We start from the raw sequence: 72,089 nt of genomic DNA, 5'->3' as shown, positions 1-72,089 counted from the left end.
ATACTTCAAAGCTCTAACACTTGGGGACTATATATATGGGAGGCAAAGAAGACTAGAAAAATCAAAATTCAAGTCAAGCCTAAGGTCTACCCAACAAATCGAAAGTTAAGAGCAAAGTCACGAGCCAAAAACACAAGCCTGACTCGAAAACCTTTGAAAACATATTCGCAAATGCAAACGAATGTTTCAAAAAAGGTTAAAGACAGAATATTAATTACGGTTAAAAATGTACATCTTTGTACTTACTTAAAAATTGTTATAACTGAAAACAGTTACGGATAAAAAAACATTACCCTTGTATTCATTTGAAAACTGTTATCAATAAAAATAGTTCTGGGTAAAAATTCATACCTATATATTAAAAACTGTTGTAAATAAAAATAGTTATCTCATTGTACTAATTCAAAAAAAACTGTTGCAAAAGAAAAACAGTTACGAGTACAAGCTTATATCGAATCTGTTAAAAGAAAAAACAGTTGCAAAATGAGTTATAGACGATACACAAACACATGTGAAATGTTATGAAAGTTAAATGTAAAAACTTTCTTCAAAACATTGTTAAAGAAAAACATGTGAAAATTCCTATCTCTTTTTTGTATATTTACACCATTATGAAGTTGAGACGTCTTCTTCATTAAGTGTCGTTCATAAAAGGGCCCTCTTTTATAATTCGTGCTTATTCAAAAGAGTCACAGAGCATTGAAGCATTTTTAATGCAAAGTTAAAGGGTGAAACAAAAACCCAAACATTAAAATAGGCAGAAAATAAAGCCGAAATATATATATCAAACTTTGCAAACATAAGGTAAAGAGTTGTCTTCAAACCCCGAAACAAGACAGGGGTAAACCAACCGATTATTAATGAAAGGAACATAAGCGACGAAGTTATCATCTGAATATCTAAGTTGTGCACTCTTTTTTCCTTCGTCCGGTTTTTGTCCCTATTGGATTTTTCTGATAAGGTTTTTAATGAGGTAGAGGCAAGGATGAAAAGAATAAAATCTTCCACTTCCCGGTCACATCATAGTGAGTAACCGAAAAGTGGGGGGACTATCTGTATTAGTGAAAATTAGACTCGTCATGTGGGTCTATTAAATGGCGACACGTGTCAGTAAAGTTTGAAGAAAAGTGAAGAATGACATGTAAAGATGATATGTGAAACACCCCCGGGACCGAACATACTCATACCGTGCATGTTAGCCCCGAAACTAATCATCATGAAATAGCTCAGATCAGGCGCGGGAGAATATCTCATAATTATAAATGAGGAAGGAATAAATTAATCCCGGATTATATGAGATTTACCATCATTACACCATCAGTTAGAAATCAATTATTAATAAATGTAATAAATGATTGTAACGGTCAGAACAAGGCAATCAATTACGAGATTGACTCAACATGCACGAGATTGACTCAACAGACACGAGATTGACTCATTAATTACGGAATTAACTCATCAGTTACGGAATTCCAGCATTTAACAAGTCTTCCAAAGTAATGGATGGATTGAGTAAATGCTCATAATGTACTCATAATTCAAGGAGACTAGTTACTTAGATTTAGCCCTATAAATAGACATACTTTTTACCATCATCAGGGGAATCTATTTTTCTTCTCTACAATTCTATACATTGTAATTCATAGCATCTTGCTCTCAAGTTAGCCATAGTTCGACCCTTCAAGCTCTGTTCGGCTCATTATCCTATCAAGGATCATTTAATAAGAATTCTTTCTTCTCTGCTTTATTTTTATTATATTATCTGTCATTAAATTTATTTCTCACTTCTCTATCACGTTGTATTAACGAAATTTTATATCTTTCGGATTGAATCGGTTGCTTGTGGCCCGTCATATAAAATTATTGTTTTGACCTTGAAAACTATTTTTTGGGTTAAACACATACTCCATATTCCTATTCTTTATTATATCCTGATATATATTTACAACAGCAAAACAGAAAATGAAAATGGAAACAGAACAAGAAAAAAAAAATACTGCAACACTTAAATTCCCAAGAGAAAAATCTCCGCAGAGTCTGCTGCAGGATTAAGGGAAAATCAAAACCTCGTCAGGATAATTAACTATGATCTGTAGCTAGGAGTTATCTTGATGACAAGACCAGGGAAAACATCATCAGGATCATGAATATGTGGATTCCTTTCAACAATATAAGGATCACCACACTTGTCACTGATTGTATGCAGAGTTTCACCTTCTCCGACCACATAGATTTCATCACAAGGCCTGTTTAGGAAGTGGTTCACAGCTCCATCTGTAGAGTAATAATTCTCTTTCAATGAGCTAAATAAAAGCAGACCCAATATTACCATAGCACAGTACAAAGAAGCTGCATCTACTATGGCTATTATTGTTTTAATGGACTTCATATTAATAAGGTGGTGTCTTGTGAGAGAGAATTATAAAATTGAAGGAGAAAGAAAGGACGAGTTATTGATTTGAGGGTGAAAAGGGATTTATATATAGGTGTGCGTGGGAGTGAAAAGAAGAAAAATATGGGAGAAATTTCAAAGTTGGGGATCATAATTTGGGTTGGGAGAACCACTAAAGTTGGGAATTGTAATTTGGGTTAGGAGGTGGAGTTGGTATTTCAGTCGTGTTTGATGGTTAATGGTTAGGGCAGTTGAATTCAAAGTCTTCAACTATATATTTCACCTTTACTTTAGTGTACTTGACAAATTAAACGCGCCTTCTTCCTGCCTGCGGGATTTATTTTGGACCGAGAAGAAAAAATTAATGATAATTTAGGTTAAATTTTTGTTTTCTTCACATAATCATTTAATATATGATAACTTTTTCGATTGAAGTTATTAAAAAAAAATTGTTGTAGATTTAAAATGACTAAATTAATATGTAGCTTGTTTTAAAAAAAATATTATACATAGGGTATAGGGAAGGAAAAATGAGGGAGGGGATTATAAGGTGGAGTATTGAACCCTCATCAATAAGGTGAAAGTTTCAGATAGCCAACCAATCAAACTACTAAAATTCCTCAAATAAATCAGCTAAAACACCTGAACTTCCCTGTCAAAAACTATATATATATATATATATATATATATATATATTTCACATAAATCCACTTTTAGGATTTCAAATTTTGTTTTCCCTTATACTAGAGATATTATTCCTTCACAATCATATGATAGCTAGTAAAATGGGAAAAAGACACATGGGATGAAGATAATATGAAAAGATATACCTATCCGTCAAGCAACTGAAAATTATTCAATGACTAGGGTGATTAATCTAGACAAAAACCAATTCAATGTAACTACTTGAGAAATGGTTGACCAAATATTTTTATGGCAAGCTGGTGGTATTAATTAGGTGTCCAACCATTTTGTTTGGTGAGTTAAAATAATTAAGTGCCGGGAATACTAGATTAGTTCGTGTAGTGCTTGACAATAGGACACGTAGCACAAATAAGAGATTTTGGTCATTTTCCCTCGAGTTTAGAAAGCTCACGAGAACCAGATGAGTCATATGTTGTCCACACTCCATGCCATGTTTGATTTCTACACGTCTTAACTTTATATCCTAAAGAAAAAGAAACCGTCACATTATTTTATTCCTAAACACGGCAAAGGAGTCTTTGTCTGGACTCTGGACCAAAGATATGACAAAGAGGAGTTTTGTCCGAGCCTAGACCCACCCCTGCAGAGAGAAGGTTTATATCGTGGGCTAACAAATTAAGAGTGTATTTTGGAGTGTCAGTTCGGGTCAAATTAATTATTGATCTATTCAAGCACTTGATCAAAGTTTATTTCTAATAAAATAAGTTAGATTAATTTGTGCTATGCTAAACAATACTTCATGATTCAATTCGCTAAATTCAAAACTATTATAATTTGTTTAGAGACCGCGCAAAAAGAAGTTATACTTTCCTCGGAGAAAGAGAGAAAAAGTAGAGTTGGTTCTTTGAATGGTTATTCAACTTATAAAAATGACTCAGTAAAATTACTTTTATTTGTTTTAAACCAATTAAGTCACTCATGTTTTACCTATTATCCCATAAAATAACTCATACATGAAAAGCAATAAAATTGATATAAATGGTCCCTTAAGATTGAGAGTAGGTTTAAAGTTGTCCTACAAATATACAAACAACAACAGCAACAATTCAGTGAAATCCCACTAGTGAGATTTTGTCCTACAAATATACCTTTGTGCATATTAAATCCTTTGAAAGTTATCTGAGCATTTTTTTAGTCTCCTATTAATATTATAAGTGAGTTTTGTTTTCTTTTTAGAAAACACCAAGAAATACTTCTTCACAAAGCAAAAGCTTAAAAACTTTTTGCAACGGTTTTTTAAGAAAAACTTGGACAAAATCTGTATCAAAAATAGTCTTTCAAGATTCAAAAAATTAAAAACGCCAAAGTTTCTTTAACTATATATTCTAAGAACAGTCTAATTTCTCGTATCAATTAATAATTTAATTATTATCTTAGAGTACGTTAGAAAGTTTACAAGACACAAGTATGTTGTAGTTCAAATATAATTATACCTAAATTTAACAAGAAAAATAAATATAAAGAAAATGATACGAAAGAAGATAAGAGAAATAGTTGTAATTAGGAAAATGATTAACATCTTTTTTTTTTATTACTAATTTGTGTGAGTGATAGAAAACTTGAAAAGACAAATAATTCTGGATGTTCCTTAGAAAAGTCGGGACTCAGTAGAGTGCTCTAAAGACTTTTCTGGATCAAATTTGGAAGAAGAAAAAATTATCTCCTGTAACATCCAATTTTCAGCGTACAAAACAAATATTCCATGCTATTTATTTACAGAAATAAGAACAAAAGACTTAAATAATAATTGAAAAATATTTAGGTATCACCTATAATCAGTTGCTAGGACTATAAAATAATTATTTAAGTAATTACTATACATTGATCTGCGTTCATTTTTAACTAGCTAGTGTTAGCATGAGACTGAAAATGCTTAGTTCTAATAACTTTAAAGGATTTAATATACACAAAGGTATATTTTTATAGGATAACTTTAGACCTATTTTCAAACTTAAGGGACTATTTATGTCATTTCTAGTACTTTTCATGTAAGAGTTATTTTGTGGGATAATAAATGATCACGCCCAACTATGCCTTATAAAAAGGACAAGCGGTCGTTACAAATATAATCCGAGTATTTAGCCCACAGAGAATTAACCTACCAATTACTCTTGTCAGACTCACTGAATTCTTTGTAATCAACTTTCCAAATATTTTGAATAACAATTGGTGATATTTTTACTAACTATAACTGAATGAAAGTAATAAAACTAAAAGCTAACTATGACTGGGTTGTAAACAATTAAGAGAAAGATCTAAGGTTGTGATTTCCCCTATTGATGGAATCTCTTCAAGTTATGTTTCATATAGATCTGCCTAATCGTCTCTATCGACCATGAGCACTCTGACTACCGTAACTCTCTCCCGAGTAATTACGACAATTTACTAGACGCACTCTCCCGAGTTACGCTAGCTGGCTTTTATTGTTGCTCACTTAGATTGCACCCAAGGTTTCTTATCCCTGATCTCACCTTTAAACCCTCGGTTATTGATCCCTCATATACTTTGGGAGTGGTGTTGTTCAACAATTACCTAAACATGCACTCTCTCCTGAGTAATACATTCTTAATAGGCACAGCTAATTGAGGATCCTATCAACTAACTACAACAAGAACGTAGTTGAACACATAGAGATTAAATCGGGCAAACTATATTAACATAACACGAAGTTCATCCTTCAACAGGTTCCATCAAAACCCTAGACTAAATATTTAGCTACTCATAATCGTATTCATCATAACAATAGCAAAATTCACCATAAATGGTAAAATACAAAAGGAAGAAAGGATGAACTCGATGCTGAATTATCCTCCTTGCCTCTTGCCTCTCCTTGCCTTCAACTCATTTGTAAAAACCTTTATAATATCCCTTTGGGCGAGCTGGACCTATTATAGATTAAGTGGAATTACCCTCGAACTTTCAAGTTTACCTCTAAAATTATATTCTCCTAACTGGACTAGCACGGTCGCGCTCGTGCCCGCGCTAATGGTCGCGCATATAGCCTAGTATTCTGTCTCGAGTTCCTGGGCTAGCGCAGTCGCGCTAGTGGGCGCGCTAATGACTGCGCTAAGCTGGTCATCATTTTAGCTCATCTTTTCTCTCTTCTTTCACACGAACTCAGCTCCGAGGGGCTTCCCTTGCTTCGATTTAGCTCCAAACATTGCCCTAAGTCCTCATAAGCGCAACTCGCTCCTGCAAAACATGAAACTCACAATTAGAGCCAATTTATCATCATTTAACTATCCTAGAACAGTGAAGCATAGTAAAGTTGAGGCATAAATAGTCTCCAAACTACATAAATCTAGCCTATTATCAACACCACACACTTAAATCATTGCTAGTACTCAAGCAATCCACCACACTCTATAGAGGTTCCTTCACTAAGCTTTTCCCCTAACGTATCACACCAAGAACAAATCACCAAAGTTACGCCTAGTAGTGTACAACCTTAGCCTCAAGAGTCGACTCTCACGTGCTGTGCAATGTTCATACTTACTCAAATTACTCTATACAGAGGTCAAGACTTACTTTTCCTTCGTGAATCATATGCCCTCACATCATACAAGAGAGTAGTTCCACAAATAATAATATTAAGAACAATTAGGAACTTAGATAGCCAAAATTCGCTCACTCTCAAAAGGAAAATTCATATGCCACACAGATCCACTATAGGCTTGCCCGTAGTGTACTACTTTACTAATCGAACCCATTCAGTCTAAGATCAATTATTTGGTTGTAATGTAGGCTAAGGGACGGGTAGGATATATTTGGATATAGTGACTAACCTCCCTAAGCACTTTTAATACAATCACATTAGCATTCAAAACCATACTTATGTCAAACCAGACATTCCACCACACTTCTCTTTATAATACCCCAACTCTATTAGGTGCAATTGTATCAAATCACCACTTATCAAATACTACATTTACTCATTCTCTTTTTTTTTCTTTTTTTTTTCTTTTTCTTTTTAAGTGGTGCTTATTCTTTTACTTTTTCAAATACTGCATCGTTTTCTCTATTTCATCGGTTCCACTAAAAAACCAAACAACCACCCCACACTTTAGCTTTTGCACATTTCATAACCATTCAAGTGCTCTTGGGAGGTAAAGGGGTTCAAATAGATGGGTCGTTCAAACAATTGGATAAGGTTTGTAATGTGGTTGCCAAAGAAACAGGTTTATAGGCTCAACAGGGTTAACTACGATGTATCGCATTCAGGTGGGTCTACTTTATATATCTGGCTTAATAAAGAAATGCATATATCACTTCTAAGACTGAATAAAACTACTATTTTGCTTTGCAAACACACGGGGTAAGTTCTAGGCATCATATGCAGAGCATAGAATATAGTACAACTCACACACACATGGCACATGACTCACTCCACATTGGATTATCAAGACACTCTTGTTTGAGTACTCAAGTTAGTTACAATCATACAACTTAAGGCATTCCAACAAGAATCAACCACTGAGACTAAGCGTCACACTCTAGTGTCTACTGTGTTCAGGTGTATCAACGCCAAGGGTTCTCTTTCTATTCAGCTCATAGCCCATCAATACTAACTAAAAACAAAACAAACAAAAACTAACTACACCTGGTTCAAGCAAAACCCTTGAAAACGAACCATGGCCCAAAGAAAAACCAATGGGCAGTTACTACACTACCTAAAACAAAAAATCTTTTTGGTATTTTTTTTAGACTTACTTCCCTCAAGAAAACTGTCTAGAAGATCCGTCATCAGGAAGAGTCCAACATATTTCTTTTTTTTACGTCCTAGACCCTCAAGAACCCTGTCGAAAGAGATCTGTCATCGGGACAAGTCAACTTACCTAATTTGACTATTACTCAAAACCACCAAAAACAATCAAGAAAAAAAAAAGAAAACATCAAACAGTCAAGTTGTTACATATACACACATACATTGAAGTATACCCCTATCATGACCCGGATTTCCCGCCCTCGGGAGTCGTGATGGCGCCTACTAATGAGAGCTAGTCAAGCCAATCATTAACTGCTTACTTCATTAACAATTACTTCTTTTAACAATTATCATCGATTGCATGAAAGCAACAGAATTAAATAAATAAGCGGAAGACTTAAGTTTAAAGAAAACTGAACAATAATGCGAGAATCAACATATGCCTCTACCCAAGAACTGGTACCATATTACTCACGAACTTCTAAGAGTGCTAAATACAACCGTTTGAAAGAAAATATAAACTGTTTGTCTCGAATATATGAGATAACAGATGGAAATAAAAGATAGAGGAGACGTCGGAACTGTGAACGCCTGCAAGGATACCTCAGTGTCTCATTGGACTGAAGGCTGGCTCCTGCGCTACTGCTGCTGTCCAAAACCTGGATCAGTGCAAAAGAGCACAGAGCATAGTATCAGCACAACCGGCCCCATGTGCTGGTAAGTGTTTGGCCTAACCCCGGCAAGGTCGAGGCTAGAACCAGACTCCAGTTAAACCTGTACAGTTATATAATATATGGCAGAAAAGTAAACAAGTAATAAGCAGTTAAAGTTGGGGAAGGGGAACATGCTTCGGGGATAGCAGTTAAAAGAAATAACAGGGAATAATAAGGAAGCTAGCACTATAACTTCTATCACAAATGAAGAAAATAAAGGCAACTTTCACTTTCAGTTTCCTCTTGTTGCAGGCGTGCAACCCGATCCCATTTCTCATATCTCGTGGTAGGCGTACCACCCGCTCCCATTTCATTCTATCTTGTGGTAGGCGTACCACCCGCTCCCATTTCATTATATCTTGTGGTAGGCGTACCACCCGCTCCCATTTCATAATATCTTGTGGTAGGCGTACCACCCGCTCCCATTTCATAATATCTTGTGGTAGGCGTACCACCCGCTCCCATTTCATAATATCTTGTGGTAGGCATACCACCCGCTCCCATTTCATAATATCTTGTGGTAGGCGTACCAACGCTCCCATTTCAGTTCATCACACAATCACAAGAAATCCCGGTAAGGGAACATAAGTAATATAATAACTTCCCGGCAAGGGAACAAAGATATCGAAATAGTCATCCCGGTAAGGGAGAATCAACTATACCCAATCTCACTTTGCTAGTTCTCAGTTCAATTAATGGAAATACTTAATCATAGATGATCATTAATTAAAGTATACAAGGTGTCATTCAAAAACATAACAACTTTCAAGTTAAGACCCACGGTCATGCTTGACACCAACGGATAGATACTCGTCACCATGCCTATACGTCGTACTCAACAAGAAGCAAGTAGTAAATATGACTCAACTCCCAATCCTTCAAGTTAGGGTTAAACCAAACACTTACCTTGATGCCTTGAACACCACTCAAGTCTCAATTATAGCTTTACCTCTTGATTTCACCACCAATCTGCTCGAATCTAGTCATAAGTTACTTAATCACATTAATAAATGCTAAATGAATCGACCCCAATGCATGAAATGAGTTTTCCAAAGTTTTACCCAAAAGTAAAAATTCACCCCCGGGCCCACGTGGTCGCAACCCAAGGTTCGGACCAAAACCCGATTACCCATTCCCCCACAAATTCAAATATATGGTTTGTTTTGAAATCGGACCTCAAATTGAGGTCCAAATCCCCAATTTAGAAAAACCTAGGTTCTACCCAAATCACCCAATTTACCCATGAAAATCTTTGATTTGAAGTTGAAATCATGTTAAAAGATGTTAAGAAGTGAAGAAAATAATTTAGAAATCACTTACCAATCATTTCGGAGAAGAAAAGTTGTTTGGAAAATCGCCTCTTATATTTTGGGGTTTTGAAAGTGTAAAATAACTGAAATTCACGTGTATTTATACCCCTCGGAAGTTCCCACCACGGACCGCGCAAGAAGGACCGCGGCCGCACAGGCTTCCTGAAGGCCTGCGGATCTATGCCTCGTGCGGACCGCGCAAAGCCGTCTGCGGCCGCGCAGCACCCACCGCGGACTGCGCAAAGGCGACCGCGGACTACACAAAGGCGACCGCGGCCACGCTGGCCCCTTCGCGGCCGCACGTGTTTCCTCGCGGGCCTCGCAAAAGGGTTCAAAGACCTATCAAAATTCCTGAACCTGCAACATCTGATCTTTTAAAGCCTAAGGCATCCCGGAACCTACTAGAAACTCACTCGAGCCCTCGAAACTCTAAACCAAGCATGCACACTACCTCAAAAACACCCTACGAACATATTCGTGTGATCACATCACCAATGTAACATCATGAACATCGAATTGAGCCTTAAGATCAATGAAATTTCTCCAAAATTCCTTTCAAACATCAATTTCCCAATTAGGGTCTGGATCGCGTCAAACGACGTCCGTTTTCAACCAAGTTTCACAGGAATGACTCAAGTCATATATAAGACCTGTACCAGGTGCCGGAACCAAAATACGAGCCTGATACCAACACGTTCTGATCAAATTTCATTTCAAATTTCTTTTTTTTAAGCATTTTCAGAAAACAATTTCACTTAAAAATTCATAACTCGGGCTTGGGACCTCGGAATTCGATTCCGGGCATACGCCCACGTCCCATATTTTCCTACGGACCCTCCGGGACCGTCAAATCATGGGTCCGGGTCCGTTTACCCAAAATATTGACCGGAGTCAAACTTATTCATTTCGAGGTCAAAAGTTAGCAATTTTCACAAGGTTTCACATTTAAGCTTTCCGGCTACGCGCCCGGACAGCGCACACAAATCGAGGCGACTCTAAATGAGGTTTTCAGGGCCTCGAAAACACAGATTCCAATTAGAAACAGGAAGAGTCATCACATTCTCCACCTCTAAAATAATTGTTCGTCCTCGAACGGACAGAAGAAGGAAGTACCTGAGTCAGGGAAAAAATGGGGATACCGGTCCCGCATATCGGACTCGGACTCCCAGATCGATGCCTTAGGGGGATGACCTCTCCACTGAACACGAACCGAAGGAAAACTCTTCGACCTCAGCTGGCGAACCTGTCGGTCTAGAATAGCCACCGGCTCCTCCTCATACGACAAATCCTTATCCAACTGGACAGTGCTGAAATCTAACACGTGGGATGGATCGCCGTGATATTTTCGAAGCATGGACACATGAAACACTGGATGCATGGCTGATAAGCCAGGCGGCAATGCAAGTCTATAAGCCACCTCTCCCACTCGATCAAGGATCTCAAATGGACCAATGAACCTAGGGCTAAGCTTGACCTTCTTCCCAAATCTCATCACGCCCTTCATAGGCGACATTCGGAGCAACACCCGCTCACCAACCATAAAAGCCACATCTCGAACCTTACGATCTGCATAGCTCTTTTGCCTGGACTGAGCTGTACGAAGCCTATCCTGAATGATCCTGACCTTGTCCAAGTCCTCCTGAACCAAATCTGTACCCAACAACCGAGCCTCTCCCGGCTCAAACCATCCAACCGGAGATCGACAACGCCTACCATATAAAGCCTCATAAGGAGCCATCTGGATACTCGACTGGTTGTTGTTGTTGTAGGCAAACTCTGCTAAAGGAAAGAACTGATCCCACGAACCTCCAAAGTCAATGACACAAGCTCGGAGCATATCCTCCAATATCTGAATAGTCCACTCGGACTGCCCGTCCGTCTGAGGATGAAATGCTATACTCAACTCAATTTGGGTGTCTAACCCTCGCTGAACTGCTCTCCAGAAATGCGAGGTGAACTACGTACCTCGGTCCGAAATGATAGATATCGGCACACCATGAAGACAAACAATCTCTCGGATATAGATCTCAGCTAACCTCTCGGACGAATAGGAGACTGCCACAGGAATGAAATGCGCTAACTTGGTCAGCCTATCAACAATGACCCAAACTGCATCGAACTTCTTCCGGGTCAACGGAAGTCCAGTAACGAAGTCCATAGTGATTCTCTCCCATTTCCACTCGGGAAGCTCAATCCTCTGAAATAGACCACCAGGCCTCTGATGCTCATACTCAACCTGCTGACAATTCAAACACCGAGCCACAGAGGCAACAATATCCTTCTTCATTGTACGCCACCAATAATGCTGCCGCAAATCCTGATACATCTTCGTGGCGCCCGGATGGATAGAGTACCGGGAACTATGGGCCTCCTCTAAAATCAGCTCTCGAAGCCCATCCACATTAGGCACACAAACTCGACCCTGCAATCTCAGAACTTCATCATCACCTAAGGTAACCTGCTTGTCACCCCCACACTGCACCGTGTCTCTAAGGACACACAAATGGGGATCATCAAATTGCCGATCACGGATACGCTCCAATAAAGAAGAACGAGCGACCGTGCAAGCTAATACTCGACTAGGCTCAGAAATATCCAACCTCACAAATCGATTGGCCAAAGCCTGAACATCCAAAGCAAGCGGCCTCTCACCGACTGGAATATAAGCAAGACTGCCCATACTGGCTGACTTTCTACTCAAAGCATCGGCCACCACGTTGGCCTTTCCGGGGTGATATAGGATAGTGATGTCATAATCTTTCAACAACTCCAACCACCTCCTCTGCCTCAAATTCAACTCCTTTTTCTTGAACAAATACAGAAGACTCTTATGTTCCGTGAACACCTCACATGCCACGCCATACAAGTAATGCCTCCAAATCTTCAATGCATGAACAATGGCTGCCAACTCCAAATCATGCACTGGATAGTTCCTCTCATGAACCTTCAACTGCCTCGAAGCATAGGCAATGACCTTGCCATCCTGCATCAACACTGCACCAAGTCCAATGCGAGATGCATCACAATAAACGGTGTAAGGCCCTGAACCTGTGGGAAAAACTAACACCGACGTCGTAGTCAGGGCGGTCTTGAGCCTCTGAAAGCTCGCCTCACACTCGTCCGACCATCTGAACTGGGCACCATTCTAGGTCAACCTGGTCATCGAGGTTGCAACGGATGAGAACCCCTCCACGAACCGACGATAGTAGCCTGCTAATCCCAAGAAACTCCGAATCTCTGTAGCTGATGCTGGTCTAGACCAGTTCTTGACTGCCTCAATCTTCTTTGGATCAACCTGAATACCCTCTGCTGATACAACATGACCCTAGGAATGTCACTGAACTCAACTAGAACTCACACTTCGAGAACTTAGCATATAACTAACTATCCTTCAGAGTATGAAGAACCACTCTGAGGTGTTGCTCGTGCTCCTCCTGGATGCGGGAATATATCAGAATATCATCAATAAAAACTATCACGAACATGTCCAAATAAGGCCTGAACACTCGGTTCATAAACGTTGTTGGGGCATTGGTCAACCCGAATGACATAACCAAGAAGTTATAATGCTCGTACCGAGTGCGAAAAGCTGTCTTAGGGACGTCGGATGCCCTAATCCTCAACTGATGGTAGCCAGATCTCAAGTCAATCTTTGAAAATACCTTGGCACCCTGAAGCTGATCGAACAAATCATCAATCCTCGGCAGTGGATACTTATTCTTGATCGTAACCTTATTCAATTGTCGGTAATCAATGCACATTCTCATCGAACCATCTTTTTTCTTCACAAACAACATCGGCACACCCCAAGGCGAAATGATGGGTCTAATGAAACCCTTCTCAAGCAAATCCTGCAACTGTTCCTTTAACTCTTTCAACTCCGGCGGGGCCATACGATACGGTGGGATAGAAATAGGCTGGGTGCCCGGAGTCAAATCAATGCAAAAGTCGATATCCTTGTCGGGCGGCATACCCGGCAGGTCTGAAGGAAAAACCTCAGGAAACTCCCGAACAATGGGTACAAAATCAATAGAAGGGACCTCCACACTAGAATCGCGAACATAAGCCAAATAGGCCAAACACCCCTTCTCGACCATACGCCGAGCCTTCACATAAGAGATAACACTACGGGTAGAATGACCAGGGGTCCCTCTCCACTCTAAACGGTGCAAACCCGGTAAGGCTAAGGTCACGGTCTTGGCATGACAATCCAAGATAGCATGGTACGGGGATAACCAATCCATTCCCAATATAACATCGAAGTCGACCATGTCTAAAAGCAACAAATCAACACGGGTCTCAAGACCCCCAAACACTACAATACAAGAACAATGAACTCGGTCAACCACAATAGAAAACCCACAGGTGTAGACACATAAACAGGAATACTCAATGAATCACTAGGCATGACCAGGTACGGGGCAAAATAAGATGACACGTACGAATATGTAGACCCTGGATCAACTAGCACTGAAGCATCTCTATCACAAACCAGTATAGTACCTGTAATGACTGCATCTGAAGACTCAGCCTCGGGCCTGGATGGAAGTGCATAACATCGAGGCTGGTCCCCACCACCCTAAACTGCCTCTTTGGGACGGCCTACTGCTTGTTTGCCTCCACCTCTGGCGGCTTGAGCTCCACCTCTAGGACCTCTACCTCCACCTCTAACATCTCTGCCCCCACCTCTAGCTGGCTGGGCAGGCTGTGGGACATCTAGCGCCTGTACCATAGCACGAGAACCCTGATGCGGAGAACTACTCAAAGCTCGAGGGCAATACCTAGCAATGTGCCTCGTGTCGCCATAAGTAAAACAAGCCCTCGGTTGCTAGGGCTAACGACCCTGGAAACTCTGAAGCGACGGTGCACTGATAGGTGCTGATGGTGCACTGTAAAGCTGCTGATCAGAATAGTGTGTCTGAGAACCACGACTACCTGAAGTACCATGGGAGAGCTGAAGAGCTGACTGAAGGGGCCTAGGAAGATGGCCTCTACCATATGAATCTCTACCTACAGACGAGGTACCACTGAATCTACCTGAATGACGGGGCCGCATATCTGACCCATGACCACCTCCCTATGACAGAACCATCTCAACTTTGCGGGCCACATTGGTCGCCTCCTGAAATGTAATCTCACTCCCGGCCTCCTTGGCCATCTAAAGACGAATCGGCTAAATAAGACCATCAATAAACCTCCTCACCCTCTCTCTCTCTCTCGGTGGGAAGCATGACAAGAGCATGGCGAGCTAGATCGATGAACCTGGTCTCATACTGAGTAACAGTAATGGAACCCTGCTGGAGGCGCTCAAACTGCCTCTGATAGGCCTCTCTCTAAGTAACGGGGAGAAACTTCTCCAAAAACAACACTAAAAACTGCTCCCATGTCAAAGATGGCGATCCGGCTAGCCTCGCTAAGCAATAATCCCTCCACCAAGTCTTGGCGGATCCAGATAAGCGAAATGCAGCAAAATCAACCCTATTGGTCTCAACAATGCCCATATTCCTGAGAACCTTGTGGCAGCTGTATAGGAAATCCTGGGGATCCTCAGAAGGAGCTCCGTTGAAAGTAGTAGTGAAGAGCTTGGTGAATCTGTCCAGTCTCCACAAAGCATCGGCGGACATAGCCGCTCCATCGCCGGTCTAAGCCACTACACCCGGCAGAACTGCCACCACTGGTTGAACCGCTGGAACCTGAATCTGGGGAGCTACCTGCTCCGGAGTGCGTGTAGCAGGAGTCTGAGCCCCTCCTCCAGCCTGAGAAGTGGTTGGCGCTACAGGAAGCAAACCTGCTCGGGTGACACTCTCCATAAGGCCCACCAATCGAACCAGAGCGTCCTGAAGAATTGGGGTAGCGATAAACACCTCTGGGACCTGAGTTAGGCCAACCGGAACTGTTGGGGCTGGAACCTCCTCCCAATAATCAACCTGAGGCTCCACCACTGGTGCCGCTGCTCGGGGCTGAGCTCTGCCCCTACCTCGGCCTCGCCTTCTGCCCCTAGTGGGAGCTGTTGCAAGGGGCTCGGGCTGTTGCGTGGTAGATGAGGAAGCGCGTGTTCTCGCCATCTGCGAAGAACAGAGTAGAAGTTCAATTGGCATTTGAGGAACAAATCCGCACGACAAGAAAGAACAAAAATGAAGTTTTCCTAACTCGGTAGCCTCTAGGGGATAAATATAGACGTCTCTGTACCGATTCCTCAGACTCTACTGAGCTTGTCCGTGAGTTGTGAGACCTATGTAACCTAGAGCTCTTATACCAACTTGTCACGACTCGGATTTTCCACCCTCGGGAGTCGTGATGGTTCCTACTAATGAGAGCTAGGCAAGCCAATCCTTAACTGTTTACTTCATTAACAATTACTTCTTTTAACAATTATCAATGATAGCATGAAAGCAACGGAATTAAATAAATAAGCAGAAGACTTAAGTTTAAAGAAAACTGAACAATAATGCGAGAATCAACATATGCATCTACCCAAGAACTGGTGCCACATTACTCACGAACTTCTAAGAGTGCTAAATATAACCGTTTGAAAGAAAATATGAACTGTTTGTCTCGAATATATGAGATAACAGATGGAAATAAAAGATAGAGAAGATGTCAGGCCTGCGAACAGCTGTAAGGCTACCTCAGTGTCTCACTGGACTGAACGCTGGCTCCCGCGCTACTACTGTTGTCCAAAACCTGGATCTGTGCAAAAGAGCACAGAGTGTAGTATCAGCACAACCGGTCTCATGTGTTGGTAAGTGTCTGACCTAACCCCGGCGAGGTAGTGACGAGGCTAGGACCAGACTCCAGATAAACCTGTACAGTTATATAATATATGACGGAAAAGTAAACAAGTAAAAAGCAGTTAAAGCAGGGGAAGGGGAACATGCTTCGGGGATAGCAGTTAAAAGAAATAACAAGGAATAATAAGGAAGCTAGCACTATAACTTCTATCACAAATGAAGAAAATAAAGGCAACTTTCACTTTCAATTTTCTCTTGTTGCAGGCGTGCAACCCAATCCCATTTCTCATACCTCATGGTAGGTGTACCACCCGCTCCCATTTTATTCTATCTCGTGGTAGGCGTACCACCCGCTCTCATTTCATTATATCTCGTGGTAGGCGTACCACCCGCTCCCATTTTATAATATCTTATGGTAGGCGTACCATCCGCTCCCATTTCATAATATCTTGTGGTAGGCGTACCACCCGCTCCCATTTCATAATATCTTATGGTAGGCGTACCACCCGCTCCCATTTCATAATATCTTGTGGTAAGCGTACCACCCGCTCCTATTTCATAATATCTTGTGGTAGGCGTATCACCCGCTCCCATTTCAGTTCATTACACAATCACAAGAAATCCCGACAAGGGAACATAAGTAATATAATAACTTCCCGGCAAGGGAACAAGGATATTGAAATAGTCATCCCGGCAAGGGAGAATCAACTATACCCAATCTCACTTTGCTAGTTCTCAGTTCAATTTATGGAAATACTTAATCATAGAGGATCATTAATTAAAGTATACAAGGTGTCATTCAAAAACACAACAACTTTCAAGTTAAGACTCACGGTCATGCTTGACACCAACGTATAGATACTCGTCACCATGCCTATATGTCGTAATCAACAAGAAGCAAGTAGTAAATTTGACTCAACTCTTAATCCTTCAAGCTAGGGTTAAACCAAACACTTACCTCAATGCCTTGAATACCACTCAAGTCTCAATTATAGCTTTACCTCTTGATTCCACCACCAATCCGCTCGAATCTAGTCATAAGTTACTTAATCACATTAATAATGCTAAATGAATCGACCCCAATGCATGAAATGAGTTTTCCAAAGTTTTACCCAAAAGTAAAAATTCACCCCCGGGCCCATGTGGTCGCAACCCGAGGTTCGGACCAAAATCTGATTACCCATTCCCCCACAAATTCAAATATATGGTTTGTTTTGAAATCGGACCTCAAATTGAGGTCCAAATCCCCAATTTAGAAAAACCTAGGTTCTACCAAAATCACCCAATTTCCCCATAAAAATCTTTGATTTGAAGTTAAATTCATGTTAAAAGATGTTAAGAAGTGAAGAAAATAAGTTAGAAATCACTTACCAATCGTTTCGGAGAAGTAAAGTTGTTTGGAAAATCGCCTTTTATGTTTTGGGGTTTTGAAAAGTGTAAAATAACTGAAATTCACGTGTATTTATACCCCTCTGAAGTTCCCACCGTGGACGGCGCAAGAAAGACCGAGGCCGCACAGGCTTCCTGAAGGCATGCGGATCTATGCCCCGTGCGGACCGCGCAAAGCCGACCGCGGCCGCGCTGCACCCACCTCGGACCGCGCAAAGGCGACCGCGGCCGCACCCATTTCCTCGTGGGCCGCGCAAAAAGGTTTAGAGACCTGTCAAAATTCCTGAACCTGCAATATCTGATCTTTTAAAGCCTAAGGAATCCCGGAACCTACTAGAAACTCACCCGAGCCCTCGAAACTCTAAACCAAGCATGCACACTACCTCAAAAACACCCTACGAACATATTCGTGTGATCACATCACCAATGTAACATCATGAACATCGAATTGAGCCTTAAGATCAATGAAATTTCTCCAAAATTCCTTTCAAACATCAATTTCCCAATTATGGTCCGGATCACGTCAAACGACGTCCGTTTTCAACCAAGTTTCACAGGAATGACTCAAGTCATATATAAGACTTGTACCGGGTGACGGAACCAAAATACGGGCCCGATACCAACACGTTCTGATCAAATTTCATTTCAAATTTCTTTTTTTTTTTAAACATTTTCAGAAAACAATTTCACTTAAAAATTCATAACTCGGGCTTGGGACCTCGGAATTCGATTCTGGGCATACGCCCACGTCTCATATTTTCCTACGGACCCTCCAGGACCATCAAATCATGGGTCCGGGTCTGTTTACCTAAAATATTGACCGGATTCAAACTTATTCATTTCGAGGTCAAAACTTAGCAATTTTTACAAGATTTCACATTTAAGCTTTCCGGCTACGCGCCGGGACTATGCACACAAATCGAGGTGACTCTAAATAAGGTTTTTAGCACCTCGGAAACATAGATTTCAATTAGAAACAGGTGATGACCCTTTTGGGTCGTCACAACCCCATCCCACACTTAAAAGAAAGACATGTCCTCATGGCATACAAAATAAAGAACAGTGAGGTAAAGGAACTTCCCTGAGTGATCACTCTTGATCGGAGACTGTGTATGGGTTCAGATTGCAAGCACGACCCTGATCTCTCAGCCAGCCCAAGACTTTCTTCCCCGATTTCACCTACTATTTAGCCAGCGCATCAACACGTGTACTTAAGTCGGCAACCGAGGTACGCAATCCTGCCACCTCCTGCTCTAAAGCTGTGAACCAGGTAACCTGAGCAGGCCCAAATGGTCCTGCAGCCCCAGATGGTGTTGCAGCCTCTTCAATTTTCTCATGGGCCGGTGACTCGGCCCTCACATCCTCCTGCTCAGCCTCCTCTTCCTTAGAGTCATAAGATTCACCACTATCGTCACCACCCGCTGCCACCGGCACCTTCCCAGTAGTTACCTTATCTGCTCGGAACTTGGAGTCTTTTGGCACTATTCCATCCACAGCCAGATTTTTTGGCACCCGAACTGCCCGACATAGTCTAGTAACCAAGGAGGGGAAGAAGAACCCATACTTTTTCACTGGACGACGGGTGAACAATTTCTCATGAATCAGCTTGGCCACATCAAAGTTGTGACCATTGATAAAGCACAAAATCAGAGTCGCTCGAGGACCATTCACCTCCGTAGTGTTGGAAAATGTGACCAAGTGGTTGTTGATAACATACAACCAGCACTTCCCTTCAAAGGTTAGCGACGTGGAGTGAAACTTCTCACCATACTTCATCCAGATAATTTCTTTTTCCGGTACACAGATTGTTGCAAAGAACCGCTCCCACTGCGTGTGTGATCTGCCATACATCTCATAATAGTCTCCACAAGGATCCACAGGAGCGGGCAACTGGCATATCCTCCGTATAGCCTCAATAGAGGCATCCATCGCCTTTCTGCGCATAGTTACTATGCCATTCACATGTTCTTTTACATTGGCGTAGAATTCACAAACAACCATCACATTCCTCTCGTCCGGCTCATCAATGAAGATTTGTAGCTCCCGTCCTACCAGCTTATTATACAAGTTAGGGCAGCCCAGCTGGACTGACCCTATATCTATGCCTCTTTCTGGTATCAGTTTCTTAGGGGCCTTATCCGCAAAGTAGTACTGAGCCTTGGCAGAGACGAACCTGCTACTATCAAAGGGATGAGCAAGAGCTGACCCGCGCGCCCTGGACGATCCAGCTTGACTGCTGGAAGAAGCACCTGTGGTGTGTCGTTTCCTAGATGGAGCCATAGTACCTGGAAAAGGAATAACATTAGCACAGCCTAAAAAAATATGACTCAATGCGGTTACTTAGACTTCACATGCACAATTGGTCACAATTACCCATTTACACTCACTGCAGCATTTAAGCAAATACATTGTGGGCATTATATCCCCACACCCCAATTCAAACATGTTGTAACCCCAAAACTACCACAATTTCCCCAAAATCACCTACTAAGTTAAGAGACAATTCCACCAATATCACCACCCATAAACACTACACACACTACAAATTTCTACTAAGAAAAGAAAAGAAAAAGCTACTACATAATTAAAAAAAATAAAAATCTGTAAAAAAAAATGGCAAAGGGAAACCAATACTTGTAATGAGAGAATATGGGGAGAAGTGAAGAAGAGTAATGGAAGGTGGGGCTTGAGCCTTGGGGAATTTGGGAATGGAGAACAGGGAATGGAGGAGGGGAAAGTTGCAAAAGAGGGGAGTTAGGGTTGGGGAGTTTTTCGTTGGGGAGTTGGAAAATTAGGAATGAAGAATAGAATAGGGGATATTTAGGGGGTAGGTGAAAGAAACGCTAAAAACTAACATATAAAGTAAAAAAAATATTAATTTAAATAAAGCGTCAATTAGGCGGGACTAGCATAGTACGAGCGCGGCCGCGCTAGTGAAGACAGTGTATTTGTCCATATGCGCGGCCACTAGCACGGCCTCCCATGCAACTCCTGATTTAACATTGCGACACAACGCAGATAAGTGCATTTAAGGCTCGCTCGACCTTTAAAGTTCAGTCATATGGATCGCTGACACTTCCTTTGGTTCATCCATGCCTACATATGGTTTCAATCTTTGCTTATTGACTCTAAACGTATGAGAGTCTTTCTATAAGGAAATCTCTACGACACCTGAAGGGAATACTTCGACCACTTGAAATGGTCCAGACCATCGTGACTTGAGTTTACCCGAAAATAACCTTAATCTTGAGTTATAAAGCAATACCATGTCTCCGGGATTGAAATTTCTCTCAACAATGTTCTTGTCGTGCAACCTCTTCATTCTCTCCTTGTACAACCTTGTTCTCTCAAAACAAGATATCGGAACTCGTCGAGCTCGTGCAATTCTGTGACTCTAGTTGTTCCCGCAGCCTCAAATGTCTAGATTCAACTGTTTTATTGCACACCAAGCTCTATGTACTTGTTCCACTAGCAAGTGACAGGCCTTCCTGTACACCAACTTGTATGGTGACATACCAATTGGTGTTTTGAATTCCCTGGCAACGGCGCCAAAATTTGATCACGCCTAACTATGTCTTGTAAAAAGGACAAGCGGTCGTTACAAATATAATTCGAGTATTTAGCCAGAGTGCATCATCTAGCTTTTTGCCAATTAGTTCTTGTGGCGTTCACAGTCTTGGTCAGCACACTCTTTATCTCTCTATTCGACACTTCAACCTGTCCATTGGTCTGAAGATGATATGGGGTTGCCACCTTGTGGCGCACATTGTACTTTTCTAGCAATTTCTTGAAGGCTCGATTGCAAAAGTGAGTGCCTCTGTCACTGATAATAGCTCTCGGGATCCCTAAACGGGTGAATATATTCTTCTTCAGAAACCCTACCACCACTCTTGCATCATTGGTAGGTAGTGTTGCAGCTTCCACCCATTTGGACACGTAATCTACAGCAACAAGTATGTAGTTATTGCCAAAGGAGATGACGAAGGGGCCCATGAAGTCTATCCCCCATACATCGAATACTTCAACCTCTTGAATTGGGTTCATGGGCATATCATGGTGACGGGAAATGTTCCCGGTTCGCTGACATTCATCACAACCCTTCACCCATTTATGTGCATCTTTAAACACTTTTGGCCAGTTGAACCCGGCTTCTAGAACTTTTGTCGTTGTTCTGACTCCTACAAAATGTCCGCCATATGCTGATGCGTGACATGCCTTAAAAAATGAAGATCGTTCTATCTCGGGGACACACCTCCAGATCATATTGTCAATACAAATTCTAAACAGATAAGGTTCATCCCAGTAATACATGTGGCAGTCACGGTAAAACTTTTTTCTTTTGCATAGAGAAAAGGTCATAGGGAACTATACCGCTTGCCAGGTAATTTGCAAAATTTTTATACCATGGCACTTCCTCAAGGCTTGTAGCGAGTAGTTGCTCGTCTGGAAAGGTTTTCAGAATATCCTCTACCTCAATTGAGTTTTCAGCTCCTCCAAGTCGTGATAGATGATCAGCGACTTGATTTTCTATGCCCTTACGGTCACGAATCTCCAGGTCGAACTCTTGCAGTAACAGCACCCAACGAATTAGGCACGGTTTGGAATCCTTCTCAATCAAGCACCTGAGAGCTGCATGATCAGTATATACAATCACCTTAGAGCCAATCAGGTATGATCTGAACTTGTCGAATGCAAACACCACAGCCAGCATCTCCTTTTCAGTCACAATGTAGTTCAGCTGGGCTCCACTCAACATTCTACTAGCATAGTAAATTGGGTGCATTATCTTGTCTTTCAGTTGTCCCAGCACTGCCCCCACTGCATAATCACTGGTGTCACACATGAGTTTGAATGGTAGCTCCCAGTCAGGGGCAACAATGATGGGTATCGTGACTAGCCTCTTTTTCAACTCCTCGAATGCTACCCTGCAATCATCAGGAAAAAAAAGAAAGGGTGATCTTTTTCTAACAACTTACAGAGAGGGTTGGCAATTTTTTAGAAGTCTTTTATGAATCTCCGGTAGAAACCGGCATGCCCGAGGAAGCTCCTGATTTCCTTGACTGAAATGGGGGTGGAAGCCTTGCTATCACATCAACTTTAGCATGATCCACCTCGATTCTCTTACTTGATACCCAGTATCCCAAGACTATGCCCTCTTGTACCATGAAATGGCACTTCTCCCAATTAAGTACCAGGTTAGTCTCAATACATCTTTTCAATACTCGGGTCAGATTTATAAGGCACTCGTCGAATGAGTTTTCCACCACTAAGAAATCATCCATGAACACCTCCATTATGTCTTCGACCATGTCAGTTAATATGGCTATCATGCACCTTTGGAATGTGGAAGGTGCATTGCATAGGCCAAAGGGCATCCTCCGAAAAGCATAAATTCTATATGAGCATGTGAAGGAGGTCTTCTCTCTGTCCTCTGGTGCAATGGGAATTTGATTATACCCTGAGTATCCATCCAGAAAACAGAAATGGGGCCTCTTTACCAATTTGTCAAGCATTTGATCAATGAAGGGAAGTGGGAAGTGATCTTTCCGGGTGGCCAGATTTAATTTCATATAGTCCATACAAATTCTCCAGCCTGTGACGGTTCTTGTAGAGATCAGTTCATTGTTATCATTTTTGACCACCGTCATACCACCCTTCTTAGGAACACATTGCACCAGGCTAACCCAGTTGCTGTTAGAGATGGGGAAAATGATTCCCGCATCCAACCACTTTATCACCTCTTTCTTCACCACTTCCTTCATGTTGGGTTCAGCCTTTTTTGGTGCTCCCTGGAAGGTTTGTGCCCCTATTCCAGCAGAATTTTATGCATACAATATGTCGGGCTGATCCTTTTAATGTCTACCATGATCCACCCAATGGTAGTCTTGCACTCCTTGAGTACCTGCAAAAGTTATTGTGTCTGTACATCTAACAAACTAGATGAGATAATAACAGGTAATGTGGAGTTAGGTCCTAGGAACTCATACCTGAGATGGGCGGGCAGTGGCTTCAACTCCAGCTTTGGTGGTTCTTCTATGGATGGTTTGGCTGGAGGAGTTTCTCTGTTTTCTAAATGCAGGGGCTCGAATTCAAGTGTTCTATCCCAAAACCCTCTGCCTTCTAAAGCCAGCACCCATTCTGCCAATTCTTCCCCATTCACCTCATCTAAGTTTACAAGACAAGCAGCAAGAAGGTCATCAATAGTCAACGTCTCATCATCTGCTTCTGCGATTATATCCACGATATCAATAAGAGAGCAATTGGAGAATTCACTTGGTCGCCTCATAGATTTCTGCACATTGAATGTTATCTCCTTATCGTTCAACCTCATCTTGAGCTCCCCAGTTTCACAATCAATGAGAGATCTCCCTGTGTCCAAGAACGGCCTTCCCAAAATTATGGGAATTTCTTCATCCACCTTGCAATCCAGAATCACAAAATCTGCAGGGAATCCTACCTGAATCAACACGTCATCCAAGATACCAGAAGGTTTTTTCACGGTCCTGTTAGCTAGCTGCAACATCATAGATATGGGTCTAGCTCTTCCAATCCCCAGCCTCTTATAGATCTCCAGAGGTATAAGATTTATGCTAGCCCTAAATCACAAAGTGCCTTGGCAAACACAAAGTTACTAATGGTGCAGGGAATTGTGAAACTCCCTGGGTCAGACAACTTCTTAGCAACTGGTCTAGTTACCACAGCACTGCAGGTCTAAATTAGAGTCACTGTGGCCAAGGCTTGGAAATCAAATTTTCGGGACATCAAGTCCTTCATCATTTTTGCATAACCAGGCATCTACTTCAAAGCATCAATCAATGGAATATTTACCTGGATTTGTTTCAGCATCTCCAAAAATTTCTTGTATTGTTCCTTTTTCTGGTACTTGACCAGCCTCTGTGGGAATGGTGCTGGAGGTCTCTTCTTCCCAATGATTTGGGTATTCTCTTTGTCAGGCACCACCTCAACTATCGGTTCCTGGGCTATCTCAGCTTCTTTCTCAGCCTCAATCTATGTGTTGGTTTCTTCCTGGGCAGGTTGTACTGTCACCTCTGTCAGTTTCGTTGAATCATCTAGCTCAATGGGCACTGGTACAAGTGTCTCAGTCTGTCTATTTTCTCAAGCCCTCTCTTGCTCCAAGTCTAAGTCTCTGCCATTTTGTAGACTTACTGCCATCAGCTGCTTCGGGCCTTGATCTTTTGGATTTACCTGCATGTCTGCAGGCAATGTCCCATGAGGACGAATATTCAAAAACATCGAAATCTGGCCCATCTGCACTTCAATATTCTTTATAGCTGACTCATGTGCATCTACCCTTTCACTCATTTTTGCATTTAACCCAATAACCTACTACATCATTGCCTCGAGTCTAGCAAACCCATCTTCCTGTCTTCCCTCATGCTGCTACCGAGGAGAATGATAACCCTGCTGCTGATTTTGATTGTTGTATCTCTGTGGCCTTTGGTAAGGCACCATATTATTGTGAGGTCGCATACCTCCCATATTTCCATTGTCGAGTTGTGGCTGGACTGGCCTTTATGGCTGATTCTGTTGGCCCCAATTCTGACCACCTTATCTCTGGCCTCCATAATTAGACACATAATTCATGTTTTTAGGGTAGTGATGATGATCACTTTCTGCATTCCATTGGTTACCAATTGGCTTACTAATGCAAGATGTGCATAAGCCCCCATTGGTAGTATCTACAATGTGTACCTACTGCTTCTGCCCTGACTCTTCCACCTTTTTGGTGAGTATACTCATCTGTGTCATTAATGTGGCCATATTTTCAGCAAGAGTGTTGGATGGATCTAAGGGCACTGAGTGAACTACTGGAGTGATAGGTGCATTCCTGATTGTCCACCCCGAATTCTGTGCCATCTTGTCAAACAGGTTTTGGCTTTCTCTCCATGTTTTGCTCAAGAATGCTCCACCAACTGAAGCAGCAACATTAGCCTTTACGCTATCTTTCAAACCCAAGTAAAACCGTTGCCCCATCATCTGATCTGGAATATCGTGGTGCGGACATATAACCAACATCCCTTTGAATAGTTCCCACGTTTCTTGCAGTGCCTCCATTAATTTCTGTTTGAAGCTCAAAATTTCATCAATTTTGCTGAGCAGCCTTATTGGGTGGATGAAACTTATTCACGAATTGCTTGACTAACTCCTCCCAAGTCGTGATGGAGTTAATGGGGAGCGAATTTAGCCAAGTCTGGGCAGCTCCTGTCACTAAGAATGGAAACAACAATAGCTTTATTGCTTCCTGAGCTACGTTAGGCTGCCTTTGAGTTTTGCAGATCGACAGGAAATTCTTCAAGTAATGTTGAGGATATTCAATGTATGACCCCGAAAATAGTCTCTTATTTTGCAACAAGTGCAGCATGTTGTTCGTGATTTGAAAAGATTCGGCCTGTATCTGCGGGACTAATATCCCTATGGACAAATTCTCTGTTATGGGTTGTGCCCAGTCATATAGAGTAGCCTCTGGCACAAGAGGTGCCACTGGTGCTACTGGCGCAGCTGGGTCTAACATGTTATCCCCCATGTTTGGTTTGAGTTGTTCAGTTGGTTGTTGTTGTTTGTTTTTCCGGTTGGCCCGATTCAAGGCCTTGAAAACTTTCTCGGGATCTGATAATGCTTCAAATACTTCACCAGTTCTCGATGAGTTTCTAGGCATGCACATGTACAACCAAGTCAACAAACGTTAAAATTTCAATTTATAGATTGAAAATAAAGAAAATTTACTATACTAAGAATTTTTGTATTTCTTTCAACTGTTATTGATAACACCATTAATCCCTCGGCAACGGCGCCAAAATTTGATCACGCCCAACTATGCCTTATAAAAAAACAAGCGGTCGTTACAAATATAATCCGAGTATTTAACCCAGAGTCGAATCCCACGGGGAATTAACCTACTAATTACTCTTGTCAGACTCACAAAATTCTTTGTAATCAACTTTCCAGATATTTTGAATAACAATTAGTGATATTTTTACCAACTATAACTGAATGAAAGTAATAAAACTAAAAGCTAACTATGACTGGGTTGTAAACAATTAAGAGAAGGATCTAAGGTTGTGATTTCCCCTATTGATGGAATCCCTTCCTGTTATGTTTCATATAGATTTGCCTAATCATCTCTATCGATCATGAGCACTCTAACTACCGTAACTCTCTCCCCAGTAATTACGACAATTTACTAGACGCACTCCCCCGAGTTACGCTAGCTGGCTTTTATTGCAGCTCACTTAGATCGCACCCAAAGTTACGTTATCCCTAATCCCACCTTTAAACCCTCGGTTATTGATCCCTCATATACTTTGGGAATGGTGTTGTTTAACAATTACCTAAATATGCACTCTCTCCCGAGTAATACATACTAAATAGGCACAGCTAATTGAGGATCCTATCAATTAACTATAATAAGAACGTAATTGAACACATAGAGATTAAACCGGGCAAACTATATTAACATAACACGAAGTTCATCCTTCAACAGGTTCCATCAAAACCCTAGACTAAATATTTAGCTACTCATAATTGTATTCATCATAACAATAGCAAAATTCATCATAAATGGTAAAATACAAAAGGAATAAAGGAAGAACTTGATGTTGAATTATCCTCCTTGCCTTCAACTCAGCTGTAAAAACCTTTATAATATCCCTTTGGGCGAGCTGGACCTATTATAGGTTAAGTGGAATTACCCCCGAACTTCCAAGTTTTCCCCTGAAATTAATTCTCCGAACTGGACTAGCGCAGCCGCGCTCGTGCCCGCGCTAATGGCCGCGCATATAGCCTAGTATTCTGTCTCGAGTTCCTGGGCTAGCACGGTCGCGCTAATGGCCGCGCTAAGCTGATCATCATTTTAGTTCATCTTTTCTCTCTTCTTTCACATGAACTCAACTCCGAGGAGCTTCCCTTGCTTTGATTTAGCTCCAAACACTGTCCTAAGTCATCATAAGCGCAACTCACTCCTGCAAAACATGAAACTCACAATTAGAGCTAATTTATCGTCATTTAACTATCCTAGAACAGTGAAGCATAGTCAAGTTGAGGTATAAATAGTCGTTAAACTACATAAATCTAGTCTATTATCAATACCATGTAAAAAATAAGTGAGTTTATTGGCATAAAATAAACAAAATTAACTTTACTAAAAAGTATGTTAAACTTTTAGCAAAAATTAATCTTGATCATGATAGTCCACAAAATTGAACCTTGCTCGAAGACTATAGTGTATAACCTACTCTATATAACGTGGATGACTAGAATTCAACAAATTTAGCAACGTGGTACGTACTGCTATATAAAATCAAGACGAATTTGGAAAGCTTGACGACCAACAAAAGCTTAAAAGTGGCATATAAATGCGATCAACTACCGTGTATCCAATGTTCAAAATTAATCAGAAGGAGTACTGATGTTAGGCTACAAAGAAAACTTCCTCGCATACGTTAAAATCTTAATGATATATAGTAGCATGAATTTAGTTATTATGAAACAATTAATCAACTTTTGGTAATACACTTCTTTCTATTACCTTCAAAAAGCATATACCATACACATGATCTAGATAAGTATAGGGTTGGCTTGGACTTCACCAGCTCTTCACTTTTTTTAACTTACATCTAACGTTCTCAATCTTGGGGTGTGTTTGGTACGAAGGAAAATGTTTTCCTAGAAAATATTTTATCACTTATTTTTTCTTGTTTGGTTGGTGAGAAAAAAAAATATTTTTTAAGAAAATAATTTTTTATACTACTCTCCTCACCCTTCCTTCCCCCAAATCCTCATGTTTATTGTGCTCCCCCCCCCCCCCTCAAAAAAAATACCCAATAGTTTTAGGGCTCTATTTTCTTCAAGAATTTAATTAATCTTTTAAAAATTCACACAAATCCGAAGGGACTAATGTGTTGCTTTACTTTTTCATGCAAAAACAAGGTTGAAGAAGAGTTTGGAAAATGTTTTTCCTTTTCTTGATAGGAAAAATATCTTCCTCCAATTTGAGAAAAATATTTTTCAAATTATTTAAACCAACCAAACATGAAAATTTTAAAAATATTTTCCCGTATCAAACACACCCTTAATTACCACTTACTACTATTAACTTTCGCTTTTTCGTCATGTGACGCGAAACAACGGATGCGGGTAAGTTATTTGCGGTCGCAAGATGTACAAGACAACAATCAATGTTAACAAATGCATAACCAAATGTACAAATCTATCAAACTCCAACCAACCTTTGGAAAAAAATTCAAACTAACCGAAACTGACCCCGTCATCATTTAAGTCTTTTTGACCATTCTGGCCAAATGTTATTTACTTTCTTTTTTTCAGGCAACATATGTAAGCATTAGTTTCAAATGAAATTGTTAAAATTCCTGACACAAAAGGCACGTCAAAAAGATGCTGCCCCATATTATACGGTTAAGATCACTTTCAAGATTGCTATCAAAAATAAAACAAAACCAACAAAAGTTGAACAAGTCCCTACGAAAATGATTCTCCTGATTTCAAACTAATTTACTTGACTCTTCTCTCTTCTTCAGTGAATGAGTTGTGAATTAAATATAAAATGATTTATATACTTAAAAAGGAAAGATGACTTTGTCAAAAAGTATTAAGCCATGAACAGAAGTCAACTTCTAACTACAAATGGCCCACTAATCGATTTCATGGCTTAACTATTAACCATAAAAATATTTGTCATGGACACTCATCAATCAACGAGGTCAAGAATGAAAAAGGAATTTACTCCTAGTTATATCATTTTATAACTTTTAAAATAATCAATTCCATGTCATCAAGTTGGTAATGAAACACCCCCGCCCCCACCCCGCCCCCAACCACACACTGGGAAATTGGGGTGACAAAATGGTTAAAATAAAACAGTTAACTCTTTATGTTGTCACTACCTAAACAGAGAACAATCTTTATGCAAGTACGTGCCCTGTGATACAGGGAAGACACTTTGTATTCGGTATAAACTTACCCGCACATAAAAACACTGTTGGGAATGGGTTGGTGATATCTTCGTATGGACTTGGGCAATTCTCCGTTCACAAGCTATTTTTTAGGGTTATTAAGTTATGCCTAAATGTCACACTTTACAAGATCTTTGTTTTTACTTATCAATTTTAGTAATTCAACAAAAAATTAGTTATTCATTTCCAATTTTACCCTTATCTTACCATTTTTAAATATTAATTGAGATTAATTACCATTAATAAGGATAATTTAGTAAAACAAATACTTAATTAATATTTTGTAAGAAGTATGCAAGATTATCATAAGCGGATCCAGGATTTCAAGAGGATAGGTGCACTATTGTGAAGATGCGAATTTAGAATTTATATTTGACGAGTTTAACTTTAGTATCTACCATGTACCCACTACACTTTTGAAATTATAGGTTCAAAAGTATATTTTTTTTAAAAAAATTTAGTGATGTTTACGTATATATTTATACTCCATGCCGAAAACAAGACCGTCCGGAGTGGAATTTGAACCACCAATTTTACTCGTAGAGGTGCAGCCAATGATTATTGCACCATAGGAGTCTTTGAGTATGGGTTCACACACATATAATTAAGTAATTCTCAAAAAATATAACATTATTATACATGGTTTAGGGAAAGGAGTATGGGTTCACGTGAACCCATACCCTAAGACTTAGATACGCCTATGGCAAGATATATACTGAACAAGTAAAAGAAGAGCAGAGTGAGTAACAAAGACAACCTCATTTTCACTGAACGCTTAGCATACTTATAAATGTGCCTCACACAACTAGTGTGACCCACAAAAGTGTAAGATATGAGTCCATAAATTTGTGAGATAAAAAGAGTGCTTAACCAAAAAGTTGAACTTCGGTCAAAACTTTAATTTAGAAGAACTCGGGTTACTGATAATCAGAAATGAATAAGGGAAATTGATTTTGCTAACAATAAGATAGACAAAAGAAAATAAAGTAAACCAGTATATTAAGATGATTTCTCGTGTCCTTACAAATGACCAGTTTTCTCCTTTTTATAGCTATCTCCAAGATATACGTTTTACCTTTGTCATAATCAGGCCATTATAGACAATTAAAGGCATTAAATGTTACGTTACATAATCATTGTAATTTAATACAGATTCTCTAACGTTTTTAGTATTTAATGCTTATTAAATACTGTATTTGTACTCTCTTGTATTGTCAGATTCATTCTCCTTAATTTGCGAATCTAAATAGGTATGAGCGTCGAGTCTTTTGAGTAACTACTCGCACCTCTACTTGTGCCTCTGCTAGTATTTGTTGCAACTCATGCCTCTTTGCTAATCATCATTCTTTGACCAGCCTTGGTGTCATGACATGTCATCTTTCAATCACTTCAATATATATAAACTCAATTTTTCCCTATACAGATAGTCCCCCCCCCTCCTCTTACCATTTATTAATCAATTGAATATTTGGGAAGTAGATTTTAAAGTGGGAATATTTGCCGCCATTAATGTTATTATGGAATCGGCGTTTCAATTGTCACTTCCATTTAATGCTTATTACACGTGGCATCTTTTTATTGGTTCTGTAGATTTGCAGCGCTTTCTAAGGCTCTTTCATAGCTTCACCAATTACGAAGCGGCAGTTCTCATTATGACCTTTCCATCATTGCACATTTTCCTTTGACGGTTACTTCTTAGTATAAATATAGTTTTCACATTTGTCTTTCTCACATAAAGTTCTCTGAATATTCAATTCTTGTTTACTTCTTCCTCGTACTATCATGTATTCATCAAAACCTAACCCTAGGAGCAGAAGAGGAGGTAGACTTCGTAATTTAGGGTCTTCATCCATACGTGGTTCTCCTCTTCCTTCATCTAGTTTCAGTCCTTCTTTTAGAACCAGAGGTTCTTTTTCTCAAAGATCTTCTTCTAGAGGTAAGGAACCCTCTGAACCTCTTCGTGAACCTTCAGTAGAGGAAATAGTTCTTGCGGAACTATCTTTCTACAATGATAGAGAATCCCTTAGAAATCAAGTATCTTCTTTGGATCGTGCTGATATCTATCCAACTCAGATCACTGAGGGTTTGATTTCTTTAGTTCGTAAAGACTGTCATTGGAGTCATGACTTCCCTATCATAATTTCCAATGCGAATCAAAGAATCACCTCTTATATAATTGGGTTTTCTTTTGTTTATACATACCCTTTCACATTAGGTTTCAAACCTGCTATTGACCCTGTTATCCTTGAATTCTGTCATTTTTTCAACGTATGTTTAGGTCAAATTGGTCCTATAGTGTGGAGGGTGGTTGCTTGTTTGAGGCATTTGACTAACATGGTCGGTGTGTCTTTCACTTTTGCCCATTTAATTCACCTTTACTCTCCCAAACTCTTTCGCCAAGGTGTTTTTACTTTAGTAGCAAAGAGCAAAAGAGTTCTGGTCAGTCCAGAAGATGACAGAGACCATGGCTGGTATGTCAGGTTTGTTGCAGCCCCACTGTTGGTTTAGTGGATGATGAAAATGTTCCCTTCCCTGAGAAGTGGAATTTTGCACGTGAGTTTTCTTTTTAATAACTTTCTCGTACCTTTTTTCTTCAATTTTGATGATCATTATCTTAATTTTCTCCTTTCTTTTTCAGCAACCATGGGAATTGTTGATGAAATTCCCAATTTTCGTGGTTGGGTAGGTAAATTATTGTATACAACCCCAATGGAGGGTAGATCTTGGAAAGCTCTCTCCCAACTGTTTGGTTGGAAAGTGAAAACTCATGGTAAGAGAGTTTTTTTTATTACTTTTTCCAGATCTTATTTTAATCCTTCTTTTTATCAGGATTTGTTGTTCGAGGTATTAGTGCTGAGGCGGTCATAGCTTCTCGAATTTCTTTGGAAAGGGCCTAAGAGATAATTTTGGGCTCTTCATCGAAAAGAAAAGTTGTTGTTGACCAAAACTCTGAGAAAGAAGAAGATGGGGGTTCTTTGGTAAAAAGGCCATGAGCTCTAGACAAATTATTTCTGATAATGAAGCTTATTCCCCTCATTCTATTCCTCTTACCGAGTCTGTTGAAGCCCCGGTGATAACTCCTGATGATGTTGTTCCCGTTGCTGCTCATGATTCAGTTGAGCAACTTTTTAGCTACGGGTTTGGAAGTGAAAATTTAGATCTGATTTCTGATGAAGTACCCCTTGTTTCTTTTTCTACTCCCGTTTCTATGATACCTCATTTGCCAGTCGTAGTTGTTACTGTTCCTCCCCAAGCTATTTTGACTGCTTCTACAGTTCCTCCTTTAACTACTCATCCTTCAATTGTTCATTACATTGAGGTTGGTTCCTCAAGTAGAAGTGAAGCCATGAGGCAAGTTACCATTGAAGTTCCTGCTGAGGGCAACCTTTTGAGGAAATCAGGTCGAGCTGACGTGTGGTTGAAGCCATTGATTGGTCTAGTTGAAAAAGCTAAACTTGATGGCCACAGTTCCTTGACTTTGATGAACGATATAGTGCATGCTTCTTTAAAGGTATCCCTTTTCCAAACTTTACTTTACCTTTTTTCTATTTTCAGTGTTCTCATCTTCCCCTCCTCCCCCCCCCCCTCCTTATTTTTTAGGTCAACCTAATTGGCACAGAGATAATGAAGAGGGTTTCTCTCTCAGAGCAATTAGCGCGTGACTACCAAGTAGAGGCAGATAATTGGAAGGAACGGTTTGAAAGTCTTCAAATCGACATGGAAATATTAGAAGAAGGTAAATGTACCTTAGAGCAGCAGGTAAGGACTTTGACTTCAGAGTTGACGGTTGAAAAGGCTTCATCAAATCAAGCAGGTAAAGAAAAGAATCGTCTCGAAACCTCTTTTCTGAGCAACTCTACAAGGCAAGTGAAGAGATCAGAGAGTTGAAGGCTCTCTTAGATAAGAAGGAAGCATATGCTGGTGAACTCGTGCAGACTCTGACTCAAACTCAAGAAGACCTCCAGGTATCTTCTGATAAAGTTTACTCCTTAGAAATTTCTCACGCTTCTCTTCAAACTTCTTATGAATCTGCCTTGGCTAAAAACAAGAAGCTAAAAAACGAAATTGTTGATTGGGAAAGAGATTACGAGATTCTTGAAGATAAAACTGCCATTGAAGTGAGTTGGGAATTTTTAAATTCTCGCCATGATACCCTTGTTGAAGTTAGCCAGGAGAATTTTAACTTGGAATCTGAGTTAGCCAAGATCAAAGAGACTATTGAGAAGACTCAACAGAACCAAGATTTTTCTTCTCCCATGGCTGAAGCTTCTGGAAATGTTGAAGATGATACGGGTATCCCCACTCCTTCAAGTCAAGTTGAGCCTGCTGCTGCTGATGACCCTGCTTCAGTTCCGTCAACTTCTCAGTGAAAAGTTTATGATGTTTGACTTCCTTTGTTTTTTTTCTTTTTGGTGATATGTGGTTGTAACCCTTGGTCTTTTTAAGGGTTTGCTGAAAATATTAAGTCCCCAGAACTTTAATGGGGCAACTTTTGATTTATGACTAAGTTCATACTTAGTCTATACTTTTTAATATTAAGAAGTTTCCGTTGTTGTTCGAACTTCTGTTTTGTTTATTCTTGTCTTTATTTTTAAGGACTTACTGAATAACTTGCATTTTTATTTTTCAAAAATGCTTCTTTTTTTTACATGAATTTTATAAAAGAGGGCCCTTTTATATTTGACACTTAATGAAGAAGACGTCTCAACTTCATAATGGTGTTAATGTACGATAAAAGAAATAGGAATACACATGTTTTTCTGAATAACTTCGACAAGTTTTTATTTGAACTTTGTCAAGTTTTAAATAACACTTTACATGTATTTAAATTACTTCTATAACTTTCTCGTAATTGTTTTCTTTACAACAGATTTCAAAAAAGAAAATGAATACAAGGTTTTTACTTATAACCCATTTCAATACATTGCCTTTACCCTAACTATGATAAGGTTTTTCTTTGGCCTTAGCTCGTGACTTTGCTCTGCACTTGACTCACTCAATGAGTAAACTTCTCAGGCTTGAACTTTGATTATTTACCAATCTTCTTTACCTTCTTTATACACATGTCTATGTATATTATATAGTCCCCCAAGTGTTTGAGCTTTGAAGTATGAAGTCTCGAGCACTTGATTGTTCCTCTCATTTGGTCCTTTCCCTGAAAAGGAAAAACACATGGGACTCGGAGGTGCAATTATAGATGAAGACTGCTTAACCCATCTGAATATCTATTAGAATAGTTGTAACCCTAGACCGGAAATTTTAATTTATTCCACGTTCCTTGCAGTTCGTGATTCATCATTTAGTACGGGCTAGCTTTTTGCCTATCATCTAAAATCGTTAGTAAAATTTTAACAATTCAAAAATAAAATTTTAAAATATGGATACCTGATCGTGGGTATTCCTTAGAAATAGTATCTCTTCAGGTGAACGGCATTCCAGTGTGAAGGTAGTATCTTGCCATCCATCGTTTCCAGCTCGTATGCTCTTTTTCCTGCGATACCATGAATCTTGTAGGGTCCTTCCCAGGTTGGACTCAATTTACCCGCATTAGCCGCCTTCGTAGATAAAAAACTTTTTTGAGCACGAAGTCCCCAATCTTGAAGTATCTTAGACGCGCTTTTCGATTGTGTATCGTTCCATGACATGCTTTTGTGTTGCCATTCTTATTAATGCAGCTTCCCTTTTTCTTTTAAGTAGATCAAGGTTTATGCGCATTTCTTCATCATTGGATTCTTCTGACGCTTGTGTAAACCCCGTGCTTGGCTCTCCTATTTCAACTGGAATTAAGGCTTCAGCTCCATAAACCAATGAGAATGGTGTTTCTCCAGTACTTATTTTTGTTGTTGTGCGGTATGCCCATAAAACACCAGGTAGCAATTCTAGCCAATTACCTTTGGATTCCTCCAAACGCTTCTTTAAATTGTTGATAATGACTTTGTTTGTTGACTCAGCTTTTCCATTACCCACCGGATGATAAGGTATGGATGTAATCCTTTTGATCTTCCAACTTTGAAAAAACTCTGTAATTTGTGCGCCTATAAATTGAGAGCCATTATCACACACGATTTTCTTTTGCACGCCGAATCGACATATGATATTTCGCCAAATGAAATCTCTAACTTCTTTTTCTCGCACCTGTTTGAATGCTCCTGCTTCCACCCATTTAGTAAAATAGTCAGTGAGTACAAGCAAGAATTTTACCTGTCCTTTTGCTTGTGGGAGTGGACCCACGATATCCATCCCTCATTTCATAAATGGCCACGGTGCAATAACCGGATGTAACAACTCCGCAGGTCTATGCATGTTATTACCGTATCTTTGGCATTTATCATATTTAGCCATGAAATTTTCCGCTTCTTCTTCCATTTTAGGCCAATAATAACCTATCCTAATCATGGTTCTTACCAATGATCTTCCTCCGGCGTGATTCCCACAATGCCCCTCGTGTATTTTTCTCATTACATATTCCGTCTGTGAACACCCGAGGCACTTTGCTAAGGGACCATCGAATATTTTTTGATAAAGATTGCCTTGCTTTAAACAATATCGAGCAGCCTTTTTTCAAAGCGCGTGAGCTTTTTTCTTGTCTTCAGGGATGGTTCCATACTGCAAAAAAGCAACAATCTCGTTCCTCCAATCCCAGGTTAGGTTACTAAAATTTACCTCATTTTTGTCTGGATCAAGTACTGAATGAAACAAATGAATTACAGAAGCATTTTCATTGCTTGCCACGTCTGCTGCAGATGCAAGATTGGCTAGGGCGTCTGCCTCAACATTTTTATCTCTTGGTATTTGCATAACTTTTCAGATTTGGAATTGCTTGATCAGATCCCGTACCTTCTCTAAGTACTGCTACATCTGTGCTTCCCTGGTCGTATAAGTCTCCAGCATTTGATTAACTACGAGCTGCGAATCACTTTTGATTACAATCTGATTAATGTCGAGTTCTCATGCTAGTTCTAAACCTGCAATCACAGCTTCATACTCTGCCTCATTGTTAGTTATAGAATGACATTTAATGGCTTGTCGAATGGTTTCACCCGTAGGTGGTACCAAAATAATTCCTAAGCCTGCACCATTCACATTAGATGAACCATCAGTAAATAAAGTCCAAATTCCCGGATTAGATCCGTTGAACACCTGTAATTCTTTTTCTGCTTCTAATTGCATTCCTTGGCTAAAATCAGCCACAAAATCTGCTAACACTTGAGATTTTATCACGGTTCTAGGCTGGTATGTGATGTCATATTCACTTAATTCTATAGCCTATTTGGCTAACCTACCTGACAACTCATGCTTGTGTAATATATTGTGTAATGGATAAGTAGTTACTACAGCAATAGAGTGACATTGAAAATAAGGCATTATTTTTGTAGATGCCATTATTAGTGCAAGTGCAAGCTTTTCTAATTGAGGATATCGCGTCTCCGCATCTAATAAAGTTTTGCTGACATAATAAATCGGAGATTGTTTACCTTGATCTTCACAAACTAACACAGCACTTACCGCTACTTCGGAGACAGCAAGGTAGATGAGCAATCTTTCCCCAACTTTTGTTTTTGCGAGCAACGACGGATTTGATAAGTATGTCTTCAAATTTTTGAGTGTATGTTGACATTTCTCAGTCCATTCGAACTGATCTTGCTTTTTAAGAGCTGAAAAGAATTTAAAGTATTTTTCTGGTGATTTGGAAATGAATCTCCCCAAGGTTACAATTCTTCCTGTCAACTTCTGCACTTCTTTTTTACTTGTAAGCATGTCAGGGATCTCTTCAATGGCTTTAATATGTGCGGGATTCACTTCAATACCACGGTTAGAAACAAGAAAAACCAAAAACTTACCTAATGCAACACCGAATGCACATTTCTCAGGATTTAATTTCATATTGAATTTTCGCAAGATCTTAAACGTATCAAGGAAGTGTGATATATGATCCCCTGAATGTTGAGTTTTAACGAGCATATCGTTTATATAGACCTCCATAGTTTTTCCCAAATGTTCTTGAAACATTTTGGTCACTAGTCTTTGATATGTTGCACTAGCATTTTTGAGACCAAAAGGCATCACTTTATAACAGTAAGTCCCCCTGTCTGTTATAAATGAAGTTTTTTATTCATCTATAGGATCCATTTTGATCTGGTTGTATCCTGAATACGCATCTAAAAAGCTTAACAATTCATGTCCTGCAGTAGCATCAATTAGTTGATCTATATGTGGTAATGGAAAAGAATCTTTAGGACAAGCTTTGTTAAGGTCTGTGTAATCTACACAAACTTGCCATTTACCATTATTTTTCGGTACCACAACAGTATTGGCTAACCAATTAGGATACGTTACCTCGCGGATAGACCCAATTTTTAGTACTTTTTGGACCTCATCTTGAATCACCTAATTTTTTAAAGTTCCTTGTTTTCTCTTCTTTTGTTTGACAGGCGGATATGATGGGTCTTTATTTAATTTGTGAGTCATTACCTCTAGTGGTATCCCTATCATACCAGAATGGGACCAAGCAAAACAATCCATGTTAGTTTTCAAAAACTCAATTAACTTACCTTTCATGTCCTGGCTTAGATTGGCCCCTACGTAGACTTTTCTTTCAGGCCATTGTATGGATAACACTACAGCCTCCAGTTCTTTAATTGTTGTTTTGATATTTTTGTTTTCCTCTAGTTCTTGAATGGCATCAGGCCTTGAGTCCACATATGTTCGCCCTTGTTCAATTGAGGTTTGTGTTGTGGTACCCTCAACTGGATTCTGTAACTGTTATTTTTCTTCGTTTATCGTACTTGAATCTGCTGCAGAGTTTATGCTCCTGGATGTCTATTGATCCCCACAGATTTGACATATTCCCCATGGTGATGGAAATTTAATTACTTGGTGTAAGGTCGACGGAACAACATCCATCTCGTGGATATATGGTCTCCCGAGAATCATATTGTAAGTCGTCTCCATATCTACCACCTGAAACTTTGTATCTTTGACAACTCCTTCTGCGAATGTAGTAAGTATTACCTCCCATTTCATCACGATGCTGGAATTGTCAAATCCAGACAAAGTATGCGCCTTTGGTATTAATTTATCTTCAGCTTGCATCTCGCATAGTACTCTTAGCAGAATAATGTTCACGGAACTACCTGGATCAATCAAAACTCGTTTCACATTAGTATCATGTACAAGTATCATCTGCATCTGCATCATCAAACATAATACTTTCTTCCTCTAAGACATGTTGCACCCACTTCCCATGGGTAATTATGACTTTGGAAACTTTATTGGTTGTTGTGTACGTCACACCATTGATGTCTTCACCTCTGCTTATAACATTAACGGACCTTTTGAGAGAAGGTGGTTTAGGGGGCTCCTGCCTATTCTTCATGTATGCTTGCTTACCTTTCTCACTAAATAATTTGGTGAGATACCCTTGTTTTAATAGGTGATCAACTTCGCCTTGTAGCAACCTACAGTCTGTCGTTTTATGACCATGATCATTATGGAATTCGCACCAGTGATCAGGATTGCGCCTGTTTGGATTCGATCTCATTTCTTTTGGCCACCGCACCTTGTCACCCATGCTTCTTAAAACAGCTACGAGCTCGGAAGTGCTCACATTAAAATTATAACTGCCGAATCTTGCCTTCAAGTTTCTATCATCATCCTGTGACTCTCGTGTGTTTCGATCATTCCCAATTCTTGATGATGAGCCCGACTCTCTATTCCTCGATCTATGATCGTACCTTGTATTGTCCTGTTTTGATCGTGAATCTTTTCCTGTTGGGCCTATATATAGTTCGTACCTGTTTTTACCGGACCTTTTTTCGGTTTTCGCCCGTCTCGAACTTACCTTTTTCTCTTTTTGAGACCGTGAGATAATATCCTCTTCTATCCTTAGCTTTATGCTATACCTGTTGTAAACGTCATTCCACGTTGTTGCTGAGAATTCACGAAGACTTTCCTTGAGTTGCCTCGTGGTTTCTGAGCTTTTTTCATTCAAATTACTAGTGAAGGCTATAGCCGCCCAATTGTCAGGTACACGCGGTAACATCATTCTTTCACGCCGGAACCTATCCACGAACTCTCTAAGCAACTCTAAGCCCCTTTGCTTGATTTTGAAAATATCTTTCATTCTTTTTTCGACTTTTTGAGCTCCCGAATGTGCTTTGATAAATGAATCTGCAAGCTCAGCAAAAGAATTTATGAAATTTTTGGGTAAAAGAGAATACCATGTTAATGCTCCCTTAGTGAGTGTTTCACCGAATTTTTTGACTAATACTGATTCAATTTCTTGTTTGGTCAAGTCGTTGCCTTTTACGCCTGTTGTGAATGCAGTCACGTGGTCTCATGGATCAGTTGTTCCATCGTATTTTGGAATATCGAGCATTTTGAATTTCTTTGGAATTGGGAAGGGAGCAGCACTTGGCTTTCAAGGTTGTTGTGAATATTTATCCGTATCTATCCCTTTGATTACGGGCGGTACTCCAGGTATTTGCTTTATGCGGTCACTTTGCTCCTTGAGCTGTTTTTGCAATGTTAGTACTAAATTTTATAAATCAGAATTGACTAAGTTACATGGTTCTCCTTCTCGTGACTCGCTGGGGATTCCACCACTGCCTGAATTAGCAAGCCCAGAACGAGGGTTCTCCAAAGTGTTGTTATTTGGAGTGGGTGTTGGTGGTGCAACAGGTAACTGGTTGACAAAGGCCTCAAGAGCTTTATTGACCTGTTGAGAGATTAGCTTTTGCAAAGCTTCATTGATAGCTTCATCATTTTCAAATTGAGCGTTTCCATTTGCATGAGATCCATCAGGAGTACCTTCTCGAGGTGTGATCATCCTGTGGATTCCCCTAGAGTTGATGGTTTCCTTGGTTTCCTTGGGTGTTATCATTAATGTTTGACATGGTTGATGCAACAAAAAAGGTTAGGCTAAGAAAGAATAGATTATCAGAGTCCCGGCAACGGAACCAATTTGTTTAACCAAAAAGTTGAACTTCGGTCAAAACTTTAATTTAGAAGAACTCGGGTACTGATAATCAGAAATGAATAAGGGAAATTGATTTTGCTAACAATAAGATAGATAGAAGAAAACAAAGTAAACCAGTATATTAAGATGATTTCTCGTGTCCTTACAAATGACTGGTTTTCTCCTTTTTATAGCTATTTCCAAGATATATGTTTTGCCTTTGTCATAATCAGGTCATTATAGACAATTAAAGGCATTAAATGTTACGTTACATAATCATTGTAATTTAATACAAATTCTCTAACATTTTTAGTATTTAATGCTTATTAAATATTGTATATGTACTCTCTTGTATTGTCAGATTCATTCTCCTTAATTTGCGGATCTAAATAGGTATGAGCGTCGAGTCTTTTGAGTAACTGCTCGCGCCTCTACTTGTGTCCCTGCTCGTATCTGTTACAACTCGTGCCTCTTTGCTAATCATCATTCTTTGACCAGCCTTCGTGTCATGACATATCATCTTTCAATCAATTCAATATATATAAACTCAATTTTTCCCTATACAAAGAGGCCTCACACAACTAATGTCAGTTGTGTGAGACACACCATAAAACTTTACTGATTAATGATCATGCCATGATGTATTAAGAGAGAGAGAGCATAGAAGCCATTATAATATGATGTTGCTAATCATGGGATGGCGAAACAGAATTTTAACATTTCCATGAGATTTTGAAGATCAAATAGGGAAAACAAGTTCTAAGGAAGAAGTATATATATATATATATATATATATGTGTGTATCAGTATTGTGCTTTTAATTTCAGTAATAATTTATGCTCAAGTTTATTCCTATACATGTACAGAGCACATTTATTTTTTAGGAAGAAAAAAGAGAAAGGCAAAATATTGTTCCATCAAAAAGGTACTTGTACTATCTCAATGACTTGTTGTGGTTGGAAGGAACAACCTTGATAACAAGACCAGGAAAAACATCATCAGGATCATGAATATGTGGATTCCTTTCAACAATATAAGGATCACCACACTTGTCACTGATTGTATGTAATGTTTCTCCTTCTCCAACTACATATATTTCATCGCATGGTCGATTATGAGACAGGTGCAGCTGCTTTCCTCTGACGACAGAATTTTCCCAATTCCCAGCGTTGTTTTCCTTAACAGAACTCATTAATACAAGTGCCATAAGGCTAATAGCACACAACCATGAAGCTACATCAGATGCAATGAGTATTGTAGTTTTTATTTTGGATCTGTTTTTAACTGATACAGAAGCCATTGTGAGGAGAAGGAGAGAAGATGATTAGATGTGTATAAAAGATGGTGAAGAGATTAGTATTTATATGGATAATAATAGTTCGAGAGTTTTGTGTGGGCTTTAGGTTCGAAGACTTCTGATATTTTGGTTGTTTATTAGGGAAGTTGAGTTGAACTACAATTTGGCGTGTACTTATTTTATGTTCACCAAAATTATGCGAGACCGTTATGATTTATGAGAACTTGATTAGGTAACCAAAATATTCAGTTTGACATATGAAAAAGTTTATAGAAATACTGTTTGGAGCCAAAGTTAATTATTTGGCATGAAAGTATACTACAAATTAATTTCTCCTGGGCTGGATGTAGCCTTCCAATAAGTTATATGTGAGTACTATTTGGCTGCTAATTCGTAAACCATGACGTCGACATTCAATTTAAATAGTTAGAAACTACAAGTTTACGTTATTATAAAGACATCATGATTCTAACTGATTCCTTTCTGATAACCATTGACTAAATGTAAAATCGAATTTAAATGAGTAATATTAGTACTTAATATAAAAATGAGTTCCTTAAATTAGGAACAATATTATATTAACTTATTTTTCTTCTCGTAACTAACCTACCATCAGCAACATGGACAGGTTTTAAATTTCTATTACCACCAAATACGTAAACGTAATACTAATTAATACCACCAAAACCTCGCTTGAATTAACAATAATTTACTAAAAGAAAATACCAAATGATAACTAAAGCACTTCCGGAATAGAATTAGGAGGAAAAATCTCAATGTCAACGAGAACAAAAATGCTGTGTTTGAGCTAGTGGGGAAGGTGAATGACGTGAAGGAAAGGCTAATTACCTTCCCCAATAGACCAACCCAATAAATATATGACACATATTTTTATATAACAATCATATTACCAAATTATAGTTAATTAATACATATTCTCAGATTGGTCATAATATAACTATAGAAATTAATATTGTTTGATATAAGTACGTAAGTTTTTATGATATACCAATTCATGGAAAAGTTGTAGCCATCAGAAACCAAACCTAAAACCTAAAACCCCAAGTCAAATAGGAATAGGATTGTGCCTATATTCATAGACTGGACCAAATGCTCACTTTCTTCTACAATGGCGTTCTGGCTACTTGCACTTCGCGTGCTAAAATAAGTTTCAAACCATCAGCTTCTTGACCTTGTCAATCCTTTTTGTGCGCTCTTTTTTGACATGATTAGAATTAGAATCATTTGCTGCAAATATTCCCCTTTCTTTTCATTGGCTATAATTTATACTTATTAGGATGTATTTATCAATACTATGGAATTTAACAAATATATTACTCATTCCAAAATTTGCGCACTATGTATCTTTATTTAACAAATATGTACTACCATATCATTCTTGAACAATTTCTTTCCTTGTGTGTGAAGGAGGTTTTTTTTTTTTTTTTTTTTTTTGGCACCAGGTCTAGCAGACCAATCATATTCTGTCTTTTTCTTAATCACAAGCATGTATAAATCTGGACACCTATTTACATCCTCTTCCAACATTAAATCCCCAACCATATGTGAAAAAGACTTATTATGGTCACCACACTGTCCTGAATTTTTATCCCAAATGAAGCCCAAGATAAGAGTGTAGGTTCCATATTGCACCCCAAAATAACTGCTGTGAATAAATAGTTGTTGGCATATTAATTTGGAGTCCCAACATTGGGTCGAAACCCAGTAATATAAAACCCTCTGATATAGTAGTTGCCTTACTTCAGCCCCACATAAATTAAAGTATATATATCCTCAACATATAGACGTGACCATTTTCCACCTTAAACACATGTATTCAATATATATATATATAGCTCTATACAGCACTAGGCTGGATACTAAATACTAACTTATTAGTATCTATCTTCCCAGTCTGGTCCGCCACTTGACCACTAAATCCTCAATAACCATCACCATTCTACCACGAGTCGACCAATGATCTCCAGTAAAACAAGACAACAATCAATGATCACATATGAAACTCCAGGCTAAACTTAATTTGCTTTAGAATTTAAAAGTGTCATCCCATGGAAAAATCTATCAAATTATGATTATTACTTGTAAACCCACGTAAATTGTCCTCCGCGAAGAGGAGGATGAATTAGAGAGAACTCCAGAACCACAATATTATTAGTCCTAGCAGATTTTGCTGGTATTGAAATAACCCCCCCCCCCCCCCCCAATGAGCCTTTCGCAGTGTGAATTGTAATAAGAGGCCTGTCCTTTGTTTTCTCGTGCCCCATACGCAAGAGAAACAGCCACTTAGATCTAGTCTTTATTCGTCCAATACCAACGAAATTGAATAGCAATTGCAAGCAACCTAATTTTGACTCTGTTGTCCCACATTACTACAATCTCGCTCCCTTTTACTTCCAACTTCCCGCTCTCATTAGCAACAAGCACAGTCAAATCAACACATGATTGGATAAACTAAAGAGAGCTGAATTCCAAGCATACACACACATTAATTATTTGGTCCAATGAACATGATAACAGACATATATAACAACACTTGTATGATCTGTCAAGATATGTAGACACCGAAAAGTTCCAAGTGTAGACATAATAGTAACAACACAGAACAGACTAGTAGCAACTGCATAATCTAGGTCAAAATGCAGAACTCTAGAATACCTAGCTTTCTCTACACATGAAGAGGAAATAGAAAAACATATATAAGATGATCTGCTAATCCATATTGCATCCCAACCAACTTACTCTTATTGAATTTTCCATAGAACCAGAATATAGTCTATTGGCTCCAATGACCAGTGATACTACAGGATTGGTGTGTCCTCTCAATGCTGCAGAAGATCCAAAATAGTTGGTGTTCCCATTATATTTCCATGCCGATATCCCATCCTGCAGTAGTTCCCGGTTATTTTATCAGTGGAAAAGGAACGAACATAAAGCCTTAATTTCGGGAGGGAACGAAGGAAAGTGAAAGGCAAAGAGACAAGAGCACGAATAGCCAATTTTAGGACCCCTATTTAGAGCATAGCTGAAGTTCAAAAACATTCAAAAGTTATAACTACTTCAAAATCATCCTCATACATACGAGACTGAAATAAAAAATAAAAAAACCATCTATGATGTTACAAATCTTGTCGGAGATTTGACATATTGCTTGTGCGTGTATTTTGTCTGGCAGTACCAAGCCTCAAACATTTATCTGAAATTTGGCTTGCCAGTCCCAAACTTCTAAACATTTATCTAAGGTTTGGCTTGCCAGTCCCAAACTTAAATCTCATGAGATTTTATGGAGCGGCTCCTTTCCCCGATGCATAGTGGTAGGTGATTCAGGTTGAGGCGTTTAAGAGGTATAGAGACTGGAGCAGTTCATATGTAAGTTTTATGTTTACCCAAGGTTTCTTATGGTTTACTGCTGAAATCATGAATCATTATTTAGTGAATCGGCTGATTTCATTTATAGACATGCAGACGGAAAGTCAACATTGAACAAATGACATTCCTAAGGCAGTATTGTTGACAGAAATGCTGCAAACAAGTACAAGATGGTCAAAACTAGAAACAAAATACATTAGTCTCAACAGGGTAGGAAGAATACCTTTATTTCTGGACTAGGAAAGGTGTGAGGTGTGTCAACAGCGGCAGCTCAAACCCAAGTAGTATATGTTAAGAACCTTCCAAACAAGAAAGCACATACATTATTAGTCTCAGCAGAGTTGGAAAAATACCTTTCTTCTGGACTAGGGAGCGTGTCAATAGCGGCAGCTCAAAACGAAAATGAGGGTGATGGATATAGAGAAGGGAGTTGAAAGTATGAAAAAATAAATGAAGAATAAAACTTGAACAGGAAACAAAGTTTTAATTTGGTCCCTTTTTTTCAGCCAGAACAGATTCTAGGAAGGGAAGAAAAAGAAGTAGAGGTCTGTAGAAAATCTCTAAGGCAGTGGAGAAATCAGAGTGGCCGCCAAAATTTTGAGAGGGAGTGATGTTTTGTCAGTCTGCCCAATACAGGAGACTCGTTAAAAGGAGATTATGTAAGGGGATTTAAATGCATTGACACTCCTTACACAATATAGATTGAACTTTGCACCCGATCAAAATACCTGTCCATCCATACTGGTCATAAATGATACAGCATGTTAGTACCTTTTATGCCAACCTTTTAAAAATAAAAATAGAAAGATGGAAAAGTAAATTGGTATAGAAGAGGTTCAAAAAGATAATAGCGTAGATTTTAAAGTGTACAATAATATTTAGACTAAGTAACGGGAGCTTGAACTACATACATATTTGGGGTTTTCTCTTCAAGGCTTCAACCATTCGGGAGAAAATAGAGCAATGCAGGTATACTGCTTTCTTCCTTAGTTTTTCGCTGTTACAGCAATGCACTAGAAGAAAATGGCAAAGTTGGAGACGGGAAGAGCTCTTTCTTCCAATTTGAGAGATCTTTAGATTCGTAAGAACATATTAGACTACCTTTAATTTCTGTTTTGCTCCTAGTCAAGCGCTAGCAAACTTACAACTAGGAGTGTCAAACGGGCGGGTCGGGTCGGATATGGTTCGGGATGAAGACGGGTAATGATGAAAAAACGGATAAATTATCCGACCCGACCCATATTTAATACGGATAAAAAACGGGTTAACCGGCGGACCATATTATCCATGACTTCTTGCATATGATCACTTTTGGAAGAATTCTTAGTCTCCCTAACTTGAGGAACTCCCAATTTGAGGTTTTACAAATGTAAAAGTTAGACCCATTGATTATCCATTTTCTAAATGAATAATATAGTTTTTATCCATATTTGACCCATTTTTAAAAAGTTCATTATCCAACCCATTTTTTAGTGGATAATATGGGTGGTTAACTGTTTTCTTTTAACCATTTTGCCGCCCCTATTTACAACTAATAGCAAAGCAGCCAGCTTCCAAACTTACCTCAAAAAAGAATTAAAAACGAAGTCACCAAACTATAACCAAACATGCCTATTTAGAAGACTGTTAAAATAAGTCCTTACAGAAGTAACACGAAAGATAAGAAATAATTCTATACCATTCTCTAGGAATACTAACTTCTATAATACTACTCGGTGGAATTGCACTCATAGAAACATAGTTCACAATGAACAAGCTTTCAGTCTTCTGGTCGTGCATATCTTATTCAAGGTTACACAAGGACTTTTTGAGCTACATCCATAACTCGTGAACGACCTGATTCATCAAGAGGAGAAGACCAGAAATGTCCTCCAGAGAATTACATGAATATCATATGATTTTGAGTACAAACCAGACTAAGAAAAAATATGCCTGGATCCCATCAAGAGCTCAATAGTTAAAAGCAACAAAAACGGCAAGGCTCCTAAGCCGGGCTGCTAGGACGTGACCTGGAGTCCTACCTCTGAAAAATCAAAACTGATACTACTTTATCTTATTATATATTCCCTTGCTTGGTACATTTTCTCAACAGGAGAAGAATAACAAGATAACTGCTGGCCAATAACAAGGATATTATCACTATAGATGCAGCAATCCTCTCAAGCTGTACTGCTGGATTCAGTTAACCACTTCCAAACTCTAAGTTGACCTGATTCATCACCGGTAAAAAATAAACCACCAGGACCGATCTCAATTCGACGAACGACCTCCTTCGAGAATATTTTCCCCCTCTCGGAAAAGCTAACCAGAAGAAGAAATGTTGTAAATGATCCATTCAATAACAGGAACCAACAATGAATTCCAACAACATAAAGGCTGAGTGTGAAGCTTACGATGGCAAATCATAGACGTGAATCGTTTTGTCATTGCAAGAGCAGAGCAATACAGGCTTTGCTTCTGAATCATGCATGCCACAGAGAGCTAGCACACCCTATAGATAGACAACATTGTTAGATGGCAGAGCAAACATGTACAAAATGGGAAAATCTCATTGTTTATCAAAAAAGTTATGCATTAACTATATCATCGGAGTTTGATAGATGAAGCAAGCAAGCTTCATTTTTCTGATCTATATGCAATTACTCAAATCACTAATGCAATAGTGGATTCCCGTCCAGAATTGTATAACATGATTTAGAATACGCGGTCAAACTCCAAAATGTGTAATGTTTTGGCAAATCTCGGGCACTGACTTTGTATTTTTGTCCAGACTGAAATAGATAACTAGACATAATTAAAAAAATAAAAGTTCTAAAATCAAACATTCGCAAATGTTGGCTATGTGCCGCTGCACCCGTGTTGGATCATCCAAAAATGCACTACTTTTGGAGGATTTGACACACACCCGGCGGCATTACCAGAGAGTCCGAGCAACATAGTTTATTTTTTTCAAATGATAAATTAAGATAGCAAATAAAGGGCCCTACGGGGTGCACTGGTTTTCCATATCTTCCTCCAAGGCTATTGACACTTGTCTCAAACATGACCGTTCAGAAATTTACCATCCCCTCCAGCCATCCAATTCAGAGAATCACTTTGGTCTTCAATCAACCTCGCCTCCTCATTCTTCCAGTAGTTGAATTTTCCGAATCCAATCCCCATACTGAGATATTCTACCAGAGGCACAGAAAAAAGCACCTTCTTTAATGTTCCAATAGAAAATTAACTCTTCAACTCCCAGTCATTCCAGTTCCTCCTAAATTGGACATTCCAGTTACACCCACTAAGACATTCCGCTAGAGAGCTTTATTTATTAATCGAAAGCATGTATAAATCTGGAAACCTGTCTTACAAAGTAGTATTATATATCTGCTAGACTGCCAACAAATTTATCCTTCTTCCTATTAGATCTTACTTATCTAGGAACTATTCCTGGAGATTTCTAATGCATTTCCAAATTGCAACTCTATAAGATAAGGTACCAGATCTAGCCCACCAGTCATTTTATGTCTTTTTTTTTAAACACCTTTCACAGTTCTTCTCTTCCAACATCAAATCCCCAGCCATATTCGAACAAGAGACTCTTATTATGCAGTCATAAGTTCCCCGCCTTTCGGCCACCATATTTTAAGATTGCTTTACATCACACTAAGATGCAGCTCCTTCCTATCCTGATTATCTCCCAATAGAAAATCATTTCTTAATGTGTTAACATTCTCAGTTTTATCTGGAATATGCACCATGAACATTCGATAGGTTAGCGGATATACTATTATCTAAGTCAATCTTTCCCAAAATAGACATATTGCTTCTTCCAAAGGCGCCAGCTTTTTTTCATTTCTTTTGTAGACTCCATTGTCCTGAAATTTTGCTCCCAAATGCAACCCAAGATAGAGGGTGGGAACATTTCTATGTTGCCCAAAATAAACTGCCGTGAATAAATAGTTTTTCTTGGCAGATTCATATGGAGGCCAGACACTGGCTCGAAAACCAGTAATATAAAACCCTCAGATATAGTAGTTCCCTTTCTTCAGCACCACATAAATTAATGTATCACCGGTACTCAGCATCTCTGAAAAGTTGTCATGGTGAAACAGACTAGCCAGGAACTTCATCTCCAACGAGTTGTTTGATGACCTGTTCAACTTCCTTCTCCAATCTCTATAAATGGTCTTTGTAACCATTCCTTCTATTCAACCGATGCGGTAGCTAAGTTATAATCGCTCCAGTTTGGTCAAGAGGTTCTCGTGATTCATAATTCCAATGTGTGATGAACAGGATCTTCCTCTGAATTCCCACTTATTTCCATTTTGTTAATTGAGTTGCATTCGTTATGAGTTCTTGATATTCTTTAAATTGTTTAGCCTTTTTACCAACTTGTAAACCCAGAAGATTTGAGCTTTGGTCTCCAGGACAGGTTTTAGAAATATATCCCGGTTTATAGAGCAATGCCAATTTTTTTGCCACATCTTCGCACGCGCTCCCCATCATGCTATCCATCTGTACAATTCTCTCTAATTCTGGATTTATTTTCTTTCAATTATTCAGACATCTTAGTGTTTTTTTTACAAGGATCAAGCATCTTAATGTTTTATTCCTTTATGTCTAACTTCCACCATTTGACCACTAAATCCTCAAAACCATAACTATCTAACGCATCTCAACCAGTCGATCTCGAATATGGTTTTGTTTTGTCTCACTCCCACACTCCAGTAAAATAGGACAACGACCAATGACAACAGATGAAACTGCAGAATGTACTCTTTGCTTTAGAAATTTAATACGTTTGATTAAAAAGAATCTATCAACTCTAGAAGCAAAGGTATCAATATTATTTCCAAACCATGTATATGGTCTTCCGCAAGGAGGAGGAGGATCAATTAGAGAGAACTCCAAAACCACTTCTGAAGAATCTTTATTAAGTATTAACTTCTGTAATTCTGAGAGCACCTGTCCACACTAATATTAGTCCTTGCAGATTTTGACGGGTATTGAAATCAGAACCACCCTATGACTCATGGCCAGCTCCATAAGCCTTCCACACGGGGAAATCCGACGAAGGCTTTTCCTTTTGTTTCCTCAGCAGGGCCTTAAAATGTTTATTCATCCAATGCCAACGAAAGTGAACGGCAAGCAACCATCTTTTTCCTATCATTCCCAGATTCTCTTGTCCCACATCACTAAATCTTGCTCTCTTTTACTTCCATTTCCCACCCAATATACTCAATTGTTTAGCTAATCTCCTATCTCTGATGCTAACATAATATCCTATCTTGTTTTCATTAGAGCTGAATAATAAATTAAAATCGAAATTCTATTTCAAAAATCTAAATGTTCACTTCTTTTACAGCACTTAGTTAATTTTTTAGCTTGTATGTTATACTATCTTTATTTAGCAACTTAACATAATAATTGTATGAAACATACTTATTCAGTAAAAGGCCCAAGTTGTCAGAATTCAATTCATAATTAAAAAAATATTCACTCAAATTTTTGCTTGGCCAAAATGCCCTTACAATCTGGATATTCAAATAACATTTTCTTTTGCTACAATTTTCTCAAACATTTTTCGAATATCTCAATTATAAAGGAGTGCTTTCTAGAATTTTATTGCAGTTCCAAATATATAATTTTGTATTTGTATTTTAAACAAAACAGAGCAATCATCATCCGAAACAAACAAAATTAATAAGTTCTAATAACCCTATCATTCATTTGGGACGATGGGTGTATTAATTTTCCTTTTAGTTTGTATTACATATATTACTCTTTTACTAATTAAGTTAGAATATTCAATAACATCAATGTAGTCTAACTTTTTGATCTAGCAAGTGTATTAAAAGTTTGAAACACAACTGTAAATTTAGTTATACTTTATAATTATTTAACGAAAATTCCATCAACAATAAACTTAAACCACTTTATGACTCTCTTCCCTATCAACAACAACACATCATCATCCCAGTGTATTCCCACAAATGGGGTCTGGGAAGGGTAGGATGTACGCAGCCTTCCCCCTACTCTGGTAGGGCAAAGAGTCTGTTTTCGGAAGACCCTCGGCTAAAGAGAAGATGTAAGAAGCACTGATAGCAAGAAATAACAATACATGATATTTAGAAAACTAAATCCAAAATAACAAAGGGGAAGATGAAAGAAGTACTTATCACAAGTAATAACAGTGCAAGATATATAATGATATCAAACTAAAGGAATACTGATGGCAAGTACTAACGATACAAGATATGTGAAAATAGCAAACTAAGGGTAAAATGGATACCATACTAACACTAATATTGTTTAACTAAGGAAGACAAAGGGAAACGCTCAGCTACATACCAACCTTCTACCCTAGTTCTCAACCTCCACACCCTCCTATCAAGGATCATGTCCTCAGTAAGCTCAAGCTGCGACACATCCTGCCTGATCACCCCTCCTCGAGACTTCTTCGGCCTACCTCTACCCTTCCTTTTACCCCCCAAGGTCAAACTCTCACACCTCCTGACTGGGGCATCTGTGTTTCTCCTCTTAACATGCCCGAACCATCTCAGCCTCGCCTCGCGCATCTTTACCTCCACAGGGGTCACTCCCACCTTGTCCCTAATAACTTCATTCCTAATTCTATCTAACCTCGTGTGCCCACACATCCATCTCAACATCTTTATCTCTGCTACTTTCATCTGCTGGACATGGGAGTTCTTAACCGGCCAGCAATCTGCCCCATACAACATAGTCGGTCTAACCACTACCTCGTAGAACTTCCTTTTAAATCTCAACGGCACATTCTTATCGCACAAGACAGCGGAAGCGGCATCCACTTCATCTACCCTGCTCCAATATGATGTGTGACATCCTCACCTATCTCCCCATCACTCTGAATCACAAACCCAAGGTACTTAAAACTCTCTCTCCTGGGAATGACTGCGCATCAAGCCTCATCCCCGTCCGGTTCTTGGGCAACGCCGCTGAACTTGCACTACAAGTATTTGGTCTTGGTCCTACTCAGCTTGAAGGGTATGTCTCCCGACCTCCAGCCTCTCGTTGACACCACCACACGTCTCATCAATCAGAACTATGTCATCTGCAAATAACATGTACCAAGGCACCTCCCCTTGAATGTGTCGCGTTAATGTGTCCATTAACGAGGAAAACAGAAATGGGCAAAGTGCAGATCCCTGATGCAACCCCATCTCAATCGGGAAGTATTCAGAGTCCCCTCCTGATGTCCTTACATGTGTCTTAGCTCATCATACATGTCCTGGATCACTCGAATATACGCTACTGTACTCCCTTAGCCTCCAAACATCTCCATAGAACCTCTCTCGGGACTTTGTCATAAGCTTTCTCTAAGTCAATGAACATCATATGCAAGTCCTTCTTCATCGCCCTATGCTGCTCCACTAATCTCCTCACAAGGTGAATGGCTTCAGTAGTCGACCGACCCGGCATGAAACCAAACTCGTTCTCCTCGAAAATGGACACACACCTCCTCATCCTCCCTTCTATCACTCTTTTCCCTATCAAGTGTATAAAAAGTTTGAAACACAACTATAAATTTAGTTAAAGAACTTTATAATTATTTAATGAATATTCCATCAACAATAAACCAGCAACCACTTTATGACTCCCTTCAGTCTTCCCTATCAAACTAATAGATAATTCTAAGCTTGTCACTTTTCCTTTTCTATGTTCTCTCTTTTTTCTAACACATGGTTTCAGTTTTGACGTAGTTAATATACTGATATGTGAGCATATACCAAAATGTCATTAAGTAATATCGACAGATGAAGTAATCTCTTATACCTTTTCCTCTTGGTGAGTATACGTAACCTCCAAGTTCCCACTCTCGTTAGCAGCCCAGACCTATAAAAAAACAAGTACAATCAAATCGACACATGATTGGATAAGCTTAAGAGAGCTGAATTTCAAGCAAAAGAACAAACATAAACCTTTATTGTTTGGTCCAATGAACATGATAAAAGAAACTGATCCCAGCATAGAACAGACATAACAACACTTGTATGACCTGTCAAGATCTGTAGACACTGCATAGTTTCAAGGTTCCATACCTGAAGTCATGATAGCAACAGTAAGAACAAAAAGGTAGCAACTGCAACATCTAGGTCAAACTGTAGAACTCAAAATCCCTAGCTTTCTCTAGGCATCAAGACGAAATAGAAAACATAAGATGATGTGAGAATTCACATCACAGTCCAACCGACTTACTCTTATTGAATTGTCCATGGAACCAGAATATAGTCTGTTGGCTCCAACGACTAGTGATACCACATGATGGGTGTGTTCTTTCAATTGTGCAGCTGGTTCAAAACAGTTGGTGCTCCCATTATATTTCCATGCTAATATCCCATCCTGCAGTACTTCCCAGTTAATTTACAAGATTTCAGATAGAGAGACCAGGTTGTACAGGCATGCACTTCCATTCCATACCTCTTCCTTTTTTTTTTTTAATTATAACTAACTGTATACACCTACCTCTGTACCAGCTAGGAGCATATCATTGCCAACAACAAGAGCATAGACTTGTCCAACTGGCCCATCAAGACTGAGGTCAGTTCCTGTTTGAGTATTCCATGCCTGTGAAGTTATCACGCACATCCACGTAAGGAATGAAATTCACTATATTCAGAGTGTTGTACATATTTGAAAATAGGTCAGCATATGTCTATGCGACAAGATGCAGAGAGAGAGAGAGAGAGAGAGATGAACTGCCAGTAAAGAGAGCAGGATGGGAAAATAATTCTGTTCACAGCTCACCTTGACGAGATTAGTTAAACCCACAAAAATCCATGGTCCTTCACTAAGCATACAACCTACTTCACCATCAAAGTTGACAACTCCTGCACACTACAACAGAAGGAAGCCACAACATAAGAATTCATTCATGATCCTCCAAAGCTAGAAACTAGTCTCACGAAGAGAATAAATCATCATATCCTGTGGGAAGGTTTCAGAGGCAAGAGATTTATTGACTATCTTCAAATGGAAATCTGGAAGGATGTCTATCACATAGACATGATATATTACAAGTTCCAAGATGTCTTTCCTTTAAATTCAGCTTCAAAAATAATTTTTCCCTCTCTGGGTAGCTTAGAGTTTCACACTTTCCATTGACAGCTTGTTTTCTTACAACTTGTCAAACTGAATCAATATTTTCTTTCCATTTTACTTCTTCCTTCAGCAAGGAAGTGACTTCAATTTTTATTTTTGTAACATGCTAAACTGGAGAAAGAATTCTCCTTATCTTTGAGACGGTGTGTGCTATTAACATCTGATGCAACCAAAAGATAACATTACTGTTCTGCACTATTCTCTTTCCTCGTTTAATTTCACCATGAATTCAGCAATAAAAAGCAAAGCTTTGACTCCCATGCTTTTTAACAGGAATTAATAGAGAAAAGTGCTTAGTTCAGCTAGCAGGGAAAGAAGCAGAGACGTGCAAGTAACATTCTTTCCTAGTTTTCCCTGTGAATTTTATACAATATCAAGATTTCAAGCGACGAAGACATTTTTCCTATGCCAATTTTCGTGTTTCATAACTTCAAAACTGAAAAGGAAAAGAATGAGGAGAACCTGTCCAGATTGGCAATCCCACACTCTTACTGTCTTGTCCGTACTCCCTGAATAAAGCTTATCCGAGCCTGATGGCAAAGCAATTCCTGTAACAACCTGTTTGCAAAACCCATTTAATTTACCATAACCAGGGGGCAATCTAGTGAATAAGCTACAGGTTCATCCGAGCTAGACCACATATATGTGTTAACAATATGAAAACTCCCTAAAGAAAGTACAAATAATAGATTTTGAACCCAGTAAGGTAAACTCTGATGGTAAGCAACCTCCATCAGAGGGGTTGCTCTGATGGTAAGCAACCTCCACTTCCAACCAAGAGGTTGTGAGTTCGAGTCTCCCCAAGAGCAAGGTGGGAAGTTCTTGGAGGGAAGGATGCCCGGGGTCTATTTGGAAACAGCCTCTCTACCTCAGGGTAGGGGTAAGGTCTGCGTACACACTACCCTCCCCAGACCCCACTAAGTGGGATTATACTGGGTTGTTGTTGTTGTTGTTGTAAGGTAAACTTAATGGAATATGGTAGAATTAGAATAGGAACTAATTAAAGTTCAAATCCTGCATCCGCTGTGACCATAACAGCATTCCAATTCAAATAAAACACATCATATGACATAATGAGTTTTCCTATACTTGTTAAACCATAAAACAATCAAGACTATACAAATTGATATCCAACAGAAGTACAACTGATCACCTTTTGGTGGCCTTCGAGTTGGGTCAACAAAGTAAAGCAATCGCCAGTAGTCCAAGAATGCAAAAACCTACAAGTATTACCATATGTACAGTTCCCTTTTACCCAATAATTACAAACTTTCTCCATCTTCCTCACAACTGCACCCCCGCCAGCAGCAGTTCTCCCCCATGTATTGTTGAAATTCGGATTCCTACGCATTCCTCCTCCGCCTGCACTGCCTCGATTATCATAATCGGAAGAGAAAGCATGAGGCCGCTTCGATGAAGATGACGGCATCCCATTATGCGGCTGCTGTTGCTGCTGATGTGGCGGTGCCGGTAATTCTCTATGCAAAAAAGGACATGGAAATCTGTTGCACCTTCCTGCCCTCCAATGGAAACAAACTTTTTGCTGTTTGTTACTGTTGTTGTCCCCTCCTTGTGAATGAGGACCCAACCGTTGGAAAATGCGCTTGCTTCCATCCATATCCATTACTCCCTATACTACTATAATATACTCAGTGTGTGATCTTCAATTCAATCTTCAGTGGATCTTTGGTAGATAAACCCAAGTGAGTGAATAGGGTTTAATCATTGACAAGAAGCTCAATGAATTGACGATTGGATATTATGGATATATGAAGAGGAGTTTGTTTCAAATCGATTATTAGGGCTTTTTATAGGACTGGAGAATTGGAAACCCTAATTTTCTGAGTTGCAGAGAGAGTAAATTTGGAGCCAAGTAGGGAAGAAGGGATCCCCAATTTGTTTGTTACACGACAGCGTAAACTTTACGACCTGGTGACTGATGGGATTGTTTCTTTTCTTTTTAATTTCTCTTTTCTTAACTAAATTCCAGAAAAAAGATTATGAAAAATAGTTACTACCTAATAGTGCCTCCGTTTCAATTTAGATGAGCTAGTTTGATTCAGTACGAAATTTAAGGGAAAAAAAGAAAATTTTTAAAACTTATGGTCTTAATAGCTTAAGGGGTAAAAGTTTTGTGGGGTCATATGTGTGGTTATAAAAGTTTCTCATTAAGGGTAAAATAAGTAAAATGAAGAGTTTAAAGTTGAACTATTTCCAATTATAAAAATGCATCATTCTTTTTCGAATGGACTAATAAAGAAAGCATGTCATCTAAATTAAAACAGAGGGAATATTTTTTTCTTTTCTTATTTGTGAAATCCCGGGAATTTAAAGAACCAAGTAATATAGGATAATAGAACTTATTCGTCCTTATTATTTCATATTGATATTTTTAGCACATTTAGGGTGTTATGGTTTCATTTGAGTCAGGATTTTTAAAAAAGAAATCAAATATATGAAACGAATCAAACTAATTAAGTCAGTTTTTTATGTTAGTTTTATTAATTATTTAGGTTATTTTATTTTTTTATCTGTTTCTTAAATCAAACTAAGTCACATATATGAGCTACATAAGTGTCCTAATCACGCCCAACTCTAGTCCTAAAAAGAATAAGCGGTCACTGCAAATATAATTCGGTCTAAAAGCCCGGAATCGAATCTCACAGAGAACTAAAGTTTCACTATAACAGTTCAATATCACTCAGAAGACAGGCTCGAACAATTCCTAAGTTATAAATATTAAGATTTTTATGTCTAACTAATTAACTAATAAATTAAAGTAGTAAATTAACAAACATGGATGTTAATGGTTGGAGAATGGATTAAGGAGGTCTAGAGTTATGATTTTGTCACAACCCCGAATTTTCATCATCGGGACCGTGATGGCGCCTAACATTTCACTTGCTAAGCAAGCCAACAATAGAGATCATTAAGCCAAATTCTTAAGTTTTTCGGTGATAAACATCAAATAAGCCATAACAAGGTAAAAGAAAAGCGCGGAAATCCATAACAACTTTAATACTTATACACAACTACCAAGAATTTGGTGTCATAATCCACGAACTACTAAGATTTAGCTATAAGTAAGTTGTCTGAAGGAAATATAACTGTTTTTGATACAAATGAAACAGTAAAGGAAATGCATAGAAGGGGACGCCAAGGCCTGTGGACGCCAAACATGACTACTTTGGGTCTCCAAACAGATCAAGCCAGCAGCTAGGCTCAGGGTCAACTTGATCCGGTACCAAAATCTGCACAGAAAGTGCAGAGTGCAGTATCAGTACAACCGACCCCATGTACTGGTAAGTGTCGAGTCTAACCTCGGTGAAGTAGTGGCGAGGCTAAGACAAGACACATTCATAAATCTGTGCAGTTAAACAATATACGAGCATATTAACAACCAATAGAAGCTGAACAAATAATAATGGGAGCGGAACTGAGGGGAGTACAAGATAAAGAAAACTGTAACAGTAAAGAAACCACACCAGACAATATTCTTTGCACCAATGAAAGTATTAAACACACTAAAGGCAAGTGCACGGCATCACCTTTCGTACTTTTACTCTCAACCTCACCATAATAATTAACAGAAACGGTACGGTATCACCATTCATGCATTAACTCTCATCCTCACCATATAAACAAAAGAAACGACACGACATCACCCTTCGTATATTAACACTCACATATCATGGCACGGCATCACCCTTCGTGCATTAACTACCACTCACAAAACATTGCACGACATCACCCTTCGAGCTTTAACACTCTCATTCACCAAAACAATAAACAATAACAACAGAGAGATAAAAATATCAAGAACCAATCTTACTTCAACATTTAGTTACACAATACCAACCTCAACTTTGAGTCAATACTCAATCAATACCAAATTCCGTAAAATACGATAAGAGTTGCTCAACATAACGAATAGTTAGTCTAAGCATGAACAATATGATCAAATAATACAATAATTACAAGAATAAAACTCGCTCGCATGCTATGACTCTACAACAATGCATAGGTGCTCATCACCTCACCTATATGTTGTACTCAACATCCAAACACGTAGCAAATAGGCAAATAATACCTAATCCCTCAAGCTCGAAGGGGGCCCGCAGGGCATTCAACCAATCATATATGCCTTCTAAGGTCCCAAAACACTATTATCCCCATCAAGATGTTGCTTATACCGTGGCACCGCCTCTCTATGCGGTGATGAACGTGAAACCTTACACGCGGATACAATATTATACACAAAGTCGAGCTCCACCTCCTAGAAATGCTCGTCCCTACCAAGCTCCATATAATATCCAACCAAATGTTCCCCAATACAATCCTCGCCCAAAATAGACTCTCAAAAGGAATCAGTTCACCCCTATTGGTGAATCGTATTCAAGTTGTTTCAAAAGCTAATTAAGCTAGGTCTGCTACAACCAGTGGCCCCGAACCGGCTGAACCCCGAATTTCCCTCGCACCGAGCTGATTTTAGATGCGAATACCACTCTGGAGTAGTGGGACATGATACTGAAGATTTTTAGACTCTTAAAAGAGTAGTGGAAGACCTCATCGAGGTCTAGGAAATAGTGTTTAGAGATGAAGAGGACCCTAATATGATGAACAATCCTTCTCATACTCACACCAATTGGCCAGTAGTCGAAATGATTTATGAAGATGAGGAATTTGATCCGGCACTGAAGGCCTTTGCAAGCATTACCGAGGCAGAAGAAAAGCTAAAAATCGGTCGCCAAGCCTGAAAGTTTCCCCCATCAGATGGGAGTCTCGGTAGCTAGTCTTGATATCCTTTCTGCGTCCGGATTATCTCAAGGTGTGATTGGATGTTTTACTTTATTGTGTTGATTTCTAATGTAAACCCTTCTATCATTGAAATTAAAAAAAAATTAAAAAAATCAAATGAAATTGATATTTCATTATCCAGGAATGTCTCTTTTCTTAATCTTGTCACTTTTCTTATTTTCTTTTTAGTTCTGTTAAATGTAGATTTCAATAACATGACATGCTTGCGGACTTCATGCTCAGATCCTAAAATGGTGTCAGACTTCGAAATAGTGAATCAAGAATCAGAATACAAAGAAAATAGGTTTAAGGAAATAAAATAAAGAATCAGAACAACTAAAGAAAAATTGGCTCCAGATTGGAAAGATCTATACATGGTAACGAGAGTACTGCCAAAAGAGGGCGTTGTACATGGAAAACATCGAAGGAAATGTCCTTGAAACAACTGTCAATACAGGTGCAGTCAAAAGATACTATGTTTCCTCAATATAACATTAATGCTCTGATTGGGACCACGAAGGCTTTCTTTCTCGCTATCCAAACACTATTAACCATTTTGCCAACCCTTTGAGCCGGTTGACTTCCTTTGATTACCCTCTTTGGAACCTGAAATTGTTGTTGGAAATAAAAAGACAAAAGAAATATGAAGTGAAAATGAAAAAAAAAGAGGAAAAGGAAAGGAAAAAAGAAAGAGAAAACAAAACAAAACAGAAGAAAAAGAAAAATAAGAGAAAATTAAAAAATCAAAAACAAAGTTTCTTGAACTATATTCGACTTGATTCCGAAAGGATACATAGGCAGCCTCTCTCTGGGGTTCATTCACACCAAAACAAAAATCCAAATTCCCCCAAAAGTGAAATTGGGACAGTTGTTATAATGTTTCCGCGATGGTTTCACCTGAAAAGTTCCAAAGTTTAATTCAATCCAGATTCTTATTACCCCAAGTCCTGTTCAAGTCCTTCCAATCAATTGGCAAAGAGATTCAAAGGGGGGATACAATTACTTGAATTTTATGCAACCAAATGAGAGAAATAAAATGAGAGAGTCATATTAGTGAAAACCCTCACGGACACCGTAAGACAATGGTAAGTAGAGAAATTAAAATGAGAGAGTCTTGTTAGTAAAAACTCGCAAAGAGCACTATAAGGTGATGGTGAGAAGAGAAATGAGAGAGGCCAGTTTGTGAAAACCCAAAAAGGGCGCCACTAATAAAAACAAGGATCCTCACAACCACTGGTATCGACATAGTCCTAGGCAAGTTTTCTCGATTTCGAGGCAAAAGCTGTGATGAATTTTTGAGAGTCGGACGTTTTACATAGACCTGGCATCTAGTCAAAAGGCATGTCATGTTCATTGAAGTCCGCATGTACTCTAGATAAGTCCTTCTTTCCTTTCCCCGAAAGAGACACTTCTTGTTTAAACTCATTCTCCATTCCACTGTTTGTTTTCTTTCAACCCCTTTAGTTCTAACTTTGTCCCAAAGACTAAGGCAAAGAAGATATAGCAAGACTGATTTACAGGGCTTTCGTTTGATACAAGCTAATATGCAAAAAAAGCATCCAGCCTTGGCAGGGGCCTCAAGTCGACCCCGACTGGCCATAACGGTCGATGCTTCAAAATTAAAAAATCTTGGAGGGAGGAAATCAAATTGAAGTGCCTATAAAGGCAAAATGAAGTTGAAAAGGTTAAGTCTCAAGTGGCTAAGATTCCCCAATGCTCTAAAGTTAAAAATTGAAAGAAGGAAATCAGATTGAAATTCTCATGAAGGTAAAACAAAGTTGAAAAAGGTTAAGTCCCACATGACCAACCGTCATGGCAAAGTTTGGAAAAACTAGAGGTTCTTTAGGGTCAGAAATGCAATTGGTATTCAGGAAACAACCAGTTGCAGTTGAAAGGGCCGAGATCAAGTGATTGAAAAGTTCAAGGCCACAAAACCAACCATCGTTTCAAATAGACAAATTGTTCTATGTTTGAAAAACAGGAAACAGGTGCAATCCAAATCAACCTTGCACAAAGTAGGTGCAGCCAAAAAGAAACCGTGCGAAGAGTAAAATAGCTCAACAGCAACAACAACTACAAAAAGGAAGTCTTCTCCAAATTCTTTCCCGCATTTTACTCATTCTCTAAAAAAAAAAAAGTTCAAAATCATGGTAGTATAGGATCTCCAATCCCTAGCTGCATTTTCCAACATAGGGTCTCCACTCCCTAGTTGATTTTATTTGTAGACATAGGGTCTCCACTCCCTAGTCCCTTTTCTAACATAGGGTCTCCCCTACCTAGTTGATTTTATTTTAGACATAGAGTCTCCACTCCCTAGTCACTTTTCCAATATAGGATCTTCACTCCCTAGTTGATTTTGTTTTAGACATAGGGTCTCCACTCCCAAGTCGTTTTTCCAATATAGAGTCTCCACTCCCTAGTTGATTTTGTTTTAGACATAGTGTCTTCACTCCCTAGTCGCTTTTCCAACATAGGTTCTCTACTCCCTAGTTGAATTTATTTTACATATAGGGTATCCATTCCCTAATCGCTTTTCCAACATAGGGTCTCCACTCCCTAGTTGATTTTGTTTTAGGCATAAGGTCTCTACTCCCTAGTCGCTTTTCCAATATAGGGTCTCCACTCCCTAGTTGATTTTGTTTTAGACATTGGATCTCCACTCCCTAGTCGTTTTTCCAACATAGGATCACCACTCCCTAATTGATTTTATTTTAGATATAGGGTCTCCACTCCCTAGTCACTTTTCCAACATAGGGTCTTCACTCCCTAGTTGAAGTTATTTTAGACATAGGGCCCCCACTCCCTAGTCACTTTTTAACATTAAGTCTCCACTCCCTAGTTGATTTTGTTTTAGACATAGGGTCTTCATTCCCTAGTCACTTTTCCAATATAGGGTCTCCACTCTCTAGTTGATTTTGTTTTAGACATAAGGTCTCCACTCTCTAGTTGCTTTCATTTTAGACAAAGTGTTTCCACTCCCTAGTCTCTATTTTCCCAGTGTACACTCATCCCGACCTTTTATTGCTTTCAATAATGAAGTAGTATAGACTTTTGTTACAAATAACTCATGAAATTTTCCTAGTGAAAATTAGGGCAACAAATTTCGTTCGTTTTGTTTGTCCTGGTGTCTGAGCAGGTTTTTTTTACCTTGAGGCACAAAGTTTGAGATAACCAAAAGAAGAAGTCTCGACCTAATATAAAGAAAAGAAAAGAAAAGAAGCGAATCCAAAATGCAGAAGTGGAGAAAAGATGTGTACTGCTCAAGACATGACTGAAGTCACAAGCTTTGCATGTCCCGTCTTGATCCAAAAAAGCCAAAGAAGAATGAACTAGCACCTGCAGCTAGCAAACATCAAGGTTCAAATCAGGGTCGCATAAAGAACCAGCCAAGACTCAAGATCAAGTTTCAGAAGACTTAGAGATAGGAACCTTGTAACTCATAGCTGATAGATTTGTTTAGTTTCTTTTCATTTTGATTTTGGTGTAATAAGGAGTTCAGCAAGTAGTAACAGTAGCAACAATAGTAAAATCACAGATTTTTTGGTAGTCCCAACTACTAAAATTCCCAGAACTACACTGACCTGATTCCTTTATAGCCAAGGATATGTAGACAACCTCCAAAGCAAGGTTCAGTCAAACGTTTTCAAAATGCTTCAGAATGGAGTTGTCAAACGGGCAAAAATTACTCGTAATTACTCACTTTATCTTTGCCCGAAAACTTTCATATTTCCGAGCAAAGAGGGGTAGTTGTGAGCATGTAATTTTTTCTCGATAAAAAATAATCCTCCAAAATCCACAAAAAAATAAATTTTCCTAATCATTTTTAATTTTACAAAATTTCTAGGAATTTCTTGTTAATTATTGTTTGTATTTAGTTGCATATTTAATATCGTAAAATTATAAGAAATCACCAAATTCTTCATTGCATAGAATTTTAGGATTTTATTTGCATTTTAGGATTTAATTACGTTTATTAGTTGCATTATTAAACAAAAATCACAAAAATACCTTAGTCATTTTACATCTTTTAGCTTTTGGTTTTAAAATTAATAATTTTATTTTATTAGTTAATATTGTTAAGGTAATTAATTAACAAATTGATAGATAAAGTAGTAAGGGATTAGTTTTACAATTTTTAGTTTACATATTATGTTTAGTTTAATTAATGGATAAAAGTGAAATGAAAAGAAAAAAAAGAAAAGGTTTTGTGTAGTCCTATTTCGATTTTGGGCCAAAGTCAATTCCAATTGGCCCAAATTTCCCATTAATCCGCCCCAACCCATCTCCCCAACCGGTCCAGCTTCTCCCATTAACCAAATGACCCCGTTTCGTCGCCCCTTCCCCCTCATCTCTAATAAAAACCCTAATCCCTTTCATTCTAGGAACAGAGACGGATCTCTCACCCTCTAGAGAACAACTCTAGCACTCTCTCCTCTCTGAGAATGAAAACCTTACCCCCATTTTGGGACCCTAGCCATCACCCCCATCCCCAATTCCCATAGAAACTAGACCCTTTCCCTTCTACAACCAGAACCAAGCTGCTAACCTCACTCATCTCACCTCTCTTGTTATCACCTCTCATTCTAACCTCTCTGGTCCATTCACACACATATTTGAAGAAAAAACAAGCACAAAGAATATCAAGAAACAAATTCGAGGTTTAAAAGTTGAAAAATAAATGAAATAAAAGCTTCAAAAAATGGATTAAGAGGATTTTCTATAGAGATTTCAACTTCTGCTATTTGAAATACTTTCTCGGGACTCCCACAATTTAGCTGAGCTTGAGGATTACTCCATTTCGGCTGCTGCTTCTTTCACGACCCAAGCCAATGCTGCCCTTTTTGCTCGATGGCTTGTTTCTCAGAGTTCTTGGGGTGTTCTTAATACTATAGTAAGTGATATGGGAGGAGCACCGTTTGGGTATGTTAGACTTCTTTGGACTTTGTTTGGGAAACTCTTTCATTTGGTTCTTGCACATTTTAGTTCTGTCTTATGTATAAATTCTGATTATCTTACCGTCTTGAATTTTAAAAGTGTAATATATTTGAAAAGCATTTCAGTAGTAAGAGTATCTTGATGTTCAGAAATCTCATACCAATGCAAAAAAGAAAAAGTTCTGAGTGTCCTTTGTTTGTTGTTCTGAAGGGGATGATAAAGCAGATTATCGTAATGTTAATTGGTATTAAAAATGTATTTTGTTTCAGAATTACTCTTAGCATATAATTTATCCTATTTCTTATACCATCTTCTAGATAGCACGATCGTATATCAAGTATCACTCCAGGAAAAGGAAAGGTCTACATAGAAAAAGTTGAAAGGTGATAATCTTAATTGATGATATAGTTCTTTGTTAAATTTTGAAGGGATTGGGGCTTTGAAATCTTTAGAAGCTCTCAGCGTAGAACTTTATATTTCTTGAACCCCAAGTAACTTTAGGACTAGAGATGGAGGATTTGTCGAATGTGATCCATTATGGGTATGAAGCTGTTTATCATGATTGTGTACACATTCGCATGACATGATTATGATTTTCCCCAAATAAACCAAAGTACACGTTCACTCGACTTTGGGCCGAACAATCTTAAATTAATAAAGCGTAATTAATTGTGTACACATATGCTTGACATGATTTTAGCGTACTAAATAAAATGGATTTATGCACATGTAATCAGTTTCAAAGATAAATCCATAATGCCATTATTAAAAGCGGTAAAATGTAAAATACACATAGGTTTTAAAACACGTAATTAAATAATTTAATTAAGCCAGGTATGATTAAAAGGGACCGCGCTAAAACCATGGAACCCGGGAATGCCTAACACCTTCTTCTGAGTTAACAGAATTTCTTACCTGGTTTTCTGGTATCACGGACTTTTAAATAGAGTAAAATTTCCTAGATTTGGGATTCTAAAATTGTCACGACCCCAAAATTCACTGGTCGTGATGGAACCTAACCCAACCCGCTAGGTAAGCCAACTAATAACTATCCAATTTCAATAATATTGACAAGTCAATTAAACAAAATAAATTATCTAGATCTATTACATTTTTCAAGGACTGGTAGTACAAATCATGAGCTTCTAAGAATAGAGTTTATAAAGTTGATATGAAGAAAATACATCTTCTGTTTGAAAAGTATATAAACAGAATTTTATAATCTAAGGCTACTATGAACAAGAGGCAGCTACAGCAGGAACGCAGGTACGCCTTCAAATCCACCAACCATCGAACACAGCAACATCGACATCTGGGATCTGCACGCAATGTGCAGGAAGTGCAGTATGAGTACAACCGACCCCATGTACTGAAAAAGTAACAAACCTAACCTCAGGTTGAAGGCAGTGACGAGCTAAAACATAGGTCGGGTCCAACACCAACAACCAATAGCAGTCCATAATAATATAAAGCAAATAAATAAAGAAATAGCTGGGAGATAAAGTGCTCAGCCTTTTCACAGTTTTCCAAAAAATAGTTCCACTTTTCAAGAATATCAATGAAAACCCAAATCCCTTATTGAAATCATCAAAAAATTTATGAGATAGTTTGAAAACTGTAATTTTCCTGAAAAGTCCTTTCCATAATAAATAAAAGTGTTTCATTTCCTTTCCAAATAACAAGTGTGAAATACCTCTCTATAACCACATATCAATATGTGTAAAAAGTCATGAATGGCGTGATACCGTACAATATAAGGAAAATGCATCTCTATGTTGTATGTCATGTGCATGTCAAATGCGATGCGACTCATCAATAAAACCATATGCATCCTCTCAGAGTACCAATTCACTCAGTCTTCCCAATCACTCAGTCCTCACAGTCACTCAATCCTCCCAATCACCGGCTCTCGGCACTCAGTACTCGCACTCAGTAGGTATCTGCACTCACTGGGGGTGTGCAGACTCCGGAGGGGCTCCTTCAGCCCAAGCTCTATAACAAGCCAATCATGGCATAAATCAATTAGGCCATCGGCCTCACTCAAGCATAAATCAATAAAACATGTTGCGGCGTGCAACCCGATCCCATAAACATCCTCACCATCAGGCCTTCGGTCTCACTCAATCATCAATCTCTCCAGTTTCTCGGGCTCTTAAGGTCATGAAACTAGCCTGTCAACAATGATATGATGTATCAATAAATAACAACTGAGACTGAGATATAGAATGCATGAATATGACTGAGTATGAAATATCAATAAAATCGGTGAGATGACAGTAAGAAACGACCACTATGGGCCCCAGCAATATCATCATAAAGCCTAAATAGGATATATAGCATGATGTACATCTCAATTACTTTATCACATGGTGAAAAACACAGATATCAACAATGTAGGGCCACTATATAGTGCCCTAAAGACAATGGAGTCACAATTCACAGAGTGCACGCCCACACACCCGTCACCTAGCATGTGCGTCACCTTAACATCAATCACATAACACGTAATTCGGGGTTTTATATCCTCAGTACTAAGTTTAGAAGAGTTACTTATCTTAAACAAGCCAATTCCAACACCGAACAAGCCAAGCGATGCTCCAAGAATGCCATCACGTGCGTTGCAACATCCGAAAGGCTCAAAACTAGCCAAAACAACTCAATTACATCAGATAAAACCCAAGGAAAGAATTACAAATGATAAAGATGAACCCTAAGTCAAATCCCAAATCCGGCCAAAAATACTCCCGGGCCCACACCTCAAAACTCGATAAAACTCACAAAATCCAACACCCATTCAATTACGAGTCCAACCATACTAGTTTCACTCAAATACGACTCCAAATCGGTGTTCAAAACTCAAATATTCTTATTATGACGCTTTAGGCCAAAACCCCCAATTTTCTCTTTAAAATTCACCATCCAATTGCCAAAAATGAAGATTGATTCATGGAATGAAATCAAAACTGACCGGAGAACACTTACCCTAATCCTTGTGATGAAATTTGCTTCAAAAATTGCCTCAATTCGAGTCCCACATCTCAAAATATGAAGAAAGAACAAAACCCACGATTTTTATAGCTTCTGCCCAGCACTTTCCGCATTTGCGGTGAAATTGTCGCATCTGCGGTAAAAACTTCACTTCTGCGAAAATAGCCTTGCCCAGAAATCCCCGCACCTGCGGATGTCAAATTCCGCTTCTATGAAGCCTTACGCACCTGCTGTCGCACCTCCTTTTTACCGCTCCCGCGGGGCGCGTGGGGAGTTTTCTCCAATTGAAGGACAGTCGAAACAGGATTTGTTTATTTGTTTCAGAGTCGCCACCTGAGAATTTTAAGGCGTCCCAAGTCACCAATTTTAATCCCTGAATCGAGGAGAATATGACTCTGTTTATTATTCTGCGAACCAGAAATCCTGAGTAAGGAATTCTGTTAATCCGGAAGAAGGTGTTAGGCATTTCCGAATTCCGTGGTTCTAGCACGGTCGCTTAACTGTTTTTATTATTGGCTTAATTATCTTGATTTTTATTAAATACTTTTTGTTACGTGATTTTTCTACCGCTTTTACTTATTGTGATTAAGGACCCTTCTTTGAATCGAATTACGCGTACGTATATTCGTGTTAAAAAAAATGCGAAATTGTGTCACGCGTACGTGTACACAATAACTTTTGATAATATATTTATTAAACAATCATTTTTTCGAAATTGTGTCGAATCAAGAATTTTTGTTTTTCTTAAATAATGAACCGCACATCTCGGGTTTTTATGAAATTAATTTAACGCCTTTAGAAAAATCCTTTTCTTAAATATTCGCTCGAAATTGCGCGTACGCATAATCCGAATTTGCTTTTAAAATATAATCAGGGTACGCGAACGCATCCCTAATTGCACAAAATATTTGTAATGGTATTAGGGACTTTCCACAAATTGTTTAATATATTCATATATTTTTTATGTGAAAATCATGAAAAACTCCCATTTTAGAGGCCTATAAATTCTTTGAAAAGAATTCGCAATCTATTAAAGGTTGCCCGTCTATTATAATTTCCGAGTATAAATTATATTCATTCCAACTATTCAAATTCAAAGAACAGAATAAAAATATGATTAATACTATATTTTTTTTAACAAATATGACATATATATATATGCCAAAGAATAAATTGCATATGAAACTGAAAAGGAATGATTCATAAAGGAAGGAAATATTTTCCAAGAATTTTCATTATTTACTTAGTGCGAATTCTATTTCTAATTACCATTGATATAAAGCATGGCAATTTATGCTTGTACATCTCGTTTCATTCTCATATACTCGCTTTTAATCTAATAGGCCTAATTACTTATTTAAGATGGTAAATAGGCATCAAATTGATAAGAAAGGGAATTATAAATCGATTAATAATATTGCCTTACATGTGACATAGTTTATGTGTCTAAAACATTCATAACACTTTAACATCATAATGAGCCATAACAACTCCACTTACCATCCACTAATGGTTCTATAGATACCTGTTATAACGCCACATAAGAACGTACAACTTATATCATTCCTTCCACAACTAAATCAGATTATCAGAATAAACTAGCTATATGGTTTTGACATTTTCACGCTATTCTTTATTCAACTAACAACGTCACAAGGCCTAGTTAATGGCCAATCTTTATGTCATGTTTCCTACCTTGACAGTTCAAACATGACTAAACTAATGAGATGAAGGGCTAACATTATTACAAAGCTTTATACGAATTTCAAAGTAAGACAATTAACTCATAGCTATCAAATTGAATTCACTACTAATTAACTAACATGAAACAAAAAATGAAATTTAAACTGATGAACGTGGACAAATGGAAAACAGAATTACAATTCGAACTTCATTGATTAGTCATGTTGAATCTCTTTCCAACATAAAATTTAAAAAACATGTACCTGAAAATGAAGGTAGAAGGAGTAAATTTCAGCAGTAGCAGCAATAACAAAATCAGTAGAATGTACCGATAACACAGCAAGTTTGAACAAGAATAGGATCCGAGGAACCCAGATGCACAGTAACAGGATTTTTGGGAAAACTTTCAGATTTAATCCAAGTAATATCAAACAAATAGACCCGGACAGATCCAAAGAAAAGTATGTTTCTGATTTTCTTTTCTGTTTCTATATCTGTTTCTGTTTTTCTTTTTCCTCTTCCTCTTCAGATTCCAAGAAGAATCTGATTTTTCTGCTGGATTTTTCTCTTTTATCTCACTCTAGGTGTATTTTTCTTAAATTCTCTTTCAAAATCTGTTATGAAGTCTCTCTAAACTCTCTTCTCTGTCTAACTGATCACCCCCTAAATCAGTCCCCATTCCCCTCTATCTTATACAGGTCTGTCCAGCTCTCTTAAATGCTGCCTGGACCCTTTCTCTTTTTTAAATAATCAGAAAAGTTCCATTAAAACTACTTTTGAATACTTTAAATCCTATTGAGTGCTTTTTATCCTGTTTTTCAGCAGCCCATTATCCCTTGTTCCCCATTAGTATCTTAAATTTATAACCATTAACTTCCACTTTCAAATAGACAAAACATCAATCACACAGTGGAATATTTAAAATAGAACGATTGCATATTTTTTTTGTGATTTTATTTAAATTATCTTTTAAATGCATAATTAAATCCTATATGCATGCAATATGTATTTTATTTTATTTTTTCATTTTATTATGACAATGTAAACACTTACGGACATAACACAAGTATTTAACACCACGCAAATTCAAAAAATTACACAGTAAAAGAAATTTATTTTATCTTTTGATTTATTTTGGAGTAGTTTTTCGTAAGGCAAAAATCACATGCTCACAGCTGCCCCTCTTTGTGCGGAAACTCGAAGAGTTTTCGTGCAAAGATAAAGTGAGCGGATACGAGCGATTTTTGCCCGTTCGAATACTCCGTGGGAAGCATTTTTAGAAAGATTTGACCGAACCTCTGCTTCAAAGGTTTCCTACATATCCTTGGCTATAAAGGAATCAGGTCAATGTAGTTCGGGAATTTTGGGTAGCTGGGACTACCGTGGGACTGTGATGTTACTGCTGCTTCGTGCTGTTTTTACTGCTTGCTGACCTCCTTATTACACCTTACTTTAAAGGAAATACAAAAAGCTAAACTAGACTATGGTACATGAATTATAAAAATCTTATCTAGATCATGCCCTTGCGTTTCTTGTTGTCTTGATATCTTGGTGACTCTTGGGCATTTGGCTTATTCCGTATTCCTTTTGGAACTCTTGTTGTTTCTTGCTGGGGATTTTGTTGGACTCCTCTGCTTTATTGATTCTAAGTGTGCTCCTTTATCATATGAGCGGGCTTTTGATTTCAACACTTCAATTGTATTCCCTCGTTCCCCAGGTGGGTGCCTTGGCTGCTTCTTTTCTTTCTTCATCCTCATTCTCCAGGTAGACGCCTGACTTCTTTTTAACTTCTTCATCCTCGTTCTCCAGGTGGACGCCTGATTTCTTCTTTTCTTCATCCTCATTCTCCAGGTGGACGCCTGACTTCTTTTTCTCATCCTCATTCTCCAGGTGGACGCCTGACTTCTTCTTTTCTTCATCCTCATTCTCCAGGTAGACGCTTGACTTCTTCTTTTCTTCATCCTCATTCTCCAGGTGGATGCCTGACTTCTTTTTAACTTCTTCATCCTCGTTCTCCAGGTGGACGCCTGACTTCTTTTTAACTTCTTCATCCTCGTTCTCCAGGTGGACGCCTGACTTTTTTTTTTAACTTCTTCATCCTCATTCTCCAGGTGGACGCCTGACTTCTTTTTAACTTCTTCATCCTCATTCTCCAGGTGGACGCCTGACTTCTTTAATTCTCATCCTCATTCTCCAGGTGGACGCCTGACTTCTTCAATTCTCATCCTCATTCTCCAGGTGGACGCCTGACTTCTCTTTTTCTTCATCCTCATTCTCCAGGTGGACGCCTGACTTCTCTAATTCTTATCCTCATTCTCCAGGTGGACGCCTGACTTCTTCTTTTCTTTGTCCTCATTCTCCAGGTGGACGCCTGACTTCTTTAATTCTCATCCTCATTATCCAGGTGGACGCCTGACTTCTTTTTAACTTCTTCATCCTCGTTCTCCAGGTGGACGCCTGACTTCTTTTTAACTTCTTCATCCTCATTCTCCAGGTGGATGCCTGACTTCTTCAATTCTCATCCTCATTCTCCAGGTGGACGCCTGACTTCTTCAATTCTTCATCCTCATTCTCCAGGTGGACACCTGACTTCTTTAATTCTCATCCTCATTCTCCAGGTGGATGCCTGACTTCTTCAATTCTCATCCTCATTCTCCAGGTGGACGCCTGACTTCTTCTTTTCTTATCCTCATTCTCCAGGTGGACGCCTGACTTCTTTGATTTTCATCCTCATTCTCCAGGTGGACGCCTGACTTCTTTGATTTTCATCCTCATTCTCCAGGTGGACTCCTGACTTCTTCAATTCTTATCCTCATTCTCCAGGTGGACGCCTGACTTCTTCTTTTCTTATCCTCATTCTCCAGGTGGACGCCTGACTTCTTTGATTTTCATCCTCATTCTCCAGGTGGACGCCTGATTTCTTTAATTCTCATCCTCATTCTCCAGGTGGACGCCTGACTTCTTCGATTTTCATCCCCATTCTC

The 72,089-nt window shown here is 38.8% G+C and overlaps 4 protein-coding genes across 4 annotated transcripts; all 4 read right to left on the bottom strand.

The window, feature by feature from the left end:
* Window positions 1–2,083: 2,083 nt before the first annotated feature.
* Window positions 2,084–2,389, bottom strand: LOC104249093 (uncharacterized). The gene has a single exon (XM_009805475.2). The coding sequence runs from the start codon at window positions 2,387–2,389 to the stop codon at window positions 2,084–2,086; it is 306 nt and encodes a 101-aa protein (XP_009803777.1).
* Window positions 2,390–35,542: 33,153 nt separating this feature from the next.
* On the bottom strand, window positions 35,543–36,182 carry LOC138888019 (uncharacterized). Its single transcript, XM_070169814.1, has 2 exons — window positions 36,137–36,182; window positions 35,543–36,084 (listed from the first exon to the last, which is right to left on the bottom strand). The coding sequence occupies exons 1-2, from the start codon at window positions 36,180–36,182 to the stop codon at window positions 35,543–35,545; spliced, it is 588 nt and encodes a 195-aa protein (XP_070025915.1).
* Window positions 36,183–41,066: 4,884 nt separating this feature from the next.
* On the bottom strand, window positions 41,067–42,302 carry LOC104249104 (uncharacterized). The gene has a single exon (XM_009805483.2). The coding sequence runs from the start codon at window positions 42,190–42,192 to the stop codon at window positions 41,827–41,829; it is 366 nt and encodes a 121-aa protein (XP_009803785.1). The 5' UTR covers window positions 42,193–42,302; the 3' UTR covers window positions 41,067–41,826.
* A 5,012-nt stretch (window positions 42,303–47,314) lies between these two features.
* On the bottom strand, window positions 47,315–56,628 carry LOC104249121 (zinc finger CCCH domain-containing protein 48). Its single transcript, XM_009805500.2, has 9 exons — window positions 55,856–56,628; window positions 55,165–55,260; window positions 54,349–54,438; window positions 54,067–54,168; window positions 53,800–53,943; window positions 53,523–53,642; window positions 53,377–53,436; window positions 47,970–48,067; window positions 47,315–47,877 (listed from the first exon to the last, which is right to left on the bottom strand). The coding sequence occupies exons 1-9, from the start codon at window positions 56,324–56,326 to the stop codon at window positions 47,736–47,738; spliced, it is 1,323 nt and encodes a 440-aa protein (XP_009803802.1). The 5' UTR covers window positions 56,327–56,628; the 3' UTR covers window positions 47,315–47,735.
* Between the last annotated feature and the right edge of the window lie 15,461 nt (window positions 56,629–72,089).

Source organism: Nicotiana sylvestris, chromosome 3 (genome assembly GCF_000393655.2).
Source record: "Nicotiana sylvestris chromosome 3, ASM39365v2, whole genome shotgun sequence".
NCBI lineage: Eukaryota > Viridiplantae > Streptophyta > Magnoliopsida > Solanales > Solanaceae > Nicotiana > Nicotiana sylvestris.
This window is presented reverse-complemented; position numbering and strand designations above follow the sequence as displayed.

Excerpts from the sequence above, each read along its gene's own strand:
- LOC104249104 (XM_009805483.2), bottom strand. The coding sequence starts at position 42,192 with ATGGCTTCTGTATCAGTTAAAAACAGATCCAAAATAAAAACTACAATA.
- LOC104249121 (XM_009805500.2), bottom strand. The coding sequence starts at position 56,326 with ATGGATATGGATGGAAGCAAGCGCATTTTCCAACGGTTGGGTCCTCAT. Across the intron at positions 53,437-53,522 it reads CATTGGACCAAACAATAAAG|GTCTGGGCTGCTAACGAGAG; the intron begins GTTTATGTTTGT and ends GTTTTTTTATAG. Across the intron at positions 48,068-53,376 it reads ATACTCACCAAGAGGAAAAG|GGTGTGCTAGCTCTCTGTGG; the intron begins GTATAAGAGATT and ends GTCTATCTATAG.
- LOC138888019 (XM_070169814.1), bottom strand. The coding sequence starts at position 36,182 with ATGAGGGATGGATATCGTGGGTCCACTCCCACAAGCAAAAGGACAG. Across the intron at positions 36,085-36,136 it reads TCCCACAAGCAAAAGGACAG|GAGCATTCAAACAGGTGCGA; the intron begins GTAAAATTCTTG and ends GGGTGGAAGCAG.
- LOC104249093 (XM_009805475.2), bottom strand. The coding sequence starts at position 2,389 with ATGAAGTCCATTAAAACAATAATAGCCATAGTAGATGCAGCTTCTTTG.